The sequence below is a fragment of the Manduca sexta genome, unplaced genomic scaffold (assembly GCF_014839805.1).
Source record: "Manduca sexta isolate Smith_Timp_Sample1 unplaced genomic scaffold, JHU_Msex_v1.0 HiC_scaffold_57, whole genome shotgun sequence".
In the NCBI taxonomy this organism is placed as follows: domain Eukaryota; kingdom Metazoa; phylum Arthropoda; class Insecta; order Lepidoptera; family Sphingidae; genus Manduca; species Manduca sexta.
Window position 1 is genome coordinate 384,447 of NW_023595374.1, and position 62,948 is coordinate 447,394.

General features: G+C 34.8%; 1 protein-coding gene and 1 pseudogene across 1 annotated transcript; one reads left to right on the forward strand and one right to left on the reverse strand.

The window, feature by feature from the left end:
• Positions 1-13,489: 13,489 nt before the first annotated feature.
• Positions 13,490-26,312, forward strand: LOC115441504 (annotated as a pseudogene).
• A 1,188-nt stretch (positions 26,313-27,500) lies between these two features.
• Positions 27,501-41,874, reverse strand: LOC115441499 (sodium-dependent nutrient amino acid transporter 1). The gene is made up of 14 exons (XM_037447072.1): positions 41,776-41,874; positions 41,556-41,690; positions 37,789-38,071; positions 37,370-37,586; positions 36,482-36,525; positions 35,378-35,525; positions 33,591-33,669; positions 33,403-33,506; positions 32,769-32,961; positions 32,029-32,205; positions 30,955-31,054; positions 30,429-30,608; positions 29,270-29,364; positions 27,501-27,977 (listed from the first exon to the last, which is right to left on the reverse strand). The coding sequence occupies exons 1-14, from the start codon at positions 41,776-41,778 to the stop codon at positions 27,804-27,806; spliced, it is 1,932 nt and encodes a 643-aa protein (XP_037302969.1). The 5' UTR covers positions 41,779-41,874; the 3' UTR covers positions 27,501-27,803.
• Positions 41,875-62,948: the final 21,074 nt, after the last annotated feature.

Here is a 62,948-nt window from a genome sequence, read left to right on the forward strand (position 1 = left end):
AATTAAGATGCTTGACCTGATTATTATACAGAAACTGACCTTTAGCAGTCACGTGACGCAGGCTTGCTGAAAAACCATAAGCATCTATAAAATACTCAGAAGTTCAGCCAAAGCCTAATGGGTGCTGGAATCAGAAGAGGTCAGAACGATTTACACGGCGGCGGATGAGCCAGTAATTCTTTCCATAGATAGCGTATGCGCAGCTAAAAGCTTGGCATCAGTATGCAGCTTGGAGCAGCTTCGTGAAGGAACTGACGACAGCATACAGGACCGCTTCCATCAATTTGACTTTATTACTCGCGGTAATACAGCCACTGAGAATGAGGGAAACGGCACTTGTCTAAAACTTCAAAAATCCTTGAACACATTGAATTCGTCAGCTCAGAACTCCCGACTGAGCGGAGGAGCGGGACGTTCCGATGCTTGGTGGACGAAACGGGACTAGTCCAGCAAGTAGGTGATCGTATCAGTAAATATTAGTGTAAGTTATGTAAAGATTACATAAGGTATTCGCTAAGTTATAATGGTAGAGTTAAAATAAGAAATTAAGGTAACAATTAAATATAAAATAAGGTAACAAGATAGCGTAGGTAGAGGAACAAAGTAAAATTAGATCATCATAGATATTGCAAGAAAATATAAAATAGCACTTAGTTAAGCTTAAATAAATACTAGTATAATAAAAAAAGTACTTAGTACAGTACAAAATCAATGCCTTTTCCTAGATAGGGAGATCGAAATAAAATCCCTGTTAGTAGTAAAGATACCCTCAGATGTAAAGCAATACCCTTGTACCTTAGGGCCGGTGTGCATAAACACCCTCACACGGAATTACTTAATAATAACGCGATGCCGGCCTTATCTACTTAGCGTATATCACATCAGTAACAGCTTTACAATTGCAGTGGTTTTTCTCCCTCTCATTGTGAAACAATACTACCTAAGCGAGTATGTATCAAAATATTATTATCGTAAATACCCCTCATAAATAATGCTAATAAATTAATAATGCCAATAAATAAATACATTTATAATGCCAATAAAGCGGAATCATTTGCGCGATTTTATCGAGCCCCTATTTCATCATGGGATGGATAACACCTTGCAAAAATTGTGTGCCCAATTTAGACTTTTACCTATCCCTTCTGATACGAAGGCGTAATGTGTGTTTTAAAAATCTAAATATTTCCCACAGGAGCAAATTACCGGGATTAAAAATAAGGAACACTACTTAACAAATTCTAGAGAATACGCCAAGTACATCAATGTATTTATGAACCCTCTTTAAAAAAATTACTTGCCACTGAATAAAAAAAAATGCAGGTTGAATAGGTATTCAATAAATGTTCGAAATTATTAAAAACTAGCTGACCCAGTCAACTTCGTACCACCTAACAGTCGATTCCTTAATTTTTTATTTTTTTTAATACTTATTCTGCTATTCGGGACACCGGGTTAGCTAGTAAGATAAATAGAAATAATTTAAACAAAAAATTAAACCGCCTTCAAAAACCACTCAAAACCAAAAAATAATTTCACGTAACAAGTATATATTGGACTAGCTTTTGCCCGCGGCTCCGCCCGCGTTATAAAGTTTTCCGTTAGAAAAGTAGTAGTTTCCCGGAAGCCTATGTTCTTCCCAGGGTCTCAAACTGTCTCCATACCAAATTTCATCTTAATACGTTGGGTAGTTTTAGAGTTTAACACGTTCAGGCGGACAGATGCAATGGGGGACTTTGTTTTATAATATATTTTTTAGAACTTTTTAAGTGGAACAATCCCGTCATACATCATTGTTGCATAACTTTAACCGTTTACGCAGCGCAGGCCACGGAAGCTCTCAAAACTAATAATTTTCCCCGTTTTTGCAACATGTTTCATTACTGCTCCGCTCCTATTGGTTATAGCGTGATGATATATAGCCTATAGCACTCCAGGAACAAAGGGCTATCCAACGCAAAAAGAATTTTTTCAGTTCAAACCGGTAGTTTCTGAGATTAGCCATTACTGCTCCGCTCCTATTGGTCATAGCGTGATGATATATAGCCTATAGCACTCCACGAACAAAGGGCTATCCAACGCAAAAGAATTTTTCAGTACCGGTAGTTCCTGAGATTAGCCATTACTGCTCCGCTCCTATTGGGTATAGCGTGATGATATATAGCATATAGCACTCCACGAACAAAGGGCTATCCAACGCAAAAAGAATTTTTCAGTTTGGACCAGTAGTTCCTGAGATTAGCCATTACTGCTCTGCTCCTTTTGGGTATAGCGTGATGATATATAGCCTATAGCACTCCACGAACAAAGGGCTATCCAACGCAAAAAGAATTTTTCAGTTTGGACCGGTAGTTCCTGAGATTAGCGCGTTCAAACAAACAAACAAACAAACTCTTCAGCTTTATATAATAGTATAGATACCAATTTTGGAGTGGGTGACTAATTAAAATTGCTAGTTAAGCTAGATAAACACATGAACAAATGTACGGAAACATTGTTTAATTTATATTGCATAGTCCATGTATGCGCTTAATTTCTTTTAAATAAATTAAAAGGAATAAGTTAGCGTTTACTACTAACAAACATAGACAGTCAAAGGTGTAATACCAAGCACATGTATGGTGTTTCACCTTTTTCTTTCCTCTATTTTCGGGGCAGGGAGTGTAATACACCCACATTTGGCCAGCTATATGTAACAGGGTGAGCATTTGGGTAGTGTTCTGTTCACAAATCTCGTGACTCGTGAATCTCGCCACGAAAGAACAAATATTAGTCGATGACGTGAGATAATCAACAAACGACTGCATTGTTCCAAATTATTAAAAAAATCTTTAAAGAAATATTTTATTATGTAGAGACAACGTGCGTCAAGCGCCGCGTTGGACGCTTACAGCATCAGCGGGCGGTCGTATGTCGCAGGACAGACTTCAGAGTTCCTAAGTAAGTGAGGCGATTTGTGACTAGAGCATTCGTAATAATATATCCACTCACAAAATATGTCTATACGTGCAATATGAAGGATTTGAATAAGCTCCCCTTGCGTCTCAAAACAAGTAGAGATCTGCAATATGTACCCAGAGTATCTTTGTGCACTGATTTAATAGGCAACATGCTAACCTTATTGAGGAGATTAATCTGTAATTCAAATTGCCAAAATTTTATGATTTACTTTTATGTTTAAGCTAGAGATGGGATGATAAATAGACAGAGATCAGTAAATAAGACTGTCTAGACGGCTTTATTTATAGTCGATAATTAGCCGTCAAGATGTGCTGACTAGCCGACACATAATAAACTACAGGAAATTAGGACATAAAAGAAATAAGTAGCGAGGATAACGATATCTTTGAAGCTCACATGTATGAGTACTGACAGCGTCGCTTTTATCATGAATTTGTTGAATTTACTTTAGCGTGTTTTCCTTATTTTTATGATTAAGGAAAAATGGTTCAAAGAAATTCGTTTGTTTAAAACTGTAAATCTTAACTGCAGGTATTTTTATTTTATCTAGCACTCTACGAAGGTTGTTTTTTTTTATATGAATGACGTGAAGAGCCTGCCGTTCGCCTTATAGAACGCGATACGACTCATATACAGTAGAAATACCATCCATCACGTTGAATTTCAAAATATTAATTGGTATTCCACTAGGCTCGCCATCCTGAGATATGAGATGTCTTATTATGTCCAGTAGTTACGCGGACTGCAATGTCCTTCAAACCGGAACATAACAATAACTATAACGCACTGCTACTTGGCGGCAGAAATAGACATTGCGATGGTAGCTACTAGGTGACTCTCACATATGAGAGACCTACGACCAAAGGTATAGAGGATTTGGTCGACGAACACTTAGGCATCGACAACACCTACACTATTATGATGTTTCGACCTACTGACGCCTACAACTCCAAACTTATCACCGAGGTAAGATTCATTTATTTTACAATCATGTATTTAATGTTAGGTATTTATGTCTGTTGCATTTCATTTACCAGTAGGTTTTCATTTCATTAGTGATACTAGACTTTGCTGGACACTCCACTACGTCCTTGTGCACATGAAAGTATTTTCAGTTTTCACGGAGTAAAAATCCCAGATATGATTTTTTGCGGCATGGGTGGTAAGTACCTAACTTATGTAATAATCCAAAACTTGGTCTTTTTGTCGGCCATTTTTTATCCATATCCAGTGAGCGGTTTAAAAATGGGACTGATCTTAAGACATCTCTATAAACCTTTTATATGATTTCTGGTTACATTCCAGGGGTAATAAAATATCAAAATTTTGCCAATATTTAATTCTTAGTTAGGATTTTAATAATTTTAATTGTGATAAGGAATTCAGTCATTATAATACAAGATTTATTAAAGTCTAAATAACGGTATAGTAATTTGAAAACCAAAACATTGAACTACATCTTTTTAAACACACTCTTAACGTTTTCACCGAGATTTTAAATACGAAGATTATACTAATCCGGATGATTATACTAAATTCATTAATTAGATATACACCTACTTACGTCGATAAAATCATTAAAAAGGTACCCAAGCCCTTATATATAATTCAGTAGACATACGATAAGATAAATAATATTAAGATTTTTTTTTACAGCGCGTAATGCACAAGGCCCATGCAGCAATGGACACGTTGTTGCTTCAAAGTGTTGAACCATTGGGACCTCCAGTACTAACGATTACTAGAGCTAGATCAGCAACCACGGAGTCTTCTATGTATTTGGTCTAATCAATATCCATCACTATTACAGTTAGTTATAGCTAAACACAAAAATATTAAATGATGATTTGGATGGAAACTTTAGTCTTTAATTGTAACAATGAATACTATACATCATAAAGCTTTGGATGAATATCATGTAAACCTGTTTTCTAAAACTACTTCAAAGCTTTTGTATGGTAGTTAATTGCACACACACAATTTGTGTAAGTATGTCGGTTTGCCGATTACGTTTGTATCTGTATGTTATACCAAGTGTTTATTATAATGAATATAACAATTAAATCGTTTAAACGTGCATTGCAGTTTTAATTTACACACGTGACATATGTATGCTCAGTGAAATATTTCGTATCATGCATTTGTATTTCCTGTCCAATCGGTATTTATGATAGATAAGTATTAAAGTATTACAATTATCGATATAGTGAGAACTTGATAAATCGTTTACATTGAGTTGCTAAAGTTGTAAACTCCTCAAATGCCAGATTTCGCATCTCGTGAGGATGAAGGCTCAGTCTATTTCTGTCCAAATAAACAGCAGCTAGAATTTTGTGGTGTGGTAAAGAAGTGATAAATTTAGCAAGTTCAATTCTTAGGTATTATGAAATTTTGCATCCAATCTCTGTAGAAAATTGCTACGCTGCGGGCGCTGGTGGTAGAATATTTATGTCCGCCCGGATTACAGATTACAACAACCTTACACAAGGTGTAAAACTCGCCATTGTTGCCAACATAAGTGTGTTGCGATCAGGAATCAGGTAATCGACCATATCTCATCTCTTGTCATTCGACAGTATTTGGGATACTCTACTTACCATCAGGTGCAATCAAAACGGTATGCTGAACGTGTATATATAAAAATAAACAAAAAAATATAACTTGCGCACAATATTTTGTAATTCCAAGCTATATGTAGCGGTACGTCACTGCTATTCATAGATGGTTACGATGGGCGGACGATTTTCTACTAACATGGTATTTGCTTCATATTTTGATGACATTCGGAGCACAGATAAACTAAGTCCTAGTTTAATTTATAGAATACATTGGTACCATTTTTTTTAAAGAAATGCATTTGGAGTATTATTCCACAGAGTCGCACACGGGCGAAATCGCGAGCAGATGTTAATAAAAATATTAAATGGAAGCAAAGAACGTAACAGCTAACTATAAAAGTTGACTACACCATCCTTATCTGCCAACAATGTCTTCCAGACAACTTATGAATTTGATCATTCCAAGCATCATAGATATATTTACATGGCTATAGTTCGAAGTGGATAAGATTATACAACCTTTTATTTAATGATAGTGCCCATACTAGTAAATTGGATTCAATTCAAAATGCAGCCATGCGAATTATTCGAAGGTTTTTAAAAACAACGCCAATACGCGTAATGGAGAGCGAGCTATGCTTTCAACCACTCACTATTAGGAGACTTTATCTAGCCAGAAAATATTTGTTTAAATGCAAATCGTTACAATTTAATAGTAATATTTTATCATCAGTAGATAATGGATGTTGTGACGGTCATGCTTGGAATAGGAAAAAGGTACCGTTATTATGGATATCATAAAATTATTTTAGGAATGTTCGAGTAAATTGCAGTGCTTTATTAGATATCTTCGTGATGAATTATTGGGTTAGTTACATTGATACATCTGACTTCATCATTTCTCACGTTGACGGAATTGAACTAGCTAAAAATCAGTACAGCTCTAAATATATCTAATAAATAAAACTGTGAATGTATGTTTATACAGTAATGAAGTGAGGGGCTAGATTTATAAGATAGTTTTAAAAATACTTTTAAATAATTAAAGGATTTTGTAAGATTTGAACACCTTAATAATTTATCTATGAATACCTACGTACTACATAAAAGAACTTTATTTAATTGTACTCATACCTGAAAAATAAAAAATAGTAATCAACTGTTTAAACAGTAAGTTGTATAAATGTCTGTTCATATGGATAATATTATATACCTACCATAATATACCTACCTTAATTGATATCTTATTAAGTGCCAGCCATTTCTACCATGTATGAGGCAACTAGTTGAACAAAATACATTTTATTCAAAAATAGCTTTTGCTCGCAGCTTCGCCCGCGTGAAGGAGTTTTCCGGGATAAAAGTCTCGCTATACATTTTCCCGGGATAGAAAATAGCATACCTACCTTCCCGGGGTCTTAAATTATCTCCATACCAAATTTCATAAATCCGTTCAGTAGATTTCGAGAAAATCGAAAACATACAGTCAGATAGAAAAGGGGACTTTTTTATAATATGTATAGATTATAATAAGTTAATATGTATTAACTCTAATTGTATTAGTATAATACCGGCGCCACATACAGACAAATGTTTGAACAAAGACTTTAAAAGACTTTGCCACACATTTGAACAAAGTTTTGCTTGTACCTGGCACACAGGCTTTGCAAATAAATTCGCTCACAGTATTCAAAGAGACAACAAACACGATGGACCGTGATTTTGTGGACGCGGTATACTTGTAGTATTTGTGAACAAAATTATTTATTACATGTAAATAAAAAAATAAATTAAAAACTCCGATATAGAGCAAGATAACAATTTACTTGTTATTCTGATCCAGGCGTTATTGACCAAATTTCAATTTTTATGGCTTTTACTTTTAGGTTTCCATATAATCGGTTCTCCTTCAAGCAACTCCATAAAACTGAACTTTGCGCAAGTGGGGCAGGATACGCACACTTTTTAACTTGGAATGCTTTGATGTGTGGTCGAAATACCGATACCGAATGGCAAATACGCAAACATTTAGACAAACTTTGCATAAATACGCAAATACCTGTGCCACACATGGGTTTAAAGAAGTGTTCAAATAAGTGTACAAATATTTATGCTATTATTATATATAAGTATCTCAGTCGTCTGTCTCATTCGCACACAATTTTTTTTGAGATTTTTAAATATTTGCTATTATTTTTTTTTATTTTAATGTTTTTTAAACAAACCTTCTCCTGACAATAACGAACGCATAAAAAAAGATTTATCCAATTTGGTGCAGTCCTTAGAAAGTTATACGCATACAAACATTTGGGTGATTAATTTTTATTTATATATAGAAACGAATAAATAAGTATTTTGCTAGTGGTTTGGTTCTTTTTTTGCAAAAAAACATATCAATTAATATCCGACGTTCTGTTGCAAGTGGTGGAAATCACGCGTCACGCGTCGTCAATGCTTCGCGTCGGGTCTTTTGAATGCAGCCTATCAACCGAACACGCACTGAAGAAATGTGGACGCACGCAATCTGCAATTTTCCCTGTTTTTTATCTGACAGATTATTGAAAATCGAGATACTTTTTATTGTACTATTAATTGTTACAACGACTCAATTGCTCTCTTGGATCAATATCTCTTGGATATTAAAATAAAATGTATAAAATCTAATAACATTTTGGTATTAGTTGCATGTAACTCTCGACAGAGGTGCTTTTTTATGTATAAATTGATAACCATTTGCTGGCGTTTAAAAAAAATACATCATCTGTCACGTAGGCGCACAGAGTTGCACTTAGGATACGTTAATACAATGTATAAGAACAATTATTATTATTTCAAAATAATAATTAAAACCATTTTAAATTAGCGATAAAATTTATAAGGAATACAAGGCAGTAGCCAGCTCAGGCTGGCAGGTAGAGGGAAATGGTATTTCAAATAAGACTATCTTCGATCCGAAATAAAATTTATTATCTAATCCAAACTGTCGCAGGTCGTAGAATCGGGTTGCGAGATCAGGAAACCTCCACGCGGTGCACCCTGAGCCAAAGCCGAAGCCGATCGGCGCGACGGCTCATTCGTAACAAGATTTGGTTGACGGCCGTTACTTCTTATGGCGGCCGTTGTTAGGTTCGGGTGCAGAGGGCCCGTTCTTTAGAGCCTCTCCCGGTTCCCGGGGTCGTCGACGGGCTCGGTATACGCTCGGGCGGCAGCGTGGAAAGTGGGCCTTGCGCTGTCGTTGACGCTGGGAGCGTCCTTCGACGTGCGGGGCCTTCTGAGACCAGTAGGAGAAGGGCCGGACCAAGCGGCACCACGCTGGGACGGCTACGAATGACGACTTAGTCACTTCCATCAAAGGAAGTCCGTTGCCGTCCCTAATGTGCAGAAGAAGGCCCTGCGGAATTTTAGTTGGTAAGCCGTGCGCTGTATATATCGTTAGGGACTCGGCCCGGTGGTCGCCCGAAGGCCGTCATCAAATCCGGGCGACTCAACGCCGGGTCGTAAGGCACGGTGACCCCAACATAAATGCCTAGTCGCCCCCTACGAAGGCTAGACGGTACTCATAAGGGGTCGTTCAAGTATTACTTAACGCAATTTGGAGGGGGGGGGGGGGGGGAGTCTTTGTAAAACGTTACAGTGCATTACCGGGGCAGGAGGGGGTTTCGTACAACGCGTTATTTAACATTGTTTTTTCTTAATTTTAAAACAATAACAAAGGTATCTTAGCGTCTTTCCGGTATTTTGCGTAACATAATTGTGAATATTAGAAAAAAATTTACACTTTAGAGTTACATAACTTTTTAAGGGGGGGGGGCGTACAGGAAAACGTTACGGCGCGTTATATGAGGGGCTGGGGGGGGGGGTCGAAAATATTCAAAAATTGCATTAAGTAAGGCACTTTCTCCGCGAAACAAAAAAAAGGTCGCAGGAAACCGATGAATTCTAATAGTATATATTTCCGGACGGAGGTATATTCCTCGGACTAGGGCATGCAATCCGATAATCAATAATCGATAATTTATCGGTTATCGGACCATTTAAGAGGAACGATAACCACTAACTTTTTAACACTAATTGCAAATAAATTTGCTGAATGACTTGGCTTATAAACATGAATTATGGAAAATGAATACCCTCGAATAAGCCGTTTTTACAGACTCGTATTTATGACTCGTACTCAGCAATTATTAACTTTGATGTAAGTCGTTAATCATAACGTAGAGTTACTTTACAGAGTCAATATAGTCAATGTTCAAGAGGGTAATTTTATTTGCTTAAGAAATACAATCGTTGATTTAAAAAAGTGTCATAGTATTATTTTATTCCAGTATTTTATATACTGCTCAAAACAATTAGCGGAAGGGAATTTGATCTTTGATGGGCATGCTACGAAGCTCATGACGGTAAATGCCCAAGTTCCACAGGGTTGGGTGTTGTCACCTAGCTTGTTTCTTCTGCATATCAAAGTTCTGTTATCGCTTGGCAACATTCATTGTTATGCAGAAGACAGCACGGTTCATGGGCGATCCTGTTATGAGTCCCTTGGTTCGTTGTGACGAGGCGCGACAATCTTGTCATTGGAGTCCCCCAGACGTTGGCCTCATTTCTATATAGGGTTCCAGGGACCTAGTTGAGTTCAATGCCAAGAAAACGCAGGTGTGTGCGATACGTGCAAAAGGTTCCCGTTTTCCTCTTCCCCAATCTTCAGGGTATCTCACTCATTGCCAAATGACCTGCGAATCCTCAGTGTAGATATTCGATGTGATCTCAATCCAAGTGCATCGGTCTTTCACACTCGATACACTCAATTGCGAATTCGCGGTTATAGAATATTGCTCGCACCTAAGGGACGGTTATGTCCAATACTCGCTCGATGTCTTACATGGATTGCAGCGGTAGACCATCTGCATAATGAATGATACAGACGTGATGAGCACATATAAGTCGCTGCAGTTGCGTAGAGATGTCGCTTCTCTGAGCGCGTTGTACCAACTGTATCATGGCGAATGATCTGCCTATAGTTCAATTTGAAAATCTTCTCATTTAGAAATTCTCCAGCAAAAACTCGCGTACTGGCATGCGGAGCTACAACTTGATAGTTAGAACCATCACGACCCGAACGCATAGGTTCACCAAATCTTTTTTTGCCGCAAAATCAGACATTGGAATAGTTTAAGTGGGTACGTGTTCCATTCTTCCTACAATTCTGAGTCCTGCCGTAGCATGAAGAAGCATTTTAGTAGACCAACATGATTGTGTCGAATAGTATGAGACAGCCATCTGTTCCCATTCTATACTTTATCTGGACCTCATCGCGCTGACCATCATTTGCAGTGCAGTCACTTTGCCGTTCCAGAATAAAAGATATAAAAAGGTGTTTATACTCTTTTGGCTGCTTTATTGAGAACTGCTCTCAGAGTATTATTCGTCCGACTGCTTTAAGCAGTATATAATATAAATTACACGTTTGGCTAAAGTAAAGCGGAAAAAAAAAACAGGTTTTTTATTATATACTAAAAACCGATATTTATCGGTTTTTATCGGAAAATAAAAATGATAATTTTTTTTATCGATTATCGGAATATTCCGATAATTGCATGCCCCACCTCGGACCCATGTTGCAATGGTGCATTTGCAAAATAAGGCATGATTAATATCTAAAGATATTAAAAGAACTTAGTTACGAATATTAGCTTTTTTCAAAACCAAAAACGATACACTAACTCAAAAATATCATAATATCGATATGTAACCCGCCTGGTAAACTAGTAAGCCGTCCACGATAAAAACAAGCTAAATTCTAACCATAATTATTGACAGTACAGATTAATATTTCCTTTATTTTAGGATTACTTATTTTAACATATCTTTAAAAAAATAATGCAAAGCAAAATATAAAAAAATGCTACACCCTCCGACGGCGGAGCTCGAGACCCAAGTCAGCGGCGGTTAAGGAATCTCTCACAATGCGTGCCGTGTTTGGCAATACAATATAATTGTTATTATTCGTAAATGACACTAAAATAATAGCGCACTGTATATAGAATTAAAAATGTTTTAATTTTTGTAACACTCAGCTAGTTTTTAAAGAAAAAAAGGGACTATTTGATTAGCAAAGGTATGACTATAGGATAGGTACAAGCTTTATGGACTTCTTGTCTTCGATGACCATGGGCACACTCAATTGGCCATCTATCACTAAATAATATACTTATGGTTAGTCGTTTGAAGGACACATTATTGGGAGGAAACATTATTAAGGAACCTCGGTAAAGTGAATTCCTTCCCAAAAGTAAAACGGCGCGACGCGCGACGTGTGCCGCAAACAATAACAATGAAATACATAAAACGAATAACAGATATTAATATATAACATTTAGCTACAACAAATCAAATAAGATATATAAACATAAAGTGCTTAAGCTTGTCCTGTTCTAATCAGATAATAAATTTGGGACATGTAATTGTCATATATATTGTAAATCCTTTTATTACCACTAAGGTTGAGGAAAGATGTTTTAAGGAAAAACCTGAAAAAATCGTAAAGTATTCAAAAATACTTTGCCTTTTAACAGGATGAAATTAGTAAGCGGTGAGTTGTAGATTCACTGCAGTAACAATTTTATCCTGGCCAACATGACTATGTTGGTACCATTGTTCCTAGATTGTCAAACTAAAGTGGTGCCCAGCTTAGCTATTTTATATGTTTCCATATATTGCCGAAAGCTCAACAAGGCATTTTAATGCAACTTCTTACTACCTTTAACTTAATATTCACGATTTCTCTGACATCCTGGTTAATTGCGGCTACTACTGGGCCAAAATCAAAACACATTAAAAATTACTGATAAACTTATTTAGTTTCCTTCAGTTAAGCGTACAATATAGTAACGCCCCGAGACATTGACTAGAAACTCTTGTACTTTATCACATCTTTCTTCGAATTTACTAAGACTAATAAATACATAAAAAAATGAAATATTTCGTTACGAATGTTCTTTTATTTTGAGCATTATTCTCATTTACTTAGGTTATAAAAACAAATTTGTAATGGCACGTTGTCACAAAAACTGTACTTAAATATTTCTTCCATGAACTTTGTGGACATGTTATCACATCGTACAAGCTCCACGTGGCATTACGAGCGGAAATACATTCATTCGACCTGTTCACCTTTGCAACACAATTCACAAAATCCTATTTTATTGTAGTGTATTGCAATTTTGTGACGTTTCACTTTTATGATATCGAAAAAAGAATCATCACTGGATAAATAAAGTCTTCCAATGAGAGAAGCCAAAAATCATCACAATAATAATAGGAAATTGCAAATCATACAGTGTATGATTGTAACTATTTCGTAAACCCTCAACTATTCCAATGAACAGTGTGTAAGCTATAGTTAGATAAATATAAAAAATATAGTATTGTAAATATAACTTGTGAAAGTGACACAGGGGTACAAAAATAACTTACGCATTAAAAACATCCTGAAATATACTTTATTCGTAATAAGAAAGTTATACATAAATATAATTATACAATTTAAATATCTACATACTAAAAGTTGTTATTAGAATAGTACAAGGAACTTTAAAAATCTATAATATAAATACATATTCTTAAATTTCATTCAAACCTCTGAAATGCATTGGTGTTTAGTATCTTTTACAGCTTGGCCTCTACCCCATTTTTAGAGATCGAATATGTCCTAAAGGTAAAAAGCTAGACAATTTATTAATCTTAGATTGTAGAGCAATTAGGAACTTAATATATTATTGTTATGATATCACGCGGATTTATAGATTACAAAATAAATTATACGACAATGACAGCGAATGAGTGTAAATGATACGGTATTTGTATAAAACAAGCGAAGATACGGCGGACGTCTCACTTGCGGTAATGTAACTGTGCGTTACTTGTTGGAGGAACTTTTTGGCGGTGGTGCGATCGATTTCTGAACACAATACACCTTAACACATTGCAAGTGTGATATTGTGGACAAAATGGTGAGGCTTTTTAATTAATTAATTTTTTGGCATTTTAGTAACGTTCAAAATAAAATACCTAAAAAATAAATAATTATCATATAAACTAAATTTATCAATAAATTACATTTAAGTAATTAAAAATATTTTTAAATCAAATATTTATGATTTTAGTAGTCGTTTTTTGTACCGAGCCTACTTATTAGATCGTAATTTCCCAACATAAAAATAGATACCTAAAATTAGTTTTACTTTTCTATTTTATACTAATAATAATAATATCAGCCCTGTATTATATACTGTCCTATCGCTGAGCACGGGCCTCCTCTACTACTGAGAGGGATTAGGCCTTAGCCCACCACGCTGGCCTAGTGCGGATTGGCAGACTTCGTACACCCTCAAAATTTCTATAGAGAATTTCGCAGGTATGCAGATTTTCGCCCTGTGGAATGGGGGCGTTTGGAGAATTCCACCACGGTATCCCCTGCCTGTCGTAAAAGGCGACTAATAGGGGCCATCGGGGGGTCGTCGGCGGGCGGCTGGGGGCCGTCCGCCCCTAGGTTACGTTGTGCACATCTCGCACATTGTGATCACCCCCGAGATGGACGGCAGCGTGGAAGGTAGGCCTCATGCTGCCGTTGACGCCGAGAGCGTCCTTCGGTTACGCGGGGGCTTCTGAGCCCCCATAGGAGACGGGCCGCAACAGGCGGCACCGCGCAGGACGACTGCGGACGAAAACTTAAACATTTCAGTCAGAGGAAGCCCACAGTCGTCCCTAATGCGCCGAAGACGGCCACCGCGGAGTTTTAGTTGGTATGCCGTGCGTGTATATAGGTTAGGGACTCGGCCCGGCGGTCACCCGAAGGTCAAGATCAAATCCGGGTGGCTCAACGCCGGGCCGTAAGGCACGGTGACCCCAACATAACCGCTCAGTCGCCCCCCCCCCGAAGGCTGGGCGGTAGTCATAAGGCACTTTCTCCGCGAAAACAAAAAAAAAAAGTATGCAGATTTCCTCATGATGTGTTCCTTCACCGTTAAAGCAAGCGATAATTCACAAAGAATACACACAGGCGTGTGAGCCTTGGGATTCGAACCTGCGGACATTCGTCTTGGCAGTCAAACCAAAAAGACTATCGCCGTGCTTATAATACTTGTATACTATAAACTAATATTTCATTAATTGACATAAACGACAGTTAAATTTATAAAAATAACATTATATTTGTTTCTTAAATAATTACTTCAGCTTACTGGTTTAGTGGATCCTGCAAAAACAAAACTGAAAACTTTTTTCTAAATAGTACTTATTATTATATATAAATATTGAATATATATTTTAAGATTAAATAATATCATTTATTCAGATTATATCCTGTCAATTAGCTGTAGGTTCAGTAACACAACAAATCAAAACTTCTAACTGAATCTCGAACCTGACCAAGTTATAATAAGGGCATAATAATGTACAAGTAAACATATTATAATCTAATTAATTTGAGATTTTTTAAATAATTGTAACCTTAAGTATTTACATAAATAACTCCTATTGGAAAATGTTTTGAATTTTAAATTTATTTTTTTGTATATACGAAAAATATGTTCAGATAATCTAAGCTTATTGATTACTGCATCTATCGTTGTATATTTGACATATAAATAAATAATTTAATCCAATTCACATCAGCTTTTAGGAATTGCATTTCAAACCCAATTTGCCAACATCTAAAAGCATATTATATATTTCATTGATTACTAAATAATATCATTAAACATTAATTTCTTTGACTAGTTCATTCATCCACAAATTTGGCGATTAATATTTTTCAGTAGAAATATTCACTTACACGCTTTACTTCTAAATCATGACTAACCACATGTTCATACTTAAACAAATTAGATTACCTAAACCATTAGATGTTCGTAGGTTAATTCAATAGATCTTTTTAATTATAAATGATCTAGTTTGTTCAACTTGACACTTATTTGTAAGCCAATTACATATGAAATCCTTTGAATGGATTTAAATAAAATTTGGTGCCTACACAAAAAGCCCCTACACTGCAACAATGTGTGACATTTGTGAGTTTTTAAATGCTATGTAGACGGGACCGTAAGAAAATGCTAGTTATGAATAATTGTAATGTTTAAATTATATTAAAATAATTTGCTCGTCGCTCAGATCAACCTAATATTATCACCAATTATAATTTTAATACTTAACCTAAAACTAAATGAGTAAATGAAGTGTTAACAAAGAATTTGTTTTCAGATTAAATTTAAATTGAATAACATTTAACTGATATTATACGAGGTGTGTTCAAAAAGTATCGCGAATTTAGAATTTTCGCGGGTTACGTATATGCGAATTTCGATTTTTTTGTGGCGTTATATTGATACACATGTCTCTCACTTATACTGACAAGTTCGGCCATTTTAAATGTTCAGTTAATTGTTGACAGCTGCTTTGCTTGCTTGCACGTGTTTTGGTTCGTCTTCGATTTTTACCTATTTAAAAAAAATGGAACAAAGAACCTGTATCAAATTTTGTGTCATTCCGAATGTTGACTGTGGCATACGGAGGAGCTACTTTGGACAAAAGCAACGTTTATCGGTGGTACAAAATGTTTTCAGAAGGCCGAGAAGATGTGAAGGTCGAAGAGCGTGCCGGACGCCCGAGCACTTCAACAACAGACAAAAAAATTGATGAAGTGAAGAAAATGGCCAATCGTCGAATCACCGTTAGAGAAATAGCCGAGAACCTAGGCATATCGATTGGCTCGTGCCATTCGATTTTAATCGATAATTTGGGCATGAGACGGGTCGCCGCAAAATTCGTACCAAAATTGCTCAATTTCGATAACGCCCCTGCTCACACATCGCTGCTTCTAACGCGACTTCTTGGCCAAAAACAACACACTCATGATACCGCAGCCACCCTGTGACTTTTTCTTGTTCCCGAAACTGAAGAGGCCCACGATAGGACGGCGCTACGCCACTGACGAGATAAAGACGGCATCGAAGGAGGAGCTGAACGAGATACAAAAAAATGATTTTTTGAAGTGCTTCGAAGATTGGAAAAAACGTTGGCACAAGTGTATAATATCCCTGGGGGATTACTTTGAAGGGGACAAAATAGATATTCACGAATAAATAAATAATTTTTGAAAATACACAAAATTCGCGATACTTTTTGAACACACCTCGTATCCTATCATGTGAAGTGACGGAAAATGGATTAGATTATTAATTTATAGAGAGTACATCAAATCTATAAAGTTGAACTTGTATCACGTCTAACCAGCTCTTGTACTTATAATGTATTTGTTTAGAAATTATGCTAAGAAGCTTTCAAATGACGGATTACCTGAAGTAAATCAATGGATAAGTATACATTTAATAATAAAGTGTCAGGTTCATGATATCCTCGAAGTGTTATCTGTGAGACATGTATTCAATCAGTTTCGGAAAAATATATGTTGTTTTTTTATTTAAAGCGTTGCACAACAAATTAAACTATTGATATTTCATTTGTTAACAGCTAAACAATTAGAAACTAATTTCTCTAAATAAATGCGACGTTTTCAAGTTCACTACAAGTTACACATTTTTTCACTAATTGTATTTTAATTCCTTCCAATCAACGCTATAAATAACATTAATAAGTTTGTTAATACTTTAATGATTTCATATCAAAGTGATTAATTTCAATATTTTCAAATAAAATATTATCTGCTTAAAGGAATGATACCGCAAGCAATAGACGGGATTAACAATGTTTAATACCTTTGTATAGAGAATTTAAATCAGGTAACATCTTTTTTTACTAAAGCACATAAATAAAACTAGTACATATCAAGTAATTGATGTTTAAATATTTCGATAAATTTGGATAAAATAATAATAGAGAATAAATAATAACTAGGTACGTAACCTTTTAAGAAGCGCCTTTGTTTTTTGCAGAGTGACGGCCAAGTAAACAGCGGCTTCGACTCGTCGGACCCCAAGATGGACCCAAAACGATCATCGCAAATAAGTTTACCTCCAGCTAATCTTAAAGCGGCTCTGGATAATATAGATGTAGGTATCTAAAGAACCTAAGGATAATCGAAATATTTTTGGGTTTCGATCTTTGATATTAATTGGTATTTTTATTAAAGATAGAATATTGATTAAAATAGAATCATCTACTAAAATCACTTTATTTGAATAACGCAAATAGTAATATAATACTTAGATACTTATGTTTTGAATAAGTATAAATTTGAAATACTTAAACGATGCTTCATCATAAATATGGAGGGTTCAGACTAGCGTATGTTGGGCATACCCGTTCCTTCAATGTGTGAGCCGTGCCGCATGTGCTCCGACTGATGGTAGGTCTCTCATATGTGAGAGTCTGCCTAACTATGTCCCACCTCAATGTCTATATCTGCCGCCAAGCAACAATGTGTATTCGCTGTTGTATTCCGGTTTGAAGAACATTGTGGCCAGTGGAATTACTGGACATAATAAGAATTAACTATGTTATTAACAGATATTAATCTCATGTCTCAGGATGGCGAGCGTAGTGCAATACCAAACAATACTTTGTAATTCAAGGTGTTGTTAGATGGTGTTCTTACTGTTTATGGATGGTCGTTTCGCTTACCATAAAGCAAACGGCAAGCTTGTCTCGTCCTTGAAAAACAATAAAAAAAAATTACGTTCATCTTGCATGCACGATAAAACTGTCGCGAAGTCGGCGAAGAGAAATGTTAGTCTAATCTAGGACTTAGGAACATTTTATAAAAAATAATAATAGGGCGACAACAATGTAAGTGCATTAAAATGTAGCTAAGGAATATTTTTTTTTTGTTAAATCGAGGACACAGACTTAGAAGCTGAACCGCCAGAACGTATGGTATGGTCCAACAACATCGAATTTTTGATGTCCTGCATCGCTACATCCGTCGGTTTGGGTAACGTGTGGCGGTTCCCTTTCATCGCGTACCAGAATGGAGGAGGTGCTTTCCTGGTGCCATACGTCATCGTTCTTTTACTTGTCGGCAAGCCTGTGTACTACTTAGAGTGCGTCCTCGGACAATTCAGTTCAAGAAACTCTGTTAAAGTTTGGTCAATTGCACCGGCCATGAAAGGTAAATAATCCTACAGTTGCACATAATACAAAATGTTTGATGTTACACTCCTAAGAACATGATTTATTTTAAGCAAATACATATTGATTCCAAAACTTAAAAAAAAAACATTCTGTAAGAAAATTAACAAATTTGAACTTTTCCGCATTCTGAACTGAATCCGCAGGACTCGGAGAAGAATAAAATGTAACCAAATTATATTTTAGTGTGGAATACACATTTTAAAATATTAAGCAACATGGTGTAATATTTAGTAAATAGGCTTTAGTTTAAAACTGTAACCGTGTAACTTTTTATGTAGTTGAGTACAAATATCTCCTAATCTTGATAATTCACATTACAGGTACTGGATACGCCCAAGCTGCCGGCTGCGGTTACATCCTGTCTTACTACGTGGTGATCTGTGGTCTCTGTCTGTATTACTTAGCTATGAGCTTCCAGGCTACTCTTCCATGGGCTATTTGTCAGCCTGAGTGGGAGAACTGCGTGCCCTCAGATCCAACACTTGCTGCATCAATCGACAACATCACCAACGGTACCAGCAGTGCTGAATTCTACTTTTTGTGAGTTTCTTTATTAATATTTAATCTATTAATTCTTATGAGAATAAATTTCAAAATTGTAGCTTTTAAAATGATTACCTAGAATAAAATTTACTCACGACTATGAGCATTGGACAAGAACTCGTCGCATGAAACATACTCGAGAATGAATATGGGTGAAACCCACTCCCCGCGCCCTTCGATATAAAGGAGAGAGAATAGGGCGGGATTTTAGTCGATAAGACGGTATAAACCGGCGTGTCTACACTTGAGAGTATAGCATCGTCCGAGCGAACATTGAGCCGAGTCCCTAATACTATATAGAAACACCGGCATACCGACCGAAACCCACGAAGGCCTTTAGCGCATACAAGACGGCTCCGGGATGTCTGTGTTGCACAAAGTTAGCTGCACGGAGCCGTCTCCGCACCATACAGCTTTGCGGCTCGTCTTATTTTTATTTTTATTTTATTTTTATTTATTTAAGGACCTCCAACAAAGGATACACGGCATATAATAAGTACAATGTCGTAATATTGGTATAATTAACAATGTGACGTGCCTCTTCAATTATAGGAGACCACAGCATGCAAATTTATATATTAGTATAATATATAAATACAAATAAATAATATATAAATAATATATATGTATATATTATTTACGTAGTAAGGAGCTAAAGGAGCCGCCGAAATCCGAAAAGTGATGTTTAACCCCGCTTTTATGCTTAATTAATAGGTATAATAATTATTCCCTAGACAATGAAGACACGTTTTAAATCTACTCTTTGTTTATCTACATATAACATTTTTGAAGAGTTAAGCCTTACTCAAATTACTACTCTATGAGTTACTCAATTTTTTTTTTCACTTACAGGAGAACGGTTCTCCAACAAAGTGATGGAATTGAAGGAGGTCTTGGTAAGTTACTTTTGACATTTATTAAAACTACATTATTCAATCAAATATTTTATACTTGTATACGGAGGAGCCACAGAGCGCGTAAGAAAAATAAGTATAGAACAACAAAATTGAAGGTTATTAGATAGTAAAAGAAACCTGCCGGTTTTGCATTTACAAGCAAACAATTTCCAACTACTAATGAATTTATCTGCATTACTATGTACGTTGGTATATTTTGTAGCACATGCCAATGAGAATTACGTGAGTGAAATATTTTGTTAATAAACGTAGTGCTACACGTAACCGTCAAGCTTCAGATGGTTGTATGCCGAGCATTAATGACTAACAAAAAAATATCTACAGTAATTATTTAATATTATTCCAGGTGCCCCCATCTGGTACTTGGTGTTGTGTCTATTCATCGCATGGCTCATGGTGTTCGGAGTCGTCGCCCGAGGAGTCAAGAGTTCCGGCAAAGCGGCCTACTTCCTCGCGCTCTTCCCATACGTTGTCATGATCACTTTATTCATCACGTAAGTAATTATCCCTCAAATAAGTCTCATCATAGGAATCATGAATATTTTTATAGTTGCTATTATTGCTTAAAATGTTATGACAGTACACAAAACTTTTACGCAAAGATACTGTGTCCTAGAAAACCAAATGCATCAAGAATCATCGTTTTAAATTTTAATATCTATTATTATTGTACAAAGTAAAAAAAACTGCAAGGCGAGATAGATATAGAGGGGGCAATAATCACTTATATATCTAATCGATCTGTGGACATAAACATCTTGTCATTTACCAGCCTATTTTCAAAATTAACTTGTAAAATGCTTAAATTGTGTTTTTTTTTTATTATTTCTCAGCACAATAATCCTGCCCGGTGCTACTGACGGCATCCTGTTCTTCATCACGCCTCAGTGGGCGAAACTCCTTGAGCTTGGTGTAAGTGTTACATAAAAAAATACTGTTTCCACAATTTACACAAAATATAATAATAGAGATAATACCACTTAATAATTGGAACTATTAATTTAACTATCAATATATATTTTTATTCATTCGTTGCTACCATTTCAGAAATTATCTAGATAGGTAAATTAAACCCATCACTATTTCACAAAGTTTGTATGTAAACTCACGATAAACTTTTCACTTTGACTTTTAGACAATAATGTTTTTCTCTCAGAAGTTATATCTCTTTTCTCTTAATTATACTTAATACAAGGTTTTACTCGTTGCATAGCCAGTGTAGATTTCTTTCTTGGTATCGAAGTCCCACTGTGTATTTTTTTATATAAAAAAACAAATTTGCCAAATTTGATCCGACTCCATGAGTAATGCTTTTTTTATATTATCCAGGTATGGTACTCAGCAGTCACGCAAGTGTTCTTCTCTCTGACAGTGTGCAGTGGACCGATTATCATGTTCTCTTCTTACAACGGTTTCAGACATAATATCTACAGGTAACTTGCCTACTTTAATTCGGGAATACAGACATTAATATTATGTGCCAAACCAATATTTTTTTAATAATAAATAAGCATGTAACAATATTTACCAAACTGCTGCATTAAACATAATTGTTTTAAAGATAGAGATATATCCGATTTAAATCAATAAACTATTATTACAATTTAACATTAATACTAGATTAGTTACCAATGACAAAAGGTCCATATAGCCCGATTCATACCGGCTTCTCTTTCATAACTTATGTAAAATATAACTATCATTTGAACGATTTGCAAACCGCATTTGTGCATATTAGTAGTAGCTATATATTGTGTCGGGTTCCCTATGAATAAACCTCCGTCTTCGCCACGATTAGTTACAATATTTTACCATTTGTGTCGAAGTACTTACAAATCCTGCGTTATTTTATATATGACTAGCTGACCCGGCGAACTTCGTACCGCTTAACAGTCGATTCTTAAATTATTTTTTTTATACTTATTCTGCTATTCGGGACAACCGGGTCAGCTAGTGAGATAAAAAAGTTGATAAGTCAACAATTACATTATCTCAAAAAATAAAAATTATAAAACACTTACCATTATTTTTAATTGTCACTAAAAATCACAATAAAAATTACAATTTCAGAGTTTTTATTATGATAAGAATTAATATTTATATGATACTAACGTCACTCAATTGTTTTGCCTCCCGGAATCCCTCCACTAACACTTAAACTTTATGATATGATATTAAAGTTCAAATTGACTTTTAAGTATTATTACGAATCTTTTGTATAGGAATATAGAAAAGTGTTGTTTTTAGACTTTTTCAGTTCAACTGGTTCCAAGACTTGCGCTTAACAAGACATTCAGCGATTCATTTTTTTATTATAGCTTAACATGCTATCGCGTTAGCTTTGTATGATAGTATACTGGATATAATAAATATATTATCAGCTTTGAATGAAATTATTGCACTGCAAGGAACGGACCTAATTCTATTAATACAAGAGATTTGCCTCTTCGTCCGCAATGCTTGTCTTCTTGTATTTCTACTTATACTTAAGTTAATGTAAACTTGATTTAGATTATTGTGTAATAAAATACATGTTATTCTAGAGATGCTTGGATTGTTACGACTTTGGACACGTTCACAAGTTTCCTGTCTGGGTGCACGATCTTCGGTATCCTTGGTAACCTCGCGTACGAACTCAATACCGAAGTGAAATATGTGATGGGCTCCGGCGGTACCAGTCTTGCTTTCATTTCATACCCTGATGCTATTGCCAAAACCTTCCAACCGCAGGTAAATGTAAACCTTTAAAAAATACTATTATTCACGTTGTATCGTATTTTTAATGCAAACTAAATATTTAATTACCAAGCCTAACATGTATGGGTTTAATTCCACGCCAGACAATGTTTTAATACATTTTGTCCGGGAATAGATCTCCTATAAAGGATTGATACCAGACAGCCACAAAGACTTGAAATAATATTTCGAAACAACCCAACGCTGAAGCGGGTGAACAAAGAGGAATGAAATCGTAACGAAAGCAAGTAAATAGGTGATTAACCTGATGGAAAGGCAGATCGAAAATTTAATTTAATTTATCCGTCAAAGAGTGTGACCCAAATATTGTCAATTAAATTGTCATCTTCAGCTATTCTCGGTGCTGTTCTTCCTGATGATGTCCGTGCTGGGTATCGGCTCATCCGTGGCTCTGCTGTCGACCTTCAACACATTAGCGATGGACGCGTTCCCACGTGTACCCACCGTCTACATGTCAGCGTTGACCTGTTCTTGCGGTTTCTTGCTTGGACTTGTTTACTGCACGCCGGTGAGTCTGCACGCCTCTTCCACGATATAGTATGACAGATGCCATACAAAATAAGTTGAACAAACATGGAAACACAAATGGAATAAATTATAACAATGTACCTAGATAATGAACTTGAAGCGAGTTCAAATGAGGGTTATTAAAGATTAATAAATATCGTTTCGCTAAAAATCGTATCGCTCAACGGACTCAAAAAAAAGGAATAACTAAAAACTTTTCGAATTCTGTAACATCTTACTTGAAAACAATTTTATAAAATTATATCTGCTTTCTGCGTCAGAAATCACTATTAATATTCTCAATAACTTTCAGGGTGGACAATACATCCTCGAGATTGTAGATCACTACGGTGGAACGTTCCTTGTTCTTTTCTGCGCCATTTCTGAACTTGCAGGCGTGTTCTGGATTTATGGTAATATTTTCAACAAACTCGTTAAAACAATTTTAATAAATACTTTCAATATTGTTGCACTTATTCTACAGTATGATTGCTTTTATTAGCACTGTCATAACAAAGTAACTTGCCACTACATGTGAGTGAAATGGCACCTAGATAGAATATCGATTGAAGACAGATGATTAACCCCGCTAGTCATACAATTATTTAAGCCCATTCGAAACCGGATAGGCTGATTCCAGAATATGACATACCTTATATTTGCCGGTCGCGATTTCAAGACGTGGTTTTATTATATGCTCAACACTTTATTTAGACAATCATTATTACTTTTTCTCTCTCGATTTAGGACAATCATAATGAATGTTTTTTTACTTATAGGATTGGAGAACATTTGCCTTGACATTGAGTTCATGTTGGGTAAAAGACTGGTGCTTACTGGCGTCTCTGCTGGGGCTTCATCACTCCTGCTATACTGTCGACTGTGTTCGTCTACGCTCTTCTCTCCATTGACAACCTGGTGTTCGGAGACTACTACGTATACCCGACTGCTGGTTATGGTGAATATTTATTTAAATTATACAACTATTTGGATCTCCCTACCGTATGTGGAAACCACAATTCCTAAATTGAATAAATATTCTATTCGAGTTCCTTTCAAACTTGAGCGTCAAATTTCAGTCAATTATGTGTCTTACAAAGCCTATTATTCTAAAACAGTATTTGGAACTGCCTCGGTGGCGTTTTGTATTTCCGGCGTGGTACGACACTGTCTTGGGGTTATTCCCAAATAGTAAAAACGGGTCGGGCAACCCTGTATTGATTTTTTCTGTTCAATATCAGCCCGGAGTCTGAAATTAGTACCCGATGCTCTCTATCACATAATGGGACGGAACACACATGACAAATATGTGAAAACCCTAGTTGCGCTTCCACCTACCCATTCCGTAATTAACGCGTGAATTTCTCTTTCCTTTTCTTACATTTTACTAAAATGAAGTTATCTAATTATTATGTTTTAATTATAATTCTCTTACTTAGTCTCTTCGATAACTTGTAATTACAGTTATAAAAAGAGATATAAGTTTATTCTTATTTACCAAGTATTTATTGTAAGTAATGCTAATTAATATTTTTTGTCTTTGTAGTTTCTGGATACATGATGTTATTTTTCGGCATATCGTTTGTGCCAATTGGAATTGGACTTTCTTTATACAAATACCGCACCGGCACCTTCAGAGAGGTAATCATCGTTTTGTACCCTAGAAACTGCTTAACAATCTATTAATTTAGATGTTCTGCTGATGGCGTCACACGAATTTTATACAAGTCTGCTCTCAGTTACAAATACTTTACTTAAAAAATATATAAACCATTTCGCTATCTAAGGGCCTATTTCACCATTTTCAAGTAAATTTCATTTGCCCGTTAACGTATAAGTCGCTAGACAGCTTTGCTAAGTGAACTCTTTTGTTTACCATTTAATTGGGAACTTGACTTGCATACTTGACTACATTTGGTCTTCCTATATTATATTCGAGGATAAGCGTTTACTCAGACGTCGTGAAACAATTCTTAAATAAGTGAAAGATTTTTTTGAATCAGACTAGTCAGAGACCAGAATCTAAAAGAACGATATCAACTCCAAAGACAAACGTGTCCAAACAACCCAAAAATTGGATTTGAAAATAATTATTATTAAGTATTCAAAGTATTTTAACTTATTTTATTATGTACTCGCAGACGGTCAAGAAGGCCTTCCACTCCAAACCCTCATGGGGTCCCCGCTCGCCGAGCATGCGCAGAGAATGGATGCAGTTCAAGGCTGAAGCGAAAGCTCTTAGACAAAAGATGAACACATCACGTGTCAAGCACATATGGTACAGTATTACGGGTGCTTACAGACGTAATATTAATTAGCTTATAAAACATGTACAAATCTATACCTAATACCTACTGATCACTTAGTGGAAATGAATAGGCTAGTTCTAACGTCCCTTCTTGACTTCAAGACAAAGATCATAATGTAACGCATTTATCAAATGGCGAGGAAAGACGAATTATACAAGAATCTATGACGCATGCTAAAATACATTTTCATTGTATTGGAACTTCTGGCTCTTAGTTGTATAAGTTTTGGTTTATAATAAAACAAATGTGGTGCCATATCACATAATACCTGCTATAACGTTAAATGTCATTTTTTACACCGGTAACACACTATCTGCAATAAGGAAAGACTGATATAAAATGAAGATTTATTGACTAATAATAATAGACTATATTTTAAAAAATCATGTATAAACAAACTATTTATTACATGCGACTACACGCAAGATCAGAGTTAATTACATGTTAAAGAATATTATGCAAAACAATTGCTAAAAGAGTCAAACTTATCGTCGATATTATATATGTTACGTATTTTATTTAACTTATTACCATACGTGTCGTTAAAGAAATTTGTATAAGTATGTTGCGAAATCTTTGCTGTATAGTTAGGACTTGTATGGTCTTTCGTTTAATTTTATAGCTATGCGATAGAATACTACGCTATTCAAATAGTACGTAGTAAATAATAACTCTTGAGCAATCTTCAAGAACTCTGTGCAATATATTTATGACTTTATAATTTACAGTTTAATATAAGTTTCAACGTATTGTAATTTATTATTTAATTAATCGATAATAAAATATATTCAAAATTAATACTTCAAATTTGTTTTAATTTTTCCTTATTATATTTTAGGATTATATATTAAAATCAATATTTTTATTTTCGAAGATTACCTAGAGTAGCTGCTTATAACTCCATGTGACCGATATTGGAACGGTGACCCAGGAGAAATACGATGCTGGAATATTTATCCGTTATAATATATGACGAGAGAAAAAAAAATATACTTACAATAGGTGGTACCTACTAGGATTTATAAATTGTATCGTGCTCGACGAAGGATAAAATACAATGTTTATGATAGTACCTACGCAATGCACACACGCAGTTATCGCAAACCCATGTATGTTTTACCTTTCGATTATCTTTTAACTGGATATTGTTATTGAGGTGTAGTGGTACTGAAGGGAAAACTCGAGCTGTAAATCATTTTCTTTTTATTATATACGATCTGTGCTTCGTTTAATGCTGTGTTACATGAAATTGTTATTTGCTGTCAGCCACAATAGTAGCTCAACAAATTCAAACCTAGTATCACCTATGCGTTACGTTTAATTTAATTGTTTACATTTTATTTTATTCATATGTATGTAAAACGTGTGTTTATAGTTTATAAGCCAGTACAGTAGTAACCGCACAAATGAGTTGGCTCATTCGTTAGGCATAAATACCAACCTGAAAAACAGAACCTTGCGCAAGTTACTCTGTAGCAGCAGATACCCTGTGGGATCCGTACGTAATTTAGCGATTATGACCGAAGTGATACTTATAACTTGTGCATTTGGCGCCTTCTATATCGTCTCCTAGTGTTATTCCTAGATGGCGCTAGTTTTAATTTTACTTCATTTTTACATAATTACATTGTACGTGTGTAAACATTATTATTTTCGGCAACCTTTTTTATCCTGTTAAGATAATAACCTAACTGTTGTAACGTCTACTTAAACTTTCTATCCAACCGGATATACCGCAGACGCGTAAGTACACGATCAATAGGTACCCCCGTATTAGAATTACAATCAATAAAAATCTTTCATACGGGTAATAATAAATATATTTAATTTATATATAGTGGAGACTCGATGATCCTGTCCTCTGTTACCAAGAGATACAAATACCCATGAGAGTTATATGATACTTTTTATAAATAAGCATTAACGCGGACCGAGCCACGAAAAGAATAGTGTTAATAATGATTCATATGTACAAAAAACTCTTTTCTTTAAACATTCAATTTTATCCCTGTTTAGATTAGTAGCATTAGTCCGGTTAATCGAGTCTTCACTGTAATATTACTTTGCATACATAATTACGAGTATAGACTTAAAGCTATCAGTTGTCAACGTTTCCAGCGGTAGCCACCAAACAGACTCAATACAATGTGGTGGAACCAGTTTTTGCGCTTGATCTCGCGCTCGTATTTCGCGTCTGTGCGGAACGCGCGCCACTCTTCGCGCTTCTGAGAGTCTTTAGGTCCATAAGTAGGCTTTTTGCGGAATGATCTCTTTACGGTCTGTAACAATTACAAATACAATAACAATTTTATTATCTCAAAATTCTAGTGGCCAGAATCTATTTAGACTGTGAAACTACATTAAGTCCTCAAATTGAATCCACGACTGCCAATAAAAAATGGTGTAAGTTTGTTTTACTTAAACAAATATAGGTACTTAACTATATTCGTTATTTAAAAAGTGCTCAACATAGTGATAGGCGCAGTACTTCTTAAATTACAGTATCTACTAAAATTCGCTTGCTAGAGAATTCTTGCACTTCTACGCATTTGTACAGACACGTACACGTACAAAAAGGAAAATGTTTGCATAGTGTTAATATGTAGGTACTAGGTACAGTAATTTTTGTGAGGTCCAGATATTAATTAGACCATCCTTAATATCGTTTGATATATGTCACATCGATGTAGACTTGCTAAAAAGAACTGAGTAACCTTTTATTTTTAGACAGCCCAATACTGCAAGAAAGCGCTACAGCCGAAAATAAATATTCATTAAAAATCATAGTTTCGTTAACTTATGTATAATATGACTTAGGTATCTTCTTTTGTTAAGAACATTAAAATAACATTCAAGCAAAAAGAATAAGCGGCGATAGCCTAGTTGGGTGTAGAACGGACTGCCGAGACGAATGTCCGCAGGTTCAAATCCCAAGGGCACACACCTCTGACTTTTCTAAAAAATCATGTGTGTATTCTTTGTGAGTTTATCGTTCCCTTTAACGGTGAAGGAAAACATCGTGTGGAAACCTGCACATCTGAGAAGTTCTCTATAGGAATTTTGAGGGTGTGTGAAGTCTACCAATCCGCACTAGGCCAGCGTGGTGGACTAAGGCCTAATCCCTCTCAGTAGTGAGGAGGCCCGTGCTCAGCAGTGGGCAAGTATATAATACAGGGCTGATATTATTATTATTATAAAAAGAATTGTATCGCATCTTTAGAATAATTATAATCAGTACCACTCGTAGTACGAATCTACCTAAACGTTGGGGCGTATGCGACTACACTTAATAAATTTAGAACAAAGAAAAAAATGTCTATGTTCCAGTAAAACCTACTAAAACATAGACTTTCTATAATTGATTGTTGAATAATCAGCATCATTGGCTTTTAACAACTACGTGACATCACTGACATGGTTAAGTAGGTTTCATTGAAAATTCGAGTCCTGATGTGCACCATCGCGCCGGTGACTTCTCAAACCGATTCGAGTCGGAAACATACGATCGCAATTTTGGCAGCAGGTTTATATATAAATATCTATCTTACAATAAAAATTCAATTAAACTTACCTCAAGCCAGCTATCTGATCTATATTTCCAGAATGTTAATCCCATGAAAATAGGAATCAACGCAATTCCTGTATATTGCAGAACATAACCGGCAACTGTAAAAACAAATTGCATAAATTAAATGGTAGTCAAGATTTGACTTCGATCCAATAAAATATTATAAATTAAAAAGGAATCATTAAGTTACTGTGGGTCGGAATTTTAAAATTGATAAAGTACTAAATAGCTCGCGACTAATTACGTTCGATCTATAACCTTTTTCCGAAAGATAAGTCCCTTTCAGAACGTTTCTGGAATATTTTTTTTTTCATAATTTGCGAGTTGGGCGCCTCCTTTATAAGCGAGTATTACAAATAATGATTCTACGACTTTTTTTTTTAAATCTTTATTTAAAGAGCTTGGTCGATATTTCGCGACTATGTCGCTCCAATCTACGACTTTAGTGTGACAAAAAATTTGAAACTACTATTATTTACATGGCTTAATTGAAGTTGCCAAGTTTTTAAACGGTGAAGCATGAGGTACCGGTGCATTTCTTGACATTGATGGTGGTTGGTAGCATTAATTTCTTCATTCGTACTCTACATGATAACTCAAAACACTTTACGCGAAGTCATCCAAAATTAGCAGTAGCGAAACGATTCAAAAACACATTAAATTATTTTTTAAAAACATAATAGTTTTTTTATTGTATGGTTTTAAAATTGAAATGATATATATAAAAAGCGGCGATAGCCTAGTTGGGTGTGGAACGGTCTGCCGAGCCGAATGTCCGCAGGTTCAAATCCCAAGGGCACACACCTCTGACTTTTCTAAAAAATCATGTATGTATTCTTTGTGAATTTATCGTTCGCTTTAACGGTGAAGGAAAACATCGTGAGGAAACCTGCACATCTGAGAAGTTCTCTATAGGAATTTCGAAGGTGTGTGAAGTCTACCAATCCGCACTAGGCCAGCGTGGTGGACTAAGGCCTAATCCCTCTCAGTAGTAGAGGAGGCCCGTGCTCAGCAGTGGGCAAGTATATAATACAGGGCTGATATTATTATTATTATTATATAGAGCAACTAATATAAGCTTGACTTTTTGTAACATAATTAAAATAAACACACGAAGCTTCGCGTAATACATAGAGAAGAAAGTTATAGAAAAAGTACATACTGTATGCTGCTTGTGGGTATTGGTAAACACCGCCAAACAGTAGATCATCCGTGGTGACGAGTGCGTAAACAAAAACGACTACCATCATGATCGGAGTTATGATTCCCCAGCAGATTCTCCAATAAAACGAGGTTTTTATACCCAACATAAACTCGACATCGAGGCATAAATTCTCCAGGCCTTGGGGATTAGAAATTATACATATTGTAATTATATAATATAAAGGGGTAATTAATTATCCTCTATTGTATATAAAAAAAATATAAGACTTATGTGCAATAAAGAATTCAAATAAAATATATATTTATAAAAAGAATTAATATTTTGTATCTTAATATATCAAATCTAGGGCGACTCAGGGCGGACGGTAAAAGCTGTGCCCCCTTAAAAGACTGACGACTAGTATGGTCGCTCAGGTTTATGATTAAGGTAACTTTATTTATATAAAAAGTTAATTATAATAAGGTAAAAATGAGGGCACACTCACAGCTGTCTCAAATTTGAATGTGCTATTTTAAAATCTCACCATATATCCAGAAGACACCGATAGTTTCAGTAATAGCAGCAAACAATCTCATGAATGTACCTCCGTAATAGTCCACGAGTTCCAATATGTACTGACCGCCCTAAAATCGCAAAATATGACAGTTTCATTTTCGTTTAAAATTAAATTTGAGAAGACACAACGTGACTGAAAATATATTTTTTACCTTGACTTTACATAAGAAATTGATATAGGCAGAGAGGGATTTTTTTTTAATGGAACAGCTGCATTATCAGCCGGTGTCTTTGTAACGATATACAACCTACCCCTGGTCTAATGACTGCAACCGACCGGGGAAGGGCGAAGGAAGAATGGAAGATTCTCAGGACGGTAGTAGACATGGGCGCCGCCAAGATTAGTTTCACTAATTTATTTCTGTGCAGGGGGGTGCACATGCAACTACTTGCACCCCTTCCCGGCGCCCATGGTAGGAGGGGAAAATGGTTAGGATAAGTTCCTGGGAGAGAATTGACATAAATTAGGGATTCGATCGTAAAAAATTATCGAAATTATTTTCCAACAGAATTTAAAATTTATAAAGTCAAATAAAGGTAAATGGAACAAGAACATATTGTCAGATTAATTCTAATTCCGCTGTGTATTTTAATCGACTTTTCTGGAAAGACATAAAACCGATTAATTAAAGAATTATTGGCCTAAATCATTTCGTTAATATGTTAAAATGGTGTTAAAAATAAATATGTTTGTTGATAAAATAAAGATTCATTAATTTCATATGTACATATATTTTTTTATACAAATTATGATAATTATTTGCGTATACGTGTGCGATGTATTTAACAAATAATACGAGTATGTTGGAAAGGTGGCGTAATATGGAATATGCCTTCGCACAAATATTATATTTCTCTGTGTATATAAATATAAGGAAAATTATATTTATATTCACAATATAAATACAATTTAATATTCATACCTCTATAGGTATGCACATTTCATTAATCAGTATAAAGTATTTGAATTTGAATGGTATTTTAGAACAGTGACTCAAGTTGGAAAATCTTAGAATATTTGATATTTTGATTATGTCCTTACCGGCGTAACGTAAATCAGACCAACAAGCAAGCCGACTGTGCAGGTCACGGTAGACATGTAGATTGTTGGCACACGGGGGAACTTGTCCAGTAGTATAGTATTTAATGTGGATAATAAAGCCACACCAGAACCGACGCCTAATACGGCCATCATCAAAAAGAAGAGAACCGCGAAAAGCTGAAATAAAAAGAATTCATACAATAAACTCTGGCCAAATTAATTTACAGAAGAGGTTAGAAGTTTCATCCATGTTTAGTTGTTTAATGAAATGCATATAAGAGCATTGCCCAGTTGTTGCTCAGTATAAACTAGGACGATCGGTGAAATTATTAAATTACATGTCATGAAATAAACCAGTGATATGCAGTGTACCTTTTTCCTGTCATACTTTGATTGTTGATTGATAGCATATAAAAGCTCATTCTATTCTTTACACTATCATCACCAATAGTAATTTAACATCTGGTCCACGCGAAAAGTACCAGCTAAACTTTATGCGGCTAGGTAATAATAAAAGCTTGTCCTAGAGCCAGTTTCATTAAAATTGCGTGGATAACAGATTGTTTATATTGATTTATACCTTAATGCCGAAAGGGAATCACCCACTGTTATCAAATATAAAATATAATATTACCTATAAATTATCTCAATAATTTTAATCATATAAGCTATCGTAAGGACGAATTGTATTAATAGATACTTAATAATGACTGATATTTGTGTTTAATGTGCCAATTTACTTGCGGTAGGAAAGGTGATTGGGCGATCGCGTCTGGGTACGAAATGAAGGCCAGACTGGTGCCGCCGGTTCCAATGACTTGGCCCACATCATCGTAATTCAACTGGTAGGCCAAATTACCCAACACTCCGAATATAGTTACGCCAGAAATCAAACTCGTAAACGTATCCAAGATGGTCACGATCAACGAGTCTCTGAAAATAATATAACATTCATTGATATTATTGGTGCAATAATATGTTAGGCCAGAATTACATTACTGTATAATTTTGTGTTATTACAGTGTATCTTTTATCAGGCAAAGTCCATTTCCCCCTACCACCCAACTAGAGTTGACTGGGCGGTTCCATTGGAGTGTGTATTCCGATTTCCGACACACTAGGCTTTCTGTCGTGGATTCATCGGACTCTAGTGCGACAATAAACAAAATAGTAGTGTAGTTTTGTCAATATTTATAAGATTTTATTAGGGGAATTTTTCATGTTATTAAAATTATTAAGATGCCTCCACACTCTAGTTTATTATTATAGCAAATTAGTAACATGCATTTTCTTAGGATAAATAAATAATAGTTAAATGTAAAACTCATAATCCTTATACACGGGAGCAGTAAAAGTCATGAATATATGACGAACCTGTAAACATTTTGTGAAAACTTGTTGTATGAAGCAAACATGATAAGAGTTCCAGAGCAGACAGAGAGGGAGAAGAATACTTGAGTGATTGCCGCATACCACACCTGAAAAGTATAAAAAGTAAAATTAATATTTGAAAATTGTTGGAATATACATATTAAGCATTCTAGTCTATATTAAGATCTTACCCTAATTTCTAATATCTTGGTCCAATCGGGTGTAATGAAGAAAAGGATACCTTTACTCGCTCCGGGTAATGTAACTGCTCTGTAAAAATAATGAGCAATTTACTAAATAAGTAACAAATCCTTGCACAGAAAAGAGATATTATATTAACAGTTCCGTTCAAAAATGTATATCTTGGTTTATGATAAAACTGAGCTAAAACTCAAATACAAAACATAAATAAGTACATATCCTCTTTATTTACATACTAGCTTTTGCCCGCGGCTCCGCCCGCGTTATGAAGTTTTTCAGGCTAAAGTTTTCCGTTATAAAAGTAGTAGTTTCCCGGGAGCCTATGTTCTTCCCAGGGTCTCAAACTGTCTCCATGCCAAATTTCATCTTAATACGTTTAACACATTCAGGCAGACAGATGCAGCGGGGGACTTTGTTTTATAATATATTTTTTAGAACTTTTTAAGAGGAATAATCCCGTTATACATCATTGTTGCATAATTTTAACCGTTTATGCAGCGCACGCATGGGAAACTCTCAAAACTAATAAATTGTCCCCATTTTTGCAACATGTTTCATTACTGCTCCGCTCCTATTGGTCATAGCGTGATGATATATAAATTAAAGCACTCCACAAACAAAGGGCTATTCAACATAAAAAGATTTTTTCATTTCGAATCGGTAGTTCCTGAGATTAGCGCGTTCAAACAAACAAACTCTTCAGCTTTATATAATAGTATAGTTTTTGCCCGCGGCTCCGCCCGCGTTATAAAGTTTTTCAGGCTAAAGTTTTCCGTTATAAAAGTAGTAGTTTCCCGGGAGCCTATGTTCTTCCTAGGGTCTCAAACTGTCTCCATACCAAATTTCATCTTAATACGTTGGGTAGTTTTTTAGTTTAACACGTTCAGACAGACAGATGCAGCGGGGGACTTTTTTTATAATATATTTTTTAGAACTTTTAAAGTGGAACAATCCCGTCATACATCATTGGTGCATAACTTTAACCGTTTACGCAGCGCAGGCAACGGAAGCTCTCAAAACTTATAATTTTCCCCGTTTTTGCAACATGTTTCATTTCTGCTCCGCTCCTATTGGTCATAGCGTGATGATATATAGCCTATAGCACTCCAGGAACAAAGGGCTATCCAACACAAAAAGATTTTTTCAGTTCAAACCGGTAGTTCCTGAGGTTAGCCATTACTGTTCCGCTCCTATTGGTCATAGCGTGATGATATATAGCTTATAGCGGTCCACAAATAAAGGGCTATCCAACACAAAACGAATTTTTCAGTTGAAACCGGTAGTACCTGAGATTAGCCATTACTGCTCCGCTCCTATTAGTCATAGCGTGATGATATATGACTTTGAGCACTCCACAAACAAAGGACTATTCAAACCAAAAAGAATTTTTCAGTTCGAATCGGTAGTTCCTGAGATTAGCCATTACTGCTCCGCTCCTATTGAATATAGCGTGATGATATATAGCCTATAGCACTCCACGAACAAAGGGCTATCCAACGCAAAAAGAATTTTTCAGTTTGGACCGGTAGTTCCTGAGATTAGCCATTACTGCTCCGCTCCTATTGGGTATAGCGTGATGATATATAGCCTATAGCATTCCACGAACAAAGGGCTATCCAACGCAAAAAGACTTTTTCAGTTTGGACCGGTAGTTCCTGAGATTAGCGCGTTCAAACAAACAAACAAACGAACTCTTCAGCTTTATATAATAGTATAGATAGATTTGTTAATTGTTACCTTACTATATGTACGTGTATGTAAATAGAATGTGACCCACCTAATCAACAAAATTAACAATACGACATATGGGAATAACGCTAAGAAATAAGCAGCTTTTCCAGAGCTTTTCACACCACGAGAAACGATTACGAAAATAATAATCCACGATGCAACGAGGCACAATGTTAGATCCCACAGAGGTGTGCCTGAAATAAAAAAATACAGCAATATTAGATATTTGTCATATATACATATGTTTAAAGTGTTGGAACCATTCCTATAAAGTGCAGACAAAAATTTGACTACGACATCAAAAGGCCCGACCGACTTGATAAGCTAGTATCTACATCTCTGCCTCACAGGAAACTATACTGTAGTCATACCCATATCTAGGGCTGCCTTCACCTAAATTGCCGATGCCGGATAAGGACGATAAAAATACCGGACATTTGGGCGAAATATGGATTTTTCCCCGGACATCCCTGGAAAAATATTTTGTTTCCCCAAATATAGAAACATTGTTATAATTTTTTAAGTTTTATTTATTTATATATGCGGATTATTATGAATGAATTTTGAACTAAGATTTATTTCAATTTATGGCTTGTCTATAAAAAAGAAATTTAAAAGAATCCGGATTACACCCAACACACCAGACACTTTTTAAAAACCCCTGTCGGAAGGCCCCCGGGTGCCCCGGGTGCACGGGTTTCTTTGGTCCTAACAAATCCGGGGAAATCCGGACTGATGGCAGACCTACCCATATCCCTATAATCTATTAGGCCGGTAACGCGTCTATTTTTCTTCTAGTATTAGTAGATACCTATAAACGATCAAAGTCGCTATCGTAGGATCAAAGCGAAACTATATTCGCTACCATTTGGCCCGTACCAAATATCAATACATGCTTACAAATTAGATATTTTTATTAATAATTTATTTTACCATCGAAACGTAATTGGCGGTGGAGAAAGTTTATGCAAATTGGGCGTATGTGGATGTCTATTGGTGGTCAGTGGTGACCTACACGATGGTTTGCAGTTTTATGCAATAACAATTTAATTACCTATATAATCACGATTTTTTATATTTTTACTTCTTTCAATTTTAAAGAATAACAGAGTAGTCTTTGAACAGTTTTATTAATATTGACGATACTCACCAATTCCATCGTGAATGCCATCAGACTGGCGTAGGACCGTCTGCCTAAAAAGATATTACAAAATAGTTATTTGAAAACAGAATTTTAGTTTAAAGGAGCCTCACAAAAAATATGAGGGTATAGAAATAAATAATTTGTAATTAATATAAAAAATGCAGTAAAGTAAATAAATTCAGTAATTTATCTAATAATAAATCAGTTTACAAAAATATAAATGCATTAAGTGCGTATTAATATATATATTTCAAAGATACCCACACTATAAGTACTTACTGATACTTACATAACTCTATGAATTGCCAAAAATTACTTTGACCTATTTTTTTAGGTACCTACTTACTCGGTGGTACATGTGTGGGTATGTAGATGTTATCCGTTGTTTTAATGTATTATACCTACCTAATAGATCCTAACCATTCGAGATAACAAAACAGTATGCATGAAAACCTTGAACATAATTCAAATAATTTATTAGAAACGTGATTTACGTTGTTATTTCAAATAAAGAACACTCAAATAATAATACAAAATATGAAAAATTGCAACACCCTTTCATGTACAAACCTTTGTTTGGACTTGTTGATTACATAGTAGGGATCATTGAATTGGAAAAAAGTTACCTGTATAATCGATAATATCTTTTTTTTTCTAAAATGTGTTGTGGATAAATAGATATATACAGAATATTGGCAAAGTCTCGTACGCGAAATGACACACCTAAGATTTCAGAAAGCAATTTCCTTCTTTGGTTCGATAGCCAAGAAAATGTAAAGTATACGGAATTCAGAAAACTCTTAAGTAGAAATACAACGTCATTATTTGCAAATTGTATATTAAGATGAGACAAAGCAAATAAATTAGTTATTATGTTATTTTTCATCTACTTACGTAAAGTAATATTCAGCACTGCTTACAGCTTTTCCACCAATTTCAGATTCGTTTGCGGCATGGCCCGAAGGAACGCAGTTTATCCATTCTGGCTGACATACAGCCCACGGGAGGGTGGAATTAAAACTAACAGCTAAATAGTAAAGGCAGAGAGCTATTATCGAGACGTAATAAGAGAGTACGTATGTAGCACCGAGAGCCTGTGCGTATCCAGTACCTAAAAAAAACATTCAAAATTATAATAATTATTATAAGCGTACGTTAGTAAATCGCAGTTTTTTCACTGAGCTTATTTATGTTCACAGATTAATAAAGAGAAATTGTAGCCAATACGCTGTGTTAGCCTTAAATTCCTATTTTACTGTATCTTCTGTGTATGTAGGACACTGTAAGTAAACTATGAAAGTAATATTGCTTACCTTTCATGGCAGGGGACATGGCCCATATTTTAACACCATTTGAATTACTGAATTGTCCAAGAACAGTCTCCAAGAAATACATAGGTTTACCTATAATTACTAACACTATAATATAAGGTATGAGGAAAGCGCCGCCACCATTTTGATATGCCACAAACGGAAATCTCCAAACGTTTCCTAAACCAACCGAAGTGGCAATACATGACATCAAAAATTCAAGTTGATTATCCCAGTACGGTCTCTCGTTGGCAGCTTTATCTTTATCTTTATCTTTAGCTTTATCCTGGAAAGAAGATTTTATTTGCAATTAAATTAAAACAAATTATGGATTAGCTATATAGGGTAAAATCGGATCATACCGAAGGGATGATTAATACAAAAAAAATAGATTTCCAGTTACTATAAGAGACTAAATATTTATTGATTTCCTTCGTGCAATGTGTAAACATTGATATCAGCGTAAAGTTTTTATAACCTTTGCATTCAATATTTTGGTAATAATACATGATAAAAGTAAGTGTATATTTTTGAGTTAAGTAGACAGTTTATGAAGTAAACTTTATCGTATCTATACTCTACATTGTATAAAGCTGACGAGTTTGTTTATTTGAACGCACTAATCTCAGGAACTACTAGTTTGAACTGAAAAATTCTTTTAGTGTTGGATAGGTTTTTGTACGTGGAAGACTATAGGCTACATATCATCACGCTATGACCAATAGAAGCGGAGCAGCAATGAAAAATGTTGAAAAACGAGGAATTACTTTTAAAAAAAAATACTTTTGAGAGCTTCCGTTGAGTGCGCTGCGTGAGCCGTTAAAGTTATGCAACAACCATGTGTGACGGAATTGTTCCTCTTAAAAAATTTCAAAACAATAAATATATTATAAAACAAAGACCTCAGCCACATCTGTCTTCCTGACTGAACGCTATAAACTCAAAAACTACCCAACGGATTTCGATTAAATTTAGTATGGTGATAGTTAGAGACCCTAGTAAGGAAATAGGCTGCTTTCTATCAAGGGAAAAAATATAGCGGGATTTTTATTCGGGAATCTATACTATTATATAAAGTTGAAGAATTAGTTTGTTTATTTGAACGCGCTAACCTCAGGAATTATTGTTCGAATTGAAAAATTGTTTCAGTGTTGGATAGCCCATTTATCGAGGACGGCTATAGGCTATATATCATCACGCTATGACCAATGGGAGCGGAGTATTAATAAAAAATGTTGCAAAAACGGGAATCATTTATTTCTCTTGAGAGCTTCCGTTGCGCGCGCTGAGTAAACGGTTAACGTTACGAAAGAAATATGTATGACGGAATTGTTCCTCTAAAAAAGTACTAAGCAATCTATATGTATAAAAATGAATCCCTATTTCCCTTGGTCAAACCATCACGCGTGAACGGCCGGACCGATTTCACTATTCTTTTTGTTGTTGTGTTTGTTATTATTGTCAGAAGAAGGCTCTTATGAACGAAAAAAAATCAAAAAATTGCGCGGAAAATTAAAAAATTTAAGAAAACTTAACGACAATAATTTAATTTAACATAACTGTCAGTTGTTTGAAATAATTGTCAGCGATTGATAGAATGCGCACTTCAACTTCATAGTTAGACAGAACAACTTCTGTTTAGCTAGTATATTATAAATAAAAGCCCCGGCGCATCTGTATGCCTGTCTGACACGTTAAACTCAAAAACTACACATCGGATTTAGATGAAAATTGATTTGGAGATGGTTTGAGACCTTGGGAAGAACATTTTCAACTTTCTGTCCCGGAAAAATATATAGCGTGACTTTTATAACAGAAAACTTTAGCCCGGAAAAACTTAATCACGCAGGCGGAATCGCAGGCAAAAGATACTATATAATATAGCGCCTGGGTTTTTTATACTTTTTACATAAAAGATAAAAGGATGAAATGGCTATATCTGATCAGGGTGAAATGAGTAGATTGAATGTATATACATGTCACAAAAATCTTACAAAACTTAAAGAATCACTTAAACAAGAATCACTCAAACTTAAAAAATCTAACTTAAAGTGCCAGTTTGTGGTTACAATACGAATAATATGTAAAACTTCTAGACACATACTACACTTACCTTTCCCTATTCTATGTCTTTCCTTTTGGGGCTGGCAAAGCGTATATTTTTTATGAAGCTTATTAATAAATTTAAAGAAAATAGTTATAAAACCATAAATTTACAAACTGACCATCACTCCCGGTCACATCCGAAAGAGAGTTGGCAGGAGTCATTTTAAAATGAAAATTACGGCACTTATAAAGCTATAATAATTTCATCATCATCATCAGATCTTTATTATAGTAAAGGATCTCTGGTACACTTTTCATCGTTTATTACTATCAAGCTGATTTTTCGTGAGTAGCTTCCTTTTGACTAGACGCCCAAGTTTTTCCTTAAATTTGCGTAGATTACCACTGACATTGTCCTACAAATTACGTGGTATGTCATTTTGGTCCTACGCTTGAAAGTTGTAGTACTAATACTTAATGTAAAAATAATTACTATCAAACTAAATGTTCGAGAATAGCTTCGTTTCAATGAGATGCCCAACAAATTCTATTTTTTTAAATAACCACCATACCACGTAATTTGTAGGACAATGTGAGTGGTAAGCTACGCAAATTTTAGTTAACCAATAAAAAAAATTGCTGGTTAGTAATTATTTTTCATGACCTTGTATATGATACATGTTGGAGAGAGAGGACTACCCAAACCAAATCTTATATTTTGTAGGACAAATATTTTTTCACGTTATTTAGAAAATTATCTCGACAATTAACAAAGAAAAATTCGGTTAGTAATAAATTTTTAAAATTCGTCAAATCAACATATTTTATCCTTGCTACCCCTATTAAGCTACCATTTACCAACATTAGTGTAAGGAAAAACTTGGGCGTCTAGTCAAAAGAAAGCTACTCACGAAAAATCAGTTTGATAGTAATAAACGATGAAAAGTGTACCAGAGATCTTGTACTATTATATACTGTCCCACCGTTGGGCTCGGGCCTCCTCTACTACTGAGACGCACACCGTAGACGGCTGCACGTACAGGGTTCCAATTTGGTACGAGTATTTCTTTTGTGATTTAATAGGCAATATGAAAGGATTTATGGAACTACAATCAGTAAGGGGAAAGGGATTATCGAAGTTTTTAAGGACCTATCTGTATCTTTGAAACAGGTCGCCATAGGGTAGCAAAGTGTTATATTGAGAATCAAGATCTTGGGAGCAGGCCTCAAAATTTTATTTTATACAATAAATAAATAAAAAACTTATCGTATCGAAGTAGGTCTAATTGGCCTATATTTCCACAATAAATATATTACTTTCCGAAAATATTTAAATAACTGATATTTATTTAAAAAGAGAAGCCTACTTAAGCCTAGAGATGAGCTTTCCATATAACTCTTTGGGACTTCTTTTACCCATGACTAACTTCCATTCAAATATTCATCGCCCTATAAACCCTTTTTAGTTTACTATTTTTTTACTTTTGTTTCTGTTCTTGTTTTATTACTAAGTACATATAATTAATCATTAAAGGCGCCTCTTCCATATATATTATTGGGGCTGGATGTGAAATTGGTGTCAATTAAAAATGTTTGAATTCAGTCATAATCTGAGATTGCTTAGTTTGATTAGTTAAGATATTTAAAGTTATAATATCGAAATATATGTTGTTTCATGAGGCCACTGTATTGGAATCTAAGCTAGAAAATGATAAATTACTTACTTTGCTTTCGATTAGCGTATCTGGTGAGTTTTCAAATCCCTTAACAGGGTCCAGACTTCGTGAATTCGCATTGTCAGGTTCGAATCCTTTATTTATTTGGCCTTCATTTTCAATGTCTAAGGCTTTGCTTGGTTCCTAAATATAAGTAAAAGACATTTTTTTAAATAAAACATTGATCCATATTGCACAAATTATTTAGACTAATCGAAAACTACTTCACCATTTCACGGCTGTTGGTGTCTGAACACAACAGCAAAAGTTTTTCGAGTGAACAGAAATAATTCTATTCCATATAAAATTGGCAATATATATTACTCAGATAATGTGCAGGATTAACTAATTTATCAACGATTAACAACGCGTGCCATGTCGATACCAAAGAACAATTACATGTTTAGATAATTATGGATAGATGAGATGTCTCCTGATAAAAATGTATAAATCGTTTTTATTTTATGCATATTAATAACCAATACTTTGAAATTATGAAAAAATAATAAAAATATATTGTATTTCAAACCTCTGTCCACCGTTGCATGAACGGACTTATTTCATAAATAAGTGTTGAAACCGGATCTTAGTCCCTGTATGTCCTATTCAAATGAGTCTACACTTATTATCACTTTATTTGTAAATCACTTTCTTCTTTGTGCCAGTTATCATATTTTTAGATATTAATTTGTCTAAACGTTAAGAGTTTAGACGCTTTAAGCCATAATATTATGTTAGGAACTTTATTTGTATGTGTGTACAAATAAATGATATATAAATGTATTCGCAACTTTAAGTACAACTCAAATAAAAAGTGATTTCCCATGATAGGTACTTTATATAAGACACACACGTATGTCGTATATATTGTACCTCTTATGAAAACAGAAAACTAGGTAGGGATAATATAACGTTGGCTTTATTGACGGCATTCAAGTTGCGAATAATATTTAATTAGGTACATACAATGATTTATTAAAAGTATTGAAATGTGATTAGGTAGGTAAATATCTATTAATTAATAATCGTAATTTAATTTATCTTTGGGTATGAACTTGGTCATTCTTAATTGTCATTTAATATGAGTATCTATAATCCCGTATTAAGATTATTACTTTTTTTATTATCTATTAGTTTTTAAGTCTAGTCTTTTAGTTATAAGCCTGTCCGTGTTGATTTATAACGAAATATTTCCATTTTATATTTCATATTACGTTAGAGTAAAAAGAAAGATAAAAAATATTTCTAGTTTGGGCTATGGACTCAAAGTTCGTCATAATTTTTTATAACGAGTCGTTTTGTATGATTTTCTACGACGAAGCTTCATTGAAAATGAACTGGAAACACATTATTATTTTTGAAAATTCAAAACTTAAATATATTGCTAAAAGATAAATAAAAAACTGATTTTGACATGTTTTCCTGTCTTTTGTTATCACTTTTCATTCCAAAACAATCCTGAACTAACCCGGGATTCCGATATTAACTGTAGATAATACGGAAACACCAGGATTAGGCAAAAAGGACTGGGATCAAATCTTCTATTGCAATAGATATGTAATATAATGTTTTATGCTATAACTTATTAAGTACTAGCATTCGCTCACGACTCTGCACGCGTGGAAAAGGTTTTTCAGCATAAAATTTCCTCGGTAAAAGTCCTGCTATATTTTCCCGAGATTGAAAGTAGCCTTAGCTATATAGTAAAATATATAGCTAAGTATAGTGTTTTTATTACGAAATAAAAAATTACATGCATGTATTATAATTTTCATCTTACATCTTGATAATCAGTAATCGGAATTAATAGCATTTGCATATGCTTTCCGTAAAGTATATACGTACGCTATTTCACGAAATCTCGTAAAGCACGAGGTCTTCCGAGACTGGCTCCATGGTCTCGCGAGACCTCGGTTAGGTCTAAAATAATACTAGAGCTTTCGTAATGAGCAGTTTGTGTAATTCAAGAGTTCTTCATTTTATAGCAATAAAAAAGAGATTTTAAGCTTATAAAAGATAAAGAAATAATAAATTTGCTTCCTAACGGAAATTAGCCAGAAATCAACAGTGTAGTGTTAATTGCAGTTGTCGCTATGGAACACGGCCCCATCCGCGGTGAACGCGTACTACAACCGCAACAAGAACCAAATCATGTTCCCAGCTGGTATATTACAGCTGCCATTCTACCGTAGGCATTTCCCACGCTCACTCAACTACGGAGGAATTGGAGTTGTTATTGATATGAAATATAAAAACCAAGGATCAATTCATATGAGTGCAGAGTCGAAGTGGGCAAATTCTTCATAAGATTCTCAATCAAAATCGAAATTAAAGATCTCCACAAAGTTTTTCATTTATATAAGTTTAATCAATAGATATCTACAGCATTCGAATTATCATAAATAATGATTTTACAAAAAACATTACCATTTCTGGCACAGAACTGATAACAAAATCTTTGTCATTATTACTGGCGAAAATAAAATCATTATCTTCAATATGTCTGCGCTGCTTGTGCACATCCGGGAATTGTACTATTTATGCTGTCATTTCATTTATAGATACATGAAATGAAGTTATATGTATATAGCATAAGACCTTTTCTCCTTTTCAAGGGTAGGCAGAAGCAGTAACATCTCAGCGCGACAGTCGTACGGCGTGCCAAACACATAAGTTGTGTTTTTGCATTGGGTTTGGTTGGGTCTACTTTTACATACATAATATAACACCACACCGTTTCCCTTTTCAAAGGTAGACAGTGGTGAACACCTCAGCGCAATAGCGGAACCGTGAGCGCAACACAATTGCGCTATCGAGACATAAACATTTTTACTAACACAAAACAGTAAATAATAAAAACGTTATTTACTAAAAATTAAACCGCCTTCAAAAACCATAAACAACAGGTATATACTGTACACCAATTTTGGAGTCGGTAACTAATTTAGTTAAATTATTTCTTTGTTTTAATACCAAGTGTAGGTCTTCCACCCTCCGTGTACGTGAAGTTGCACCAGTTTCAAGCAACTCTGTACATACTAGACATTTTATTAATTTTGAAGTCTGGAAAATTTGTCATTAATGACCTAAACGATACTAGCTTGGCTCATGATTATAACTGCGATTTCATTAATTGCATATAAATTATGATTTCTTATTATTACGGGAATTTTATACATTTAAATTACACTATTTTTCAGATTTTATCGCGGTTAATTATATTAAAACTTCCTCCCGACGTTTCGACGAGTTTGCAGCCTTCATGGTCCCGAGTGGAGTCACCCCCGTCTAGAGTTCCCACCGTGACCATGAAGGCTGCAGTGTTCGAAACGTCGGGAGAAGATTATAATATAAAAAGCCGCGATAAAATCCGTAGACTAATTATATATTAATGTATAACATTCTTGTACACATAAGAAATCATTATGCAATATACGAAAATATTAAAGTATACGTATCATATTTGTCATTCATACAAATAAAAAAATACAAGTCACATTTCTCAATACAAACGGAACTAATATTCATAGCTCGCCATAGAATTATTTATGCCTTTGCAAATAAGACCCAAAGTACCAGTACCTACCTATTAAATGATTACTTTCATATATTATAACAGCACTAGTCACAGTAGCATGACTAGGGCAAATTATATTTGAAGAGCTAATGCTTAATAATCAACTTTAGTATAATATTTTTAAGTCATAATCTTAATTAGATAATAACACGTAAAATTTGTCGCGAAACTATACAATATCGATCATTACGATTCGTCCCATTCCAGCCGTGTTTACCGCATATACTTACTTAACGAAACCATTGCGGTGTGGCGGCTCATACAGCAAGGGCAACAATAGGCGCTTTAAGCTACGGCCAACACAAATGGTGTATTTCACATTCGGTGTATTTTGTCACACCGGTGTAGTGCTATTTTTTGCACGTGAGATGTATTCTGTATCTATGTAGAGATTTTTTTTCAATACAGCTGGCATATGCCGCCACACTGGCATTATGAACGTCAAAATTAAACAGACATACGTATCCCTGGCGAAGTACTAACTGTATATAAAACTGTATTAACTTTTTAACTGGAAATGTATCCCCATACAAGAAGTAGTTTTTGCCCACGGCTGCGCCTGCCTATGAGCATCGTTAAGAAGAAAACATAAGTGCATTAGTTTTATTTTTCTAGTTATTATAGTGACCATTCTAGTTATTATAGTGACCATCATGAATTCATCGTGGTCAGATAAGGAAATCATGAGTAATAAATCTTTAATTGGTTAGTGTTTACGAAACTTCATACTTATATCCGCAAACGTCCTCATGAGATGTTCTCCCTCGCCTTTCACATATTATACTTACTTATCGAACCGAATTCGATTCGGTTTGAGCAGCAGCAGAGCATGCAACTCGTCTCCGAGGGTGTAAGGATTTTAATGGAAACCGTGCAACAACTGATATCATCATACACGCACGCAAGGGTAAGAAGAAATAAGTAGGAACAGTTTATGACGCAGCTGTCACGCACACTAGCTTATACAACACGGCTTACTAGTTGTAGTATCATTGACACGCACTATAGTCCCACAAACTTATCTGGCCCGGCGAGATAGTCACTGTTATCGCAATTGGTGTCGCCAGTAAAAATAAATTTGCCATAAAGTAGGTAAACAAGTCTATGTTATGGTCAAAATTTTGAAAACTACTAAATCGATTTTCTATTCTGATTAATAGTTTCGGAGAAATGCGTAGACAAACATACATACATACAAATATACGCACATACTTATAGTGCTTTGTATATTTGTTTGGCAGCCATAAGAAACTATTATATTATGTAAATATATTACAGTTCCTATAACAATAAAATACATAAATAGGTGCCAAATCGATCTCATTTTTTGAAAATGGTTAAAAATGTGAAATTATGCACACACTACCTGTTTACCTGGACTTGATATTAAACACCTGGCGATTTGAAAGAACACACACAGACACCATCATGCATTTGTCACCGAAGGGGTATGCAGACGTGCATCCAGGGCACCCACTTTTCGACAAGTGTGATTTGAAAGAACGTAGGTAAATATTAATTAAATAAATAAAAAAACATATTCCTCTAAAATATTTATATTTTAACAAAATAATTATGATCATCTATTGCTTGTCGAGTGTTCTCTAACTGAAATACTCTAGCTATTCCTAAGCCACCGGGATTATTTGATTCATTAGTCACTTCATCATCAGAGTAACTACATTCGCTTTCACTGCCACTGGCTAAATTAATGATGAAAGGCTCGTCTTAGTATGCATCCCTACTTTTATACTCGTTCTCAAGTTTTTTTATTCATTCACTGTTATTTTATTGAAGGCTTCTGCAAACAAAGAAGGCATTTCAGAATTTGATTTTTATACTTACATCGATTCTAGCAGCACGTGCGAAATAGTGTTTACGTGGAATTTATTTTCAAAAGCCTGCATCACTAACCTGTGGCGTCAACTACGCGTTCATATAATTTTTCGAATGGTATTATCGGAGCAAAAGACGATTTTCTTCCTTTTAAAATTTAAGACTTAATACATTTCTCGCATTACTTTTTAAAGCTTTCAGCATTTTTCGCTAGCTTTATCCACTAAATGGAAAATAAATACATAAAGCAAACAACCAATGGCAGTTATGTCAGCAAATGGCAAGGCAGATTGACATTTCAAAATGACGTCGTTAGTTCCTCTTTCGGCCACCGGGCCAGATAAGTTTATTAACTGAGTTTACTAAAACTCGAGCCATACATAATTTTCTTTTTATTATATACGATCTGTGCTTCGTTTAATGATGTGTGTGGGCCACAATAGTAGCTGAACAAATTCAAAACTTATTCTCGCCGATATCGTATATATTATGTAATTTTTTTCATTGTGTCAAGTAATGACGTTTTACAAATAGACGCGTCATACACTAACAAAATTGCACATAAAAACGGCGCACTATTCACTATAGTCACATACCTATACATATAAATTACAAATTGGCTCGAAGAAGGAATACAAAGATTAGGCATACGTTCGTTAGAAAAGGATATATATACATAGACAGTTACAGCTCGCATTGATACGTCACGAGCGTGGACCGCCGTCGCCATGGCAGTCGAATAAAATCTCAGAACAATGACAAGCAAATAAAATGCATTTATTAGTTAAAAAATAAGTTAATAGTGTACACTTATTACTAACGTATGAAGTAAAACGTTTTTTTCATTCACAGTTAGAGTATAATTTGTACATCGTCTAAAAACACAGGAAGGCATTTTATTTATGAAAATACTAAAAGTTAGTAAGTCGACTAGCCGCAACAGTGGTTGGAGGTTGACTACGTGAATGTCGGGCAATTACCTTATAGTCTAAGATCCCGCTGCAGAATTAGTGCACTCATCGAGTATATGTTAAAAACTACATTCTCACACATATTTATGCTTAGAAGAATATATATCTACTAGGTTGCCTATTAAAACTTGGCCGCTAATATTTTTTATTAAATTATTGTTAATTGATTTTTCGGAAAACATTTCATTCATTTGTTTTTCAAATAAAATATCGCCCACTTCATGACAATACACATAAAGACTCTGAAAAACCACGGTTGCCGTTGCGCACTTGGCCGCACCTCTTCGCAGTCAGGTGTAAGCAGGTATGACTTTGATACATTTACTCGTTCATAATGTCGCACGTTTAATAAAACAACGAAATAACTCAAAATTTCCGTTTTTCGAGATTTTATCATAAAGCGATCTAACTCGGCGAGGAGCATAGGTACAATCTCACAGACATTTCAATACGATGAAAGTTACGGAGAAAAATGACAGTCTGCCTCTTTTTTATATACTAGTGTGAACAAGTCAGTTCCGGTAAAGTGGTCGTTTCCAGTGTTGCGCCGACGTCACTTAAGACAAGGTCTAAGATGATTTTTTAAAGCGAATTAATCCGAAATAATTCACCGTCTTACTAATAGGTTAGTATTTTATTTCCGTAATTTTACTTAAAAAAATGCATTCTCTAAGATTTATTTCTCTTTATTATAAAAAAAAATGTTTTCATAACCAATTTTATGACTTAATTCACTTTTGTGTAAAATGATTTGTGTCACTTTATTTAACATTTAAACTTAATGCAGTTTTATATAATCAATTTAAACAAAACTAAATAGGGTTAAGTGTTGTTTCGGTATTCCACTATAATTTACCACTAACCTACAATTATTTGTATTTGTTTCTGTTTACTACTTAATCTAAAATAAACTTTTTTTTCTTGTTTAGAGTTATTTCACTTTGCAATTAAATAAATAATAAAGAATTAAGTATTTAATTATTATCGTAACGTAACTTATTTTAACTAAAGTATCCTTATGCACACAGTAAGTGCAGATTTTGCACATAGAACTGCTTCAAAGCATCCAGTCTTTTATTTTAAAATTTTATCATCAAGGACAAGGCAAATATTGAGTTCAGTAGCTGTATAAAACACAATATCATTGAGTTGGAAATCCAAAACAGATGAACTAAATTATTTTACTAGCACATTGTAATTATATTCGGTATTATTGAATAATGGATGCAATGACTATTTAATTATACGATGACAATATAACAGTATTCATATTCAGGCTATTTTTGTAAAAAAAAAAAAATAATACAAAAACTATATACATTTAATAGGTTATTTAATTATAATAATAAGGCCCTGCATATTATGATTAAAAAAGTATGTTTATTAATAATCACAGAAAATCTCCTTTACCACCAAATAGCCTAATGAGTATCCAGTTACCTATTGCGAAACTGATATTACTTTAAATTAGGATAATAAAAATAGTACTATCTAACTTACTATTACGGAGGCAAAAACAAAAATGACGGGATGAAGGGAAAAAGAAATGAAAAAAAGACAAAGAGAAATGAATAAACGATCATCTCTTTATATCTATATGTTATACAAAATTTAAATTTGAATAGAATCACCTATAAATTTCTTAGAAGAGGCCATACGCAGAACAAGTGCGCATAGCTTAATAGAAAAAGAAATGGAAACTGAAAATCTGTTCCAATTCCCGACCAATATATAGCTTTGATAAAGACTGCTAAAAATTTTAAACCTTCTCTCAATGTGCATGAGCTGAATTTAGAATCAATTTCGGATTTAAAATGATTACGGGAATAATGAGGCTACAATTTTACCACAGACGGGCAGAAGGTTAGAATATAATGAAAATGTTACAATTTACGAAAGAACGTTAAAAAAAAATACATCTAACTAGGAGGAGGAGAACTACAAGGATTAGACACAACAAACAAAAGAAAGGTAATAAAACTTACTGTAGAAATAAGCTTATAGAGAAAGATAACTATTAAGTGCAAACAAAAAAAGATTTGAAAGAGTATTTCGAAATGTATACCGGCGCGACATAGTGATTACACTGCACCTGATGGTAAGCATAATGGCGCTCTGGTAGAGTATTAAATCACAACAGACGGTGATCTTATGCCATTGGAAGCAATAATGCAGTTCTACTTAGTTTCTTCTTCACACTATGGTGGAATGACTCGGAATTATACGAAAGAGGGAGTATGCGTGCCAACAAATTATTCCAAAGCCTAATGGTGCGGCAATAAAAAGAGTCGGCGTACCTATTGGTTCAGGCTGTGATGGTTTTCACCATCAGACTCTTAATTCGCATGCCAGCACACTTTGTTCTGCCAAGGAATGATACAGATGGTAGAATAGAGTAGCTACATCCCTCCGCAACTATAGCGACTCACAAATTGCAAAATGCGGATGGCCGGCCGCTGTAGTTTCTCCAAGGCATCGAGCAAGCTTTGAGCTGAACCGTCCCAGAGGTGCAAACAGTATTCCATAAGCAACCGTGCCTGCGTTTTGTACAAGCGGTAGAGTTAATTTGGTATGAAAAACTGACACGCCTCGTTCAGGATTCCAAAACTGCGTGATGTGGCAGTCATTACGCCTGGGATGTGCTTCCATGGACTCAAATCACAGGAGATATCCACACCAAGGTCACTCAAGGCATTCCGCAATGAAAGAGGAACACCCTGAAGATTGGTAACTGGAGAAAATGGGGATCTTTTGCACTTGAATGCACACACCTGATTTTCTTAGCATTGAAATCAACTAGGTTCCTGAAACCTCATATAGAAATGAAGTAAAAAGTCCGGTTGAGCTCATTGACAAGAACCTTGCGCCCCTCACAGTGTTAACCCGCGAGCTAGGGGCTCATAACAGTATTGCCCATGAACAGTACTGTAATTGCATAACAATTATTATTATTGCCAAGCGATAATATATCTTTGATATGCATCAAGAACAACATGTTAAAAGCACTGATTTCTTATATGCTAGTTTTTTATAAATACTAAGTATAATTACCATTTTTCTCCTTTTTTAGACTGCAGAACACAAGGTTACCTCCCTTTTATTTTATTTTGAAATGCAATGTTGATCATAATTCATAAATTTAACTATTATCACTATCACGTAATTATTGTTATTTATTAATAACAATAATTACGTGATGTATGCAATATTAATTTTACTTTATTGTCGTTATATTTTATTTGATTTGAGAGTGATTTTTATTTCTTGTTAAATTGTGTATAGGTTACAGATAATTAAGTTTATAAATAAAAGTACATTTTATTTTTACAACATTTCTCTTATGCGTACCTAAGTACTTCATTCAAACATGCGATAACAGAGAATAAAGCAATTAATAGTTTTGTATTTTTATTAAAATTACGACAATTTCGTTTTTTTTAAAAACCATTCATCAGTTCATCATCGAGTCGTTAGCTCGAAACTGTAAAAAAACCTAATATTTCATGTATGGCTAAGTAATTTTAAATATAAAACTGCAACAGTTAGGCTTATGTCGTGTGCATTTAAATTATTTGTGTAAGTGTTTTATCAAAAAGTGAAATAATTACGAACTTTTTTTTAAACGTTCATTTTTAATTATTTACAATTATAATTAACAATATATTACACGGTTGTACAATAGTTTACTGATTTCACTATCCGCCACTATCTTTAGATTTGACCTAAACACCTAAGTTTTTTTTTCATTGAATTTTTAAGTGTTTGGTGCGAAGGTGCAAAACTTTGACAGCGATTTCCCACAAAACTGAAATTTTGAGTTACTTCGTTGTTTTATTAAACGTGCGATGTATATTTATTAGCTATACATCAAATTAAAGCTGAATTTTTTCTGTTGATCATGATACACGGTTGCCTAATTAAATCTGGCCGCAAATAAGGGTTACTGACTCTTAACAATGATAAATATTGAAAGTAGAGTGAAAGAGAGCTAGCGCGTAATATTACCAGTCAGAAAAGGATAGCGAGTACCAGCTGTACGACACTTTTGAGTCATTGCGCATGCGCCTGATGATAGTGTTCTCAACCACCAGTTAAAACAATAGAAAATACAACTTAATAAATACTCCAAAAAAAGTCTTCTCAAAATGATAAAAGTAAAAATTATCACAATAAATTACTATCGATTAAAAATAAAATTAAGGTTACTCACGTAAAATAAAATTTTATTGTGCAAGTACTGTTTGAGTTGAATTTGAAGTGAATTTATAACGTTGTATGTTATAAACTCGAAGACAGCGTGGTTTTTGAGTTACAATAAAAATGTCGCAGCTGGTCAGTTGAGAACACTATCATCAGGCGCATGCGCAATGGCTCAAAAGTGTCGTACAGCTGTTACTCGCTATCCTTTTCTGACTGGTAATATTACGCGCTAGCTCTCTTTCACTGTACCTTCAATATTTATCATTTTTAAGAGTCAGCAACCCTTATTTGCGGCCAGATTTAATTAGGCCACCGTGTATCATGATCATCAGAAAAAATTCAGCTTTAATTTGATGTATAGCTAATAAATATACATTATGAACGAGTAAATGTATCATAGTCATACCTGCTTACACCTGGCTGCGGAGAGGTGCGGTCAAGTGCGCAACGGCAACCGTGGTTTTTCAGAGTCTTTATGTGTAGTGTCATGAAGTGAACGATATTTTATTTGAAAAACATGAATGAAATGTTTTCCGAAAAATCAATTAACAATAATTTAATTAAAAATATTAGCGCTCAAGTTTTAATAAGCAACCTAGTAAATATATATTCTTCTAAGCATAAATATGTGTAAGAATGTAGTTTTTAACATATACTCTATGAGTGCACTAATTCTGCAGTGGGAGCTCGTACTATTACTTTCTTCTTGCCAATATTGAGCTCAGACAACGTATCTATGTAATAAAAACATCTTAGGTGTGAAGTGGAATAAATCCCCTTTGTTTTATTTACGTAAATATTTTTTTTTGTAAGTTCACAAAATTGTTTAGTCGGTTTAAATATTATGAATTCATTCAAATATTTATACAACTGACTGTACTTATGTGTTTATAGTTTATTAGCCAGTTTAGGTGTATCTATACTAATCAGTTGGCTCATTTATTATTCATAAATGCAACCAAGCCTTACTCAAGTGTCTCTACAACAGGATATCTGTAATAACCGTACGTAATTTTTCGATTATGACCAAAGTGGTACTTGTAACTTGTGCATTTGGCGCCATCTACATATTTCGTCTCCTAGTGTTATTGCTAGATGGCGCTAGTCAGTAAACGTACACTATGCCGGTATAGTACATTATGCTGGGTCATTTTAATATTTGTCGCAAAATAAGAAAACAGCAATTAAAATCATGATTTTTATGAAAATGAAAATGAAAAATGAAAACATTTTTATTTAAATAAAAAAGGTACAGAAAAAATTTCCAGAGGTTCTCAAATTAGGCTGAGCCTGTGTCTTGAGAAACCAATTAAAATTACATGAAATGGTTTGTTAAGCGCGAGTTAGAGAGCGTCATGTGTGTGTGTGTGTGTGTGTGTGTGTGTGTGTGTGTGTCTGTGTGTAAGTGTAAGTGTGAAAGAGGGAAAGTTTAAGTGTGTCATGTGGTAATAGGGTTAATATAGATATAGAGTTATCTAATTCTGGATTTCGCAGTGCAAAAGAGAATTTGTAGAATACCAATGAGAGTTAATAATATTTTCAGTCGCCTCGTAGTTGAGATTAAGGAGTACATTCCTAATTTTTGTTTTTGCTTCATTAAGAGTACAGTTCTTGACATCACAGAGTTTAACTATAGAGTTATAGATTGAGTGGTGACTAATCCAGGGAATCTTTCGGCAAATTTTGTTTTAGTGGTGGGAATAGGCAGCTGGAAAACACGCTTATCCCGTAAGTCAGATAGAGATTCAGATTTTAGAATATTTTTATGGACATCTAAAGAAGTGGATAAAATGTAGAGCTGGCGAACCCGTAACACATTAGCTTCTTTATACAAAGTATCTGTAGGGAATCTATAGGGTTTGTTGAGCATCCTCTTTAAAAAAGAGCGTTGAGCTCTTTCTAGATTTAGAAAAATGGTTTTATTCGCGCTACCCCAAATGTTGATGCAGTATGTTATAATAGACTGACAAATTGCAAAGTATACTTGTAGTAAAGTGTTTATATCGGCACAAGTGCGTAGTTTAGTTATAATACCCGAAAGTTTACGCACTCTATTGGACAAGGTAATGATGTGGGGTTCAAACGTTAAGCGTTCATCAATTTGGATACCTAGATACCTGATTACGTGGGTGCGTTGAATTTTGTCACAACTGCATGGAAGGAGAGGGGAGTGGTTAATGCGTGGACAAGAACAGATTTTCAAAGAGTTGAGGAGGAATTTTGGTTTGGAAGCGGATGTCTTGTGAAAACAGATAAACTTCGTTTTATTTGTATTTAACGTGAGTAAGTTTAGTTGAAGCCAATTAAATATAGAATTCATGCCTCTTTCAGCTATTGTAAGTGTTCTGGCCCAATCAGTTCCATGAAATAAAATTGCAGTATCATCAGCATAGCAGATGATCTCTGAAGACTTGAGGTGGAGATCATGAATATCATTCATATAAATGAGAAAGAGAGTAGGGCCAAGAATGCTACCTTGCGGAACACCATAAATTACAGGCATTTGATTACTGCTAAGGCCGTCTAATTTAACTGTCTGTTTACGATCAGTAAGATAGCTTCTAAACCATTCCCAAGCTATACCTCGAATGCCCAGCAGTTCCATCTTGCGGAGAAGTATTTGTGTGGAGACAGTATCGAAAGCCTTGGCAAGGTCAAGAAAAACCCCAATACAGGAAAAGCCATTATCTAAGTAGGATGATGTTAAATTACTTAAAAGTGTTACAGCATCTTGGGTGCATTTGCGTTGATGGAATCCAAATTGTCTATCAGAGAGAATATGTTGTTTTTCAAGAAATGCAATTAGACGTTTATTTATGATTTTTCTAGGAGTTTTGAGAAAACGGTAAGGAGTGAAATAGGTCGGTAATTGTTGGGTATATTTTTCGGTCCGTCTTTGTGAATTGGGGTGACAGAGGCTATTTTCCAGCACGCGGGGAATCTACCGGAAGAAAGACTCAAGTTGAAGATAAATGTAAGGGGTGATATAATGCAGTTACTGATTAATTTGACTAACCTATTGTTGATATTGTCAATACCAGGTGCTCCATCAGGCTTAAGCTGTTTAATTAAGTTATAAATTTCAGTTTCGTCAGTCGGGGTTAGGTAAAGGGAGTTTGATAAGTTATTACCTATTCTTATTTTCGAGACTAAACTGTCAACGGTAGCATTCATTTTGAAAGGGTAGTATTGGCTAGGTTTACGCCTACGGTAGAAAAGTAGCTGTTACACATGTCAAGTGATTGGGATGCACTATTTGCACAAGTAAGTAAATCATTTGCGTTATTGTCTTTGGATTTAAAATGGCAAATTGATTTAATGTTGGACCAGAGTTTTTGGATTATGTTTATTTTGAACTAACGATTCCTTCTCATAATTATTTTTAATTCTGCATAGAAGATCATTACAGAAATTTTTATATCTTTTGTATATTTTTTCCAGGATTTCGTCTTTTGGGAACTGTCTTGTCACACGGTAGAGGTGATCACGGTGGCGCATACAGCGAAGAAGACCGGGTGTAATCCATGGGGACAGATTAACTTTACTCCTACTTAGACGAATTGTATGCGTGCAATTAGCAACGATTGAAGCTATGGTAGTGGTTAAAACTGAAGCAGCGTCATCTACACTAGCCTCACAATAAACATTATTCCAGTCGCAAGTCTTGAGTTCATTTAAAATTGCCTCGTAATCAATTTTATTTGTAAACCTGTTCTGAGATTTTTGGTTAGGTTATGTTTAATACCGATTAAAGCAGCATAGTGGTCAGTGATGTCTGTTTCGCATACTGCACTAGTTATTTTATTTTTGGATCTAACAAATATGTGGTCAATACAACTTTTTAATCTGGTAGGAATAGTGATTGCTGGAATAAGTCCATGAACACTGGCTAGGCTCAGGTAGTCAGTTGCGTCTATACCAACATTATTAGAAGGTAAGATATCTATATTAATATCGCCTGCAATTGCTAGGCAGGGTTTATTTTGAAGTTGGTTAAGGGTATTATCTAAAGAGTTAAGAAAGTTGTTTAGACATCTGATAGAAGGAGACCTATAGATTCCAAGGATTGTGATCACATTCGGAATATCTACTAATAAGCAGCACGCGTCCGAGAAAGAAGGTTCTGATACATTAGCAGTCCAAGTATCTTTAACATATACCACTACTCCGCCATTTTGGTTTATGTTATTTAAGGTAGAGTAACATGAATAGCCGAGTAATTGTCCAATAATTGTGGAATCATTTAAACGACATTCAGTTAGTATAATTGCGTCAAAAACTGTGTTTAGCCGCTGTAAGAGAATCGTAAATGCGTCAAAGTTTTTTTGTATGCTTCTAATGTTGAGTGTTAATAATTTAAAGCCATATAGTTCTGTTATCACCTCAGAACATGTCTCTGGTGAAATAGTTTTGCAATTGATATCTAAACAAGAGTCTATATCACTGGCTAAGTCTATTCTATCCATGTTTATAGTTTGGTTTTAACGTATATATTTGAATTGCAGTACGGGTAATTTTAATAAATGATTTTCTAATAATAAAGATATCTGTTACATGGCTTAAACAAGGAACACAATGAAGGCTTTCGCTTGTCGAGTAAGGAAATTTTGTATTAAGCTTCAAGTGGATTATTATACTATGACATTGTGTAGTAAGGATCGAAATCAATAGTCGGAAGTTGTTCAAGGACATGATAAACAATAAACTTTGGGTACGAGAATTATGAGAATTGTCTGTATCCGTAAAGAGTGATGGATTATGCAACGGGCAGCCAAACATTTTTAGATATGTGTTTAAGTAATGTGTAGTAGACAAGTGAAGTATTGCATTTATGTGGTTACACTTATTCTTGAAATAGTGACAATAAATTAATATATTAAAATAAGACAAAAATAAAGTAATCTTAAAACTAACAACGTAATTATAACATGAACAAAATCTGCAGTATAAACAATAACGAATGTTTACAACAATTGGAAGGTAACTTAAGAATGAATTAGCATATGGTATATTTAAATCGATACAATGTAGCAAAGTGAAAATAATAATACATGAGGAGTGAGAGCTGGATAACATTAATATTTTAATATGTATGTCGTAAATTAAATGGTTTAGGAGAAAATTATGATTACGAGTAATTAAATTAAAGGGGTGCGAAACACTGAAATAAAAAATAAATCTGTAGTTAGGAATACTGATTAGGCTCCGTACTAGTGGTGGGATCTTTTTAGTCTCAAGAGAATTGCCTCAGAAGATACTCTCAAAATAGAGCTGGTTTCAGATCTGCGCATATATATACTACCATTTGACGACCAGACATATTTAAAATTAAGATCTTTGCCGATAGAACGTGCCTTACTGAAGAGTATTCTATTTTCTTTAGTTAAGTGTTCGTTCACAAACACTTTGCGTGAGTTTCCGGGAACTTGAAGCATTTCTGTTGTAATACCGCGGCGGACGCGGGCGGCTCGCAGAAATTCGTCGCGCGGAGCACGCCGTGTCATGGTGACAATGATGGGGCGCGGACGTTCTAGGGCTCCAGGCCCTCCGCCACGCAGACCGACTCTCCGTATCTGGTCGATATTTTGAGAATCCATCTCTACCCTAGCTTTACCGAAAGAACAGAAACTATTTGAGGTAAATTCTCCTCTTTATGTTCTGTGATACCCGAGATTTCAATGTCTTTTAAGAATTTTTCTTGCTTCTGGGCGGCCAATTCTTGTCGAAGTTCGGATACTTCGCAACGCAGATTTTCAACTTCGGTTTTATAGGAATCCAACTCCTTAAGTTGTGTTTTACGTCTTGCAGCTCTTTCCGAAACAGAAGAATGTCATCCGTGGTTGAGTTAAGAGAAGCTGTGAAGCTACACATTTCTCGTTGCATAGCAGAGAATGCCTTTTCTACTTGTTTAAGTGTTGTAGTGAGTGAGAATATTGCATCGTTATCTTTGATGCGCACAGGCTCCGAGCATACGGGTGGGTCAACCTCAGGGGATGGCTTAGGTTTTTCAGTCGAGCCACGACAAGGAGTTGAATCAGAGCCATTTTCGCGTTTCTTCGCTTTACATGTCGGGCATATATATTTCCCGGTTCGCAGTTGACGTTGTTCATCCCTTGATAAGTTCAAACATCGTGCGTGGTATTTCGTAGAACAAACAGAGCAACCACTATTAGCGGGGTCAGTTCTTAAGTCGAAATCCTTCTTGCAAGTCCCACAGACCATGATTATTTATTAGTATAAAATATCCCTTCAGAGCATTAAAAGAAAATAAAAAACAGCGCCCTCTTTAGTAGCAAAAGAGAAAAGATGACATGCATGTAACGTGAAAGTTAGTCAAAAACGCCCTCTTACGCAAAAGAACGAAGCATGCTTTTGCAAAGTTAAATAATCAATAGTAGCGCCCTCTTTTTTGTAACGAAGAAAGCTGTGGTAAAAGTTCATGCAATAAAAGTAAGATGTCGTTTCTCCTTGAATACCAATCAATTGCATAACACGTGTAGTTTAACATAAAACCAATCCCAAAAGCATATATCAAAGCTCATCACTTCTATAGCTTGAAGCTGTAGATGTCTTACACAGACTATCAATAATAAATGTGTGGGTTATTTCAACGAATTTTGGTTGTAATGCGTGGGAGTCACTTATAGGTTAGAACACAACACAAACTAGTTTTGTCACGTTAAGTCATGCAAAAGTCCTGTAGTAAACACAAAAACTTCCGTAACACTGATCTAGATCACACTATTTGCAGCACAAATATATAACTATACGTTGTTTATAATTATAATTAATATTTTTGTGGAGTAGAGACGCTCCCTCGCACAGGGTTGCCAGAGGAAAAAAAGTCACCACCAACTATAGTTTAAATACAACCTAAATAACACAATTTTCAAATTTAAATAATAATTCTAAACGCCATGTCGAGCCTCTAAAAGCGTTAGTCGCAAATACACTAGTTCTGTACGGTTCTATTGTCGGTGAATGTAAGGAACAGTGTAATTTTTCATAAGAGTTTCACATGATACTGGTAAGTTAATCTATACTATTATATAAAGCTGAAGAGTTTGTTTGTTTGTTTGTTTGAACGCGCTAATCTCAGGAATTACCAGTCCAAATTGAAAAATTCTTTTTGCGTTGGATAGCCCTTTGTTCGTGGAGTGCTATAGGCTATATATCATCACGCTATACCCAATAGGAGCGGAGCAGTAATGGCTAATCTCAGGAACTACCGGTCCAAACTGAAAAAATATTTTTGCGTTGGATAGCCCTTTGTTCGTGGAGTGCTATAGGCTATATATCATCACGCTATACCCAATAGGAGCGGAGCAGTAATGGCTAATCTCAGGAACTACCGGTCCAAACTGAAAAATTATTTTTGCATTGGATAGCCCTTTGTTCGTGAAGTACTATAGGCTACATATCATCACGCTATGACCAATAGGAGCGGAGCAGTAATGACTAATCTCAGGAACTACCGGTTCGAACTGAAAAATTCTTTTTGTGTTGGATAGCTCTTTATTCGTGTAGTGCTATAGGCTATATATCATCATGCTATGACCAACAGGAGCGGAGCAGTAATGGCTAATCTCAGGAACTACCGGTTCAAACTGAAAAAACATTTTTGTTTTGGATAGTCCTTTGTTTGTGGAGTACTATGGGCTATATATCATCACGCTATGACAAATAGGAGCGGAGCAGTAATGGCTACTCTCAGGAACTATCAGATCGAACTGAAAAAAATATTTTTGTGTTGGATAGCACTTTGTTTTTGAAATGCTATAGGGTATATATCTTCAAGCTATGACCAATAGGAGCGAAGCAGTAATGAAACATGTTGCAAAAACGGGGAAAATTTATTAGTTTTGAGAGCTTCCGTTGCGTGCGCTGCGTAAACAGTTACACAGTATGACGGGATTGTTCCTCTTAAAAAGTTCTACAAAAATATATTATAAAACAAAGTCCCCCGCTGCATCCGACTGCCTGAACGTGTTAAACTCAAAAACTACCCAACATATTAAGATGAAATTTGTTATGGAGACAGTTTGAGACCCTGGGTAGAACATAGGCTCCCGGGAAAATATATAGCGTGACTTTTATAACGGAATACTTTAGCCCGAAAAACTTTGTAACGCGGGCGGAGCCGCGGGCAAAAGCTAGTTTAATATAAATTTGTGAAATGATTGATTAGTAGTTATCAACAGAATGTTTTATAGCTAATTCGAGTTATTATAAAGCATATTTTAGCGAAATTGTCATATTTCTGACTACCGTCATAATGTGCAAAAGAATTAAGGCGGTGAACAATATTGCGTACGTATGCCGCAATACTGGCAAATCAGTCTGAAATGGTTTTGTGTTTTATTTCTAACTGGTGTTAAGTTTCTTTATAAATTTAATATCAATAAATTTAATGATGAAGGCAGATTATTATGAGGTAATTACGGTATAGGTTTTTTGTTTTACCTCTTAGAATCGAGTCTGAAATTATTACTCTTATGTCAAATTAACGAATTGGCGTAGTACGCCATCAAATTTAAATTAATGTTATTTTATAAAATCATAAGAAATAAGTACATATTTATATCGATGGTATGCATATAATTGTCATGTGATTTTATATACTATTAATTTTATTAAAAATATTTAATTAAATCCATTTTTTTGACTCCCGTAATAAAGTGCACGAGTTTTTCACTCATGTCCTTTATTCTGGTATACCCGAAGTATAATTTGGGAAGAAGCAAAAACATTAGCTTCTGTGTTTTTTATTTCACAAATATTGATAATGGAGGGGGGGTCGGATCATTTATGCGTGTCATTTACAGAGTTAATAATTTCACGAAATTACTAACAAATATAATAATTATAATAACAGTTTGATGTAAAAAAATAAATAAATATACGGCCGAAATCCTTCAAAAGGCTTTAAAAGAAATTAATGATGGAAATATATCTATTTACAAAGCTTCCAAAATATATATAAAATTTATAGACAAACGCTATATGACAAAGTGCATGAAAATACAAAAGCAAGATCATACGGGAGCTCCAACTGTACTGACCCCGAAAGAGGAATCTCTTATAGTTGAATGGGTTATAATGATGGCATATATGGGTTTTCCAGTAACCAAAGATATATTAGAAAGAGAAAAGAAGAGCATTTTGGATTTTTATTTCATTAATTATAATTATTTTAGTCTATTTAAGTATATACTTGAAGACAATCAATTTTGTTTTTGCTTTTATATAGAAAACGTATGCTTCAACATAGCACGGAATTACGTACAACGTATTCCGGAATTATGTTAGGAGCCAAATTTTCTCACGGAATTAGAGACAAACTAGAGGTGCCGTAAAATAACAACTATTTCTATAAATTAAAGGCTACGACGTTAAATAATGTTCTAAATTCATCTTATAATAACAGTCTTTCGAATAAATTTTCATTCCTATCGCCTTTCTACTTTTTTCTGAAAATCATCTTCAAAGTAGTAAATGCCTTAATATACTGTAATATGGTACATTTACCTTATATGTTGTACGTGTATATACGTTATTATTTTCAAATCCTTTGCTATTGCATCTTTGCTATTAAGATAATAACCTGCCCTGTCGGTTGTAATGTCTACATAAACTTTCTATCCAACCGTATATAACGCAGACGGATATACGGTCCATAGGTGCATATTAGTATTACAAAAAATAAAAATCTTTCATACGGGTAATAATAAATATATTTAATTTATATATAGTGGAGACTCGATTATCCTGTCCACTGTTATTACCAAGAGATGAATACCCATGAGTTACTTATATGATATTTTTATGAATAAGCATTAACGCGACCGAGCCACGAAAAGAATAGTGTTAATAATGATTCATATGTACAAAAACTTCTTTTCTTTAAACATTCAATTTTATCCCTGTTTAGATTACAGTAGCCGGTTAATCGAGTCTTCACTGTAATATTACTTTGCATACATAATTACGAGTATAGACTTAAAGCTATCAGTTGTCAACGTTTCCAGCGGTAGCCACCAAACAGACTCAATACAATGTGGTGGAACCAGTTTTGCGCTTAATCTCGCGCTCGTATTTCGCGTCTGTGCGGAACGCGCGCCACTCTTCGCGCTTCTGAGAGTCTTTAGGTCCATAAGTAGGCTTTTTGCGGAATGATCTCTTTACGGTCTGTAACAATTACAAATACAATAACAATTTTATTATCTCAATATTCTAGTGGCCAGAATCTATTTAGACTGTGAAACTTCATTAGGAACTCAAATTGAATCCACGACTGCCAATAAAATTGATGTACGTTTGTTTTACTTAATCAAATATAGGTATTCAACTATGTTAGTTATTTAAAAAGTGCTCAACACAGTGACAGGCGAAGCACTTAACTTACAGTATCTACTAAAATACGCTTGCTAAAGAATTTGCACTTCTACGCATTTGTATTAACGCGTACGCGCAAAAAAGTAAAATGTTTGCATAATACTAATATGTAGGTACTACGTACAGTAATTTTTAGAGGTCCAGATATTAGTTACACCACGCCTAATATCATTTGATGTAAGCGACATCCATGTAGAATTGCTAATTACTAAAAGATACCTGAGTAACATATTTTAGGTTGCCCAATACTGCATGGACGCGCTGAAGTTAATCTTAATTAAAATAATAATTGATTGAGGTTGTGGGTTGTATGGCTTATCCGCTTTTTAAAAACACTAAAATAATAATAGAAGAATTCTAATCAGGCCCACTCATAGTACGAATCTACCAAAACTTTAAGCCGTAGGCGACAGCACTTAAAAA

Coding starts and splice junctions, on each gene's coding strand:
- LOC115441499 (XM_037447072.1), bottom strand. Junction 37,587..37,788: donor CATGTCCCCTGCCATGAAAG/GTAAGCAATATT, acceptor TGTTTTTTTTAG/GTACTGGATACGCACAGGCT. Junction 33,670..35,377: donor TTGTTAATTTTGTTGATTAG/GTGGGTCACATT, acceptor TTATTTTTACAG/AGCAGTTACATTACCCGGAG.